Genomic DNA, 72,089 nt, shown 5'->3' with positions numbered 1-72,089 from the left:
CTATGAAGTTGAAGGCCAAGAGCATAAAGTTTGTAAACTGAAGAAGGCTCTTTATGGGCTGAAGCAAGCTCCAAGAGCATGGTACAGCAGAATAGATTCTTACCTGATTGAGAATGGGTTTGATAAGTGTGATGGTGAACCCACACTCTACATAAAGGAGAATGACGGTAAGATTCTTATCGTTGTTCTATATGTAGATGATTTGATTTTTACAAACAATGATGCTTCTCTCATTGCTGATTTTAAAGCAGTCATGAAAAGTCAATTTGAAATGACTGACTTGGGCTTCTTAAGATATTTTCTTGGAATTGAAGTAACGAAAGTGAAAATGGCATTTTCATTTCTCAAGATAAATATGTAGAAGCAGTGTTGAAGAGATTCAACATGCAGAACAGCAAGGCAGCTGAGACTCCAACTGTAGTGTGTTAAAATTGACCAAAGAAGACAACAACAAATATTTTGATCCAAAACTGTACAAGAGCATAGTTGGCAACCTTATGTACTTGACTGCAACTATGCCAGACATTATGCATGCTGTGAGTTTAATTTCAAGACTTATGGAAAGACCGAAAGAGACTCATTGGCAGGCAGCCAAGAGGATTCTAAGGTATGTGAATGGAACGAAGGGGTTTGGTATTTTATACTCCTCTTCTGAAAGTTTCATGTTGACAGGTTACACTGACAGTGATTGGGCTGGAAGTGTTGATGATAGGAAAAGCACATCGGGATACGTGTTTCATATGGGATCGAGAGCCATCTCATGGGCTTCCAAGAAGCAACCAGTTGTGGCTTTGTCAACAGCAGAGGCAGAGTATGTGGCAACAACAGCAGCAGCATGCCAAGCAGTATGGCTGAGAAGAGTTCTCAGAGATTTGTGCCACGAACAGGAAAATGGCACAACCATTTACTGTGACAATAGCTCAGCAATAGCATTGTCTAAAAATTCTGTTTTTCATAAAAGGACAAAGCACATAGACACCAAATTTCACTTCATACGTGAATTGGTTAACAATGGTGAGATTGTTTTGCAGCACTGCAGAACAGAGGAACAACTAGCTGACATCTTGACAAAACCATTGGCAAAGAAAAGCTTTGATCATTTCAGGAAATGCCTGGGTATGCAGAAAAAACCCAGCAGTTAAAATTAAAGGGGAGTGTTGGAATGTTAATTTCAACTTGCAGATTTTTTCTCTGCGATGCGATCGCAGATCGCATATCGCACTTTCCCTCGTCACCCTTCGCTGCATGCTTGTATTATCTGCGATGCGATATTTGCGATGCGATCGCAGATCGCATGATTTAAAGGTTATAGAGGCAGTGGCACATCCTCTCTCTTCTTGCGATGCGATGGTGTGATAAGCCATGCATTAAATTCCAGCAAGATATTTTGAGCCGTGTAATAAATGATATTTACTAGGGTTGGTAAATGTAGGTGAAATCTTAAATTTTACTATTTTTTATTTTGACGGAAGTAAAGGAAAAGCAACACATATTGTAAAAGATATTTTTTTGTTGTTAAATATAAAAGGAATGCAAGAGCAAGAGAGGCGTGGACAGTATTAGCCAAGAAGTTTTTTCTTTTCTTCATATAACGCACAACAGTGCTGAAGATATAATTTTCTGAGATAGTGGAATCAGATTCTGGAACTGAAGTTCCTGTTGTAAATCCCTCTGGGTCGAGGAAGACAAATTCTGTAACAGCTTTTATTATTATTAAGATCCTGTATAAAACCAGAGCGTTGTTCTCTGTGTTTTTTTTTTTTGTGTGTTTGAAATGAATAGAAATTTCCAACATAAATTGGAATTCCACTCACAACCAGATTATTATATATGTCGAGACTGTAGAAGCCAGCCCATAATGCCCGAAGCCTTCCATGATCGTCGACTAATACACCAGCAAATAAATTCCCTAAATGTGCCTCTAATTCGATCACGTCCATGTTCATTGCTCTGTAACGGGGAATCAGTTGCAGCAATATTCAATGAAACTTGTGGGCTTGTGACAATGCACTTGTGGGATGCAAGTTCTAAGCTCTTTCTCAAACCAACAATATGCACAACATCACCTTTAAGCAAAGCAGGTTCAGGAAGAAGAACAGCTGGATGTACAGCTGCAACGCCGGATGGACCTAGTGCGACAGGACCATATGCCACTAATGCGTAATTGTGTACAGGGTGCAAAAAAATAACCTGCCCAGGGATTTCCGCTTGGTATGCAGAAAATGATAACATGACATCTGCCACAGATGTGGTAACTGTATTCCTGTCAATCGCAACTATTCCTATGGTTTTAGAATGATAGACCACCACCCCGATTTGAGGAAGAGTTTATTCTGCACACAATCAAGCATTGATAATGGTGGTATATCGACATCAACCATGACAAGGCTTGGTTTTATGGCTTCCTCTAAAGATGCGGTTTGAATTTCCAGAGTTGTACCCGGCTCATGTTGATCGTTCAACTGTCTCCTCTTCGCCTTGCTTCTGTCAATACTGATAGAGTCTGAAACAAAAAAATGGAACTGTGGCGTATCACCCCCACCGCTTACATTTCTAACAATACTTTTCAATCCTGGACTGGTAATGAGTTTTGTTGAATTCACTTCCGTTCCGCCAACTTGTTCATATGCTGAAAATGGGATTTGCAAGATTACAGGCGTCCTCTTCCACAATCCACTCTCATCATTTCGAGTGTATAGTTGAGGTTCTCCGTACCAATCATGCTTGTCAATAGTTAGAATGACAACCATCGTTCGATGACGATCTCGATGTTTCACAAATTCTAGATGAACCCGTGATCCTCGATGTAATTCTGACAGAATAGATATAAATTCTTCAACCCTTGTAGTTTCCTTCCCTGCAAATTTTTTAATGATAGCACGAGAAGGAACACCTGCGCTTGACAACATGTACCCTGGTTGTGCAACATACACTAGACCACAGTTGAAGGAGAAATTCCTAGCCTGTTGGTAGGATAAAGGATGAATTACGCCATCACTTAGTTCCAAAAATTTGTTTGGAGTTATAGAGTGTAAGTCCTGGACCTCCAAAGTAATCTTTATAGGAACGCCACCCCTCTCAAAATGTAAATTTATCGGCTTTCCAACATTATCATCGAGAATTGTCTCCAACTTCAAGAAATGAGTGAGAGTCTCATCATTCACACAGACAAGTAAATCGCCCGACTCTAAATGATTGTCAGCAGGACCCCCTGGCACCACAGAATCTATAACCAGAATTCCCGTCTCTTTGGGAAAAACCTTTCTCACTAATTCTTCAGTCTCGCCTTGAAGCCCTAACCTACGTGCGTCATTGAATCCTTTGTGAAGAAGAGTCGTCTGGAGTGTCCCTCGAGGTATATGGACTCCATGCCATCGAGTGTCTGACTCATCCTTGCACCTCTGTAAAGTTTGCAAAGCCCTTACCACTCGATCAAATGGAAGATAATATGCACAAGAACCCTCTTGTCTACCACCCGCATTTAATCCAACTGCTTGTGCCTCGCAATTTATTACTGGCGACCCGCCTGAGCCTCCTTTTGTCCCTGAAGCTGCCTGCATATAAAATGTATTGAAGTCATTGTAGCTAATCGGCGAGTAAACAGGGGCCGGTCAATCCAGTCGGTCTAGGATTCCTGCAGAAACCGAAAGCTTGTCACCACTGTCATTACCCACCACCCGAATCTCCAATCCAGTAGTTGCAGCTTTTGGTGCAAGAGGGGTTTCCTCAATTTCCATAAATCGAACTGCTGCGGGATCAAAAAGGAAAAATCCAAAATCATCAACAGGGTCACGATACAGAGGATAAACCGGAATCTCCTCGTTATTGAGAAACGTAGCCTCGGCCACAATGGGTTTGGGACAGACGACATGGCAGTTCGCGAGCATGAGCCCGCGTTGCTTATCTACAATGAAACCGGTAGCTTTAAAGACACCGACGCTCTCAGTATCGAAATCACGAGTGGCAGTGACTGTTAACACCACCACGCCCTTAAAAACTTTGTGACACGTAATTGCGTACTGTATGGTTCCTTCACCTTCACCGGCAGATTCTCTAGTGATGTGAACACAGAATGCATGAATGTCTTCTGGGTGAGGGTTATATATACAATTAACTTTGTGAATTATAATGAAAGTGGGTCCAATGCCATTAGCCTTTTTCAATTTCTTGTTTAACTTTTTTTAATTTATCTATGCAGTCACAAAGTTTACATGAAAATTCTAGAACAAGTGGTTAAATTGTTGAATGAAGATAGTTGGGATGATGTTGTACGCAACTATCCAAATTAAGTTCTACATCAACATTAAAAAAAAAATTATCTTTCATTTAAACATGTGTGTTGATTTATACATTAATTTTTGTTCATATGTGTACTATTTTTAATTTATAACTTACACATATATTTGTTTATTTTATAAAATATGAAGAAGGATGATAATAGAGCACTATATAGTTTCAGAACCTTTATTGAAAAATGTAATAAGAATGTTGAACTTGATCCAATTCTTACTCATTTCATTTTGAATGGGCTAGACTCTATTCAATATCAAGTAATACAAGGCGACTATGAAGACATTGCTAAACTCATACCTAAAAACTATTATGCCCAAGTTATTGCAAGTACTCTTCATGGTTTCAATATTCCAAACATTGACTATCATAGCGACCCTTATACTTATCAAGCTCTTAGTAAAGTGGTTGCGGAATTTCTAGAAGTCACGTCATCACCATTATGGAGATTTGTGACATTTGATTCACACACACAATTTGCAATGTTATTGTCAAGCTTCAAGGGGAAAACAAATTCAAGGATGTAGCTTACATGGTAAGACGTTTAAAATGTATATTTGATTAATGTTGAAAAATTCATTTATATACAAGTTAATTGAACTTTTACTATTTCATGTTACAGGCAAAAGTAAAATCCTCTTAGCCGTGAAGATCAAATATTTATAAATGATTGTGAGTTCATCCATATTGATAGTTGCGAAAAAGATGATAGCTATATGTCTATGATTTTTAATCAGGTAGATGGAAAGAGTCATAGCCAAATACTGACTTATGATGTTATTGTGAGAAAACTAACATATGAAGACAAAGAAGTAAAATGAGAGATAGTTAACATTGATAAAAAATCCACAGTTACTGATTAACTATCTTATAGACATATGTTCGAATGAAGGAGATTGGGTCATGGATTTATTTTCTGGCTTAGGTAAGTTTTATTATATGGAATTGAATTTTAATATGTAATTTCTTAATAAATATGTCATTGTACTAATTTTCTTCATTATTTATTTCGTGTTTGATAATTAGGTACAACACTAGCATGTTTCCTTTAAAAAGGAAAAAATTGCATCTCAATTGAAAAAGATCCAATACAGTGCAATTACATTTAGCAAAGAATTAGTGCTTTTCAATTTCTTCCAGATGGAATGCAAGAAATTTGGTTGAAGAAATGAGACTTTAGTGAATCACGTATGGTGAAAAAAGGAAAAGGAACCCCAACCACCTTTACATGGAATGATTAGAAAGGCATACATTGGAATATTTGTAGACATCAAAGATGCATTAGAAGAGGAGAATGAGCAAATTGAAGCAGAAAATATTGTGGAAGAAGACAATGATGAAACTCTAGAGGAAGAAGACTTTGGATTACGTGACATTGTTGATTAAATTTAACTAAAGCTTGGAAATCAAGCTCATTTTTTGTAACTATTAATTAGTTATACTTGTAATGTTTTGACTTTGACATTTTATGAGAAGAATATACACTCAATTAAGCTTGTTATGCGTTCAATATTTGTATTATGTGATTTTTGCATTAATTTTTAAGTTAATCATTATTTTTCCAAAAAAATCATTATTATTATTTTTTGGACATGAAATTCATTAAAAAAAACTATTTTTTATCCATTTTTAGTTAAAACTTTCATATAAAAATTTTGATTTTGACATGTCATTTCTACCAAAAAATTATCAAAACGTGTAGTTTTTTAGTTATATTTATGTTAAAAATGGTTGTTTTTATGTCAATTGTTAATAAATATTGTTTTTTAGAGACAATTATTTCATGTGGATTGAAAAATTAATTAATGATGTATAAATATGTAGAATATTGAAAATTTAAAATATCGACCTTCTTAATTAAATATGCAAAACAATAAAAACCTCACTACCATATATATATATATATATGAAGAAGAAGAGCACTTAAAAAATTATTAAATTTACCAAATAATTATTTACATTTCATACATTAAAAGAAAAAACCTTTTAAAAAAGGGGCATGGTGTAGAATTACCACTTTTTAAAATCAGCATCAAAATCACTACCATTCTAAACTGCAATGTATATAAAAAAATTATAGTGCCAAAAGAGGAAGGGAAAATGGGACAAGAAGCGATCAAAACCTTAGGGTACAAGAAATAAGGAGAATGCAACGCCATCGAATAATTTCAATGCATCTAATAGAGGGCAGGGATTTCAACATGAGGAGCAGAACAGGGATGCAGGCTAGAAGCCTATAGAGTGTTAGACTTATGGAAAAGATCATCACAAGAGAGATTGTTTGTAGAATCAGGCTGGTAGGCCTCAGATATATAGTGCAAAAGAGTCAAATAATCTTCGGGATGTTGGTCAAAGAGTTACTCGTATCTATGCATCACGGGATAACAAACATGGAGACCATCAGGAATCTATCATTGAGATGGATGGTAATATTTTTGATCAAGTTGTTTCTATTTTGATATACTCTAGATCTAATTATAGTTATGTTAGTCTTGACCTGGTGGATAAGTGAAATGTATGTAGAGTCTTCATTAGTGTAGCTAGTTATAGGTACAAAGAAGCAAGTTCACCATTGGGTAAGAACTTGTGCATTTAATTTGAATGGTATGCCTACCTCAGCACATTTGAATATACTACCATTGGGATCATACAATATGTTGTTAGGAATGCATAGGTTGTGCCTTTATTGAAACAAGGTGGATTCTTATGACAAAACAATTTAGTGCTTAGATGATAATGGGGAATAAATATTTTGGTGAGGTAAGAATAAAGTGACATTAGTTAGTACGGTGATAGTTATGTAGGAAAAATGCAATTGTAGAAAAGGGTGCGTGTTGTTTTTCGTACATATATGTAGTGACAAAGGTAAGGAAGTTGAGGATGAAGATTTTTTGAACCATCATGAAGTCATATCCATGACAAATCAATTGAATAAAAAATAGAAGCAGGAAGATACCTTGTCAAGTCAACTTGAACAAAGGAACAAGGGAGTTAACAAACTTGAGATTGGACAGTACAAAGTAGAGGTCTCCTCCCTTAAGTCTAAATTACAAGAAGCCGGGAAACAGACACAAGAAGTTGAGAAGAGAATGGAGAGCAGTCAAGCAAAGAATGAAGAAATCTCCAAAATGAAGTCAGATCTCATCTCCCTTAAAATAGTAGCAGCTGAAGCTACTCGTAGAAAGGAAGAAACCGAGGAACAACTTACAAAGAAGAATAATGAGTGTGAAAGATTGGAAGAAGGGATTGTCCTCCTCAAGAAAAAGGTTGATTGGATGAACAAAATCATGAACAGCTCTCAAGCCTTGGATGACATGCTCACCTATCACAGATCTCCATCTGATAAATCAGGACTCGAGTATGTAGGTGAACCCTCAAACAAGAATGAAAATTCTTTATGCAAAGGAGATGTGAAGAAGGAAGAAAGAAATTGTGATACTCTTAGTTCCAGCAAAGGCAAGGAGAAAAATCAAGGCTACAATAGAAGAAATCCTACTCCAAGTAGAAAATCAGCTCCAAGAAGAAATGTTGATGATGTCAAAGGGGCAAGAGGCAATGGTTATCATCAAAGGATCTCAAGGCAGAAGAGCTTCAGGAGTACATCAAGGAAACCACCATCTACCAGGTACCAAAGTTCATTTTTTTGGTTATTGTTATTCTTGTTCAAAATTTGGTCATATGGCAAAAGACTATAGAGCATTTCATAGAGATAGATGTTACGGTCTCCGACAACCTCTAAGAAACAATTTTACAGAAAGAAATCATGAAATCTTATTCATGAAGAATGTAGAATGTTTCAAGCGTCATAACATTCGGCATATGGCACGTGATTGTAACTTAACATGGGCTCTCACACAAGCTAGACCCATGCAAAAGAAGAAAGTTACACATGTATGGAGAAGGAAGGAAATATAGTCCGAAAGTCCTTCGAGCTCCCCAGCCAATCTAAGTTTCTTTTGAGAAGATTTTGCTGAAAGAAGATGCTGCATACACTTAGGGGGAGCCTGTAATTTTTTATCATTATTGTGAATTATATTAACAGTTATTCTTTGATGAAGATCTTCTTCTAGGGGAAAGATATGGAATTAAATCTGCCATAAAAGCAGAGAAGAAAAGGTTGCAGGATAACTTGGAGATGCAAAGACTGTCTTGCCTTTGATAGAAAGAAAGAAGATATTACATGATTGGAGCACCTGAACACAACAGTGAAAGCGATGAAAGGAAGCTGATACCAAAAGGAAGAAAAGTTTCGAGTCTTTAATGAAGTGTCTTGGTATGACTGATAACTCAGCAGTTGAAATTAGAGGGGAGTGTTGAAATTATAATTTCAACTGCAGTGAAAAGTTGAACAACAGCAACTACTTTAATTATTTGTCCTGATCCGATGCCCCACATTTATTCTCGTTCTTTTAAGCCATCGCCATTACTGTCTTTTCACCCTTTAATTGTTTTTGTGTTCCCGAAGGAGGAAGATCAGATCCACCGCTATGCCATTACTTCTAAACAACCGCATTAAATAGCAGAATGGACAAAAGTGAAAAGAACCAGCCTCAAGCCGGCCGCAGCATTTATCAGCTATGGGTTTCCACACAAACGACTCAAGAAGCACAACAAAATGTTAGAAAGATCAGATTTCATTCATTATGAGCAGCAGATTGCAGCAGAGACTCTGTTAGAGAGTTGAAGCGATTGATGGACTATTATGACCCCTATTTCACTATATATGTGTAGACACAACAGTATAGATGATATAGAGAGAAGAGGAGAGCACGCAGCATCGTGAAGAAAAATGCTTCCAGAATAGTTAAATGCACAACAGTGCAGATTTGAATGTAATGTGTTTTGTGATTGTTTGCTATGAGAGAGGGTAGAAACGCAGCAGCACAATTTTTGTTGTTTGCATTTAAAATGCAAGTGAGGCACAGTAGTAGTGCGATTTTAATCAATGAAGGGGAGCACACAGCAGCATGAAGTTTTGGTTATTGTCCATTGTGAAAACAACAGGAAGGGAATGCACAGTAGCGCAAATGAAATGTAATGCAAAGAAAACACAGCAACATGAAATATTTGCAATTGTTCTGTTGAGAAAACAAAAGGAGAAAACACAAGTGGAAGACAATGAACCAAGAAGCAACACAATAAACAAAGGAAAAGAAGATGAGGGTTTGGAAGATAATGAAGACAGAAATGCTTCAGGACAAAATCTGACAGGAAACAAGGAAAAACAACCAGGAGAAAATAGGGAGCCCACAGACAGCAGGAGGGGGAATAAAGAGAAGGAAGGGGACACAAGCTCGAACCTCAACAAAAACTCAACAAAAAACGGTATTTGTAAACCAAGGAAAGCTTAAAGTCTCAGAGTTGTGATAACGGATCCAGAGATACAAGCGTATAGAGAGCACATGGCAGAACATGCAGTCATATGCAAGTTCATGGGAATGTGGCCAACTGAAAGGGCCTTGTGTCAGTGCATCAGACAGTATTGGAAGCCCAAAGGAGATGTTAAACTGCACTTGGGAGCCAAGGGATTCTTCACAGTTGTGTTTACTAACCTAGAAGACAAGGACAAGATTTTCGATGGAGGCCTGTATTTCATGGCCTCAGCTGGTCTATACATGCGACAATGGAAACCAAACTTCGTTCCAGAGAAAGAATCTTTTACTCAGGTTCCAGTGTGGATCCGCTTGTTCTCTCTCCCGATAGACTATTAGGGTCTGAATGCTCTAAAAAAAATTGGAGATCAATTGGGAACTTTTATCAAAGCCTCAGAGGCAACATTGTAGAAGAAATACACCTCATACGCAAGAATACGTGTGGAAATGGATGTATCAGGAGCACTGTATGAGGGGCTATGGATCGAGTATAGGGATGAGGATTATTTTCACGCAATAGACTATGAGCAGATCCCGTTTCAATGTCGTAAATGTCATGAACACGGACATTTAATAAGGGAATGCCCTATGAACAAGAAGGAGGAAGATACTAAAACAGAACAAGCAAATAAAGGCAAAGATAACTTTATAACCCCGAAGTCAAGGCAGAGAGCCAACAGAAGAAGGGCATACAAAGCAGGAACAGATAGAAACAACAACAACAACACCTTTGAAATCTTGGATTTGGAAACAGACTCAGAGGAGATACAGAAAACCATAACAGCAGATAAGGGGCTAAGAGACAAGGAAGAACAAACCAGGAAAGAAGAGGAAGAGGACAAAAACAACAACGGAATCCAAATGAGGGAGCGACTACAAGTGCCGGAGGAGGATACAGACATGCTGAACAGTGATGGAGGAAGCGAGGACATTGAGCTGGAGGAAGCTTTAGCCCGGGAAGGGATGAATCTACCTGTCATAGTGGAGAACTGGAAAACTCAAGGTATAGAAAATGCATCGGAAGAAGAAATCAAAAAAATCAGTGATCTGTTTACAGCAAGGCAGAAAGCAGAACTAGAAAGGTAGCACAGGAAGCTAGGCATAGCAAGAGGAAATGGTCTCCACCCGAAGAGTCTTCTATGGAACTCATCAAGCTCAAGGAAAAAGAAGAAAAGGGGCCGAAAGACAAGCAGTGAAGCTTTGCAGGAGCTAGGAATGATAATGATCAACTCAAGGAAGATGAAGGCTCTTAGCACCTTCCCGTCCTTTCAATAAAACCTCAAGTTTGTCATGAAGATCATATCTTGGAATGTAAGAGGGCTAAACAGCCAAGCAAAGCACAGACTACTGAAACGCAAATTCCAGAAATATAGACTGGAAATCATGTTCTTACAGGAAACCAAATGTAGCAGTTCCAATATGGCAAGGATTACCAAGAAGATCAGAAGACACATAAACTTTCTAGAAGTTGAAAGTTAGGGCAGAGAAGGAGGCCTAGCAACACTATGGGACACAAGAGAAATTCAAATTCTATCTACAGAAGCAAACAAGCACTTCATTGCTGTGGAAGCTCAACCCCCAGGTAATTCTGAATCATTTTTATGTGTAAATGTTTATGGACCATAGAAGATAGAAGATAAAATAAGTTTTATGAACTCCTTAAATAGACTTATTATTAGGCATCCAATGTCCAAGTGTATTTTGGGGGGTGATTTGAACATGATAACAACCCTTCTAGAGAAGAAAGGGGGTCTAAGGAAACTTAACAGGGATGCGGAGTCTTTCACCAGTTTCATTGAGAACGCCAAATTGGTAGACATTAACACCAAGAGTGGCAATTTCACTTGGAACAATAGAAGAGGGGGAAATAGAATGATAGCCTCTCGCTTGGACAAATTTTTGATTTCTTAAAGCATCATAATGGATGGTATCCTTGTAGAGTCAGACATCCTTCCAAGTGGAGGATCGGACCATTGGCCAATATCGCTCATAGTTGTTGTTCATGGCACACCAAGGAATAAACCCTTTAGATTTGAAAAATTTTGGTTGGATCATCCCAACTTCCTTCAGCTGGTAGAGAACTGGTGGTTAGAACCTCTCGAAGGTAAAGGTTCTAAAATGTTCAATCTGCAGAAGAAATTAAGACTCATCAAAGATAAGATAAAAGAGTGGAATAGAACAGTTTTTGGAGATATCTTCAAGGAGAAAATGCTTATAGAAGATAAGTTGGAACAAATTCACAGAGAGTGGGTAGCTGGAAAAACAGTGACAAATCTATCGAACAGGAAAATACTCTAACTCAACAGTGGCACAGTCGATGTCGGCAGGAAGAAATTCTCTGGAGGCAAAAATCAAGAATTCAGTGGCTAAAAGAGGGAGAGCAGAACACCAAATTTTTTCACAGATCTGCTCTAGATTAGAGAAGCTCAAACAAAATTCTTGAGATGAGAAATGAAAATGGGGAGTCAGCGAAGAACCTTCATGACATATCAGAGTTGCTCTCAGTACATTTCAGCTCCATAGCACAGGAACCGCAGATAAATATAGAGGAAGCCATTAGGGAACTTCTAAAAGCCATCCCTAAAGCTATCACCTCTAAGCAGAACTGGACCCTCAGTAGGGAAATCACATTGGAAGAGGTGGAGGAAGTTGTTAGAAGCATGCCAAATGATAAAGCCCCTGGGCCGGATGGGTTTACAATCAATTTTTACAAGGCTTGCTGGAACATTGTGAAGCAGGACGTTTGGGATGTTGTAGAGGACTCTAGACGCTCTAGAACAATTCTCAAATCCATTAATTCAACCTTTATAGCGCTAATCCCAAAGGTAGAGGAAGCCAACACTCCTGAAAATTTCAGACCTATTGCTCTCTGCAATGTCATCTATAAAATAATATCAAAAGTTATTGCTAATAGGATGAAGCCCATTCTTCCGGGAATCATCTCTGAAGAGAAATCGGGCTATGTAGAGGGAAGGCAGATATTAGACAATATTATTCTTGCTCAAGAGATGATCCACACTCTCCATTCAAGGAAAGAAGCATGGATGTTAATGCAGCTTGATCTATCAAAAGCTTATGACAAGGTGAGCTGGAAATACCTTGAAGCTATTCTGGACGCTTTCGGATTTTGCAGGCATTGGGTTAACTGGATTCTTGCCCTCATCAAATCATCAAGTTTATCAATCTTAGTTAATGGAGCCCCCTCTGAACCATTCTCACCCTCGCGAGGAATAAGACAGTGTGATCCTCTGTCCCCTTTCCTATTCGTTATCCTCATGGAGGGTCTCAGCAAAATCATAGCCAAAAAGAAAGCTGAAGGGGTAATTAAGGGTATTCAACCAATCCAGTCTATACCTGCTACCACCCATCAGCGGTTTGTGGATGACACAATGTTACACCATCCCCACAGTGAAAGAGGCCTTGGCATTCAAGGAAATCTTGGATCTCTTTAGCAGGGCCTCAGGAATGGAAATACATTTCTCCAAATCAACGATTTTCTTCTTCAACACTCATCATGCTATTCAGGCTCACCTTTCTCATCTTCTAGGTTTCCGGATAGGCGGTTTACCTTCGAGATATTTAGGAGATCCCCTTACTCTTCGACCTTGGCAGAAAGTGCACTAGGAAAAGATCATAGCCAACATGGAAAATAGATGGGAACATTGGACGCACAGGGCACTCAATTTTTCCGGAAGATTAATCCTCACCAAGGTTGTGTTACAGGCTATACCGCAGTACTTATTATCCATGATACCGGCTCCTAAGGGGATACTTCAACAAATCAGAGCTATACAAAGATCCTTTTTATGGAATGGAAATGGGGACAAGAGAAAATGGGCGCTCGTAGCCTGGAACAAATTATGCAAGATGAAATCTATGGGGGGACTAAATTTAGTGGATCCGTTAGTCATCAACATGACCTGTGGTGCAAAGCTATGGTGGATATGGATTAAAGAGCTCAATATGCCATGGGCCAGACACTGGAAAGAAAAATGCATCCAAAACTACAATTATCAGCATCTCATAAGATTGCAGGAGGTTCCGGAGGGCTCGCCCATATGGAACCTTGCAAGACAAAACCGTATCTTAGTGAAGGAGAATAGCTTCTTGGAAATACGCAATGGAAGGTTGGCCCTGTTTTAGGAAGATGCATGGTAGCAACTCCCAAAATTGGACACCCTAGAGCTAATTTCTCTCAAACAAATCAGCCAGAATGAAGGCAGAAATAGAGTCTGCCATTACTGGAATCAAAGCAGCAGAGATTCAAGTTGGAGAGAATGGATACATCTCAACATTGACAACGACATTGAGGGAAATGAAAGCACAAAACAACTCAATAGTCAAATTCTTAAAAGAAAGATAAGGGAAACAGAGGAAGATGATCAGCTAAGATGGGGCATGACACGAAATGGCAATTTCTCACTAAAAAAAGCAAGGGAAATGATAGAAAAGGCAGAACAGGAGGAAGCAGTGCCCTGGTGCAACAAAGTGTGGGACAACCTATTTTGGCCGAAAATTAAAACATTCCTATGGCTACTAATGCGGAACAAAACCCTGACATGGGACAATCTGCGCAGAAAAGGGTTTGGTGGACCATCGAGATGCCCAATATGCTTAGGAGAAGAAGAAACTATAAACTACCAATTTAATTCTTGTGACTGGGCAAACCATTTATGGAACTGGTTGGAGGGAATTCTACGAAAATCAGACGGTGACAGAGATTCCATCCGAAATACTATTCTAAATTGGCAAAACAATTTTTCCAAAAACCAGAGAGTCAATAGCATCTGGAAAGCCATGCCAGGCTTCTTATTGTGGACAATATGGAAAGAGCGCAACAGGAGAATATTTCAGGATGAATACAGAAATACAGAGCAATCAAAAGTAACTATACTAACAAATATTAAACAATTAATTCAGACAAAATGCAAGGTGGATCCCAATGAGAAGCCATCGGTTCGGGACTTACATATCTTGAAGTGCTTTCAACTGGAAGCCAACCACAGCATAACGACGCCGAGACACCAACAACAACCAAATTCGGAGGCCAACAGATGGAATTGTCCACCGGAGGGAGGTCTGAAGTTGAATTTTGATGGTGCCTCCAGAGGCAACCCCGGGATAGCTGGCATAGGAGGTGTTATTAGAAACCAGGAAGGAGAAATTGTGCATATTTACTGCAGGGTGCTGGGAGAAGGCACGAACAATGAGATGGAGTTCGTGGTGTTAGAACAAGGGCTAATAGTTCTAAAGAATTTACATAATAGCAATGCAGTGGTGGAAGGTGACTCGTCCCTAGTCATCTCAGTCGCAAAGAAAATCCAGGGAGGCACTCAGGCTTGCAAAGCTACGAAACACTGGAGGCTAGCTAAGGTGATGGAGAACATTGCACAGTTAATTGGCGAAATGAAAGGATTAGTCTTTTAGACGGTGAGGCTTAAGGCAAATGGGCTGGTTGATTAGTTGGCAAATTACAGCATTGACAACCAAGACAGGGGATGGGACAACTGTTGGCAGCAAGTGGACAGTCCGCGCCTTAAGGAGAGATGCTTACAGCTGGCAAGAGAGGACTTGGGCAATACAAACCGGGCTTAACCGGAAAACAGTAGAGTATTACGGCACATCAAAATGGAACACACGGGAGATGATATGAGTGGTGAAAGTTGGCACAGGACGAATTGACAAGTTCGGCGGAAGCATTTATGGCAACAGAAGGTGCACAGAGATTATATCTACAATATGATATATCGAAGGGACTACTGCAACTGCCTCTTCAGCAGGATGGACACTTGGTACGAACACATTCATGAAGGCATAAGCAACATTTATTTTCAGATCTGGAGGCATCACGTAGCATTCACGGCCATCTACAAAAACTATGATGATAGTACTCCCATGTCGTTTCGGGAGGTGAGGCTCTTCATGGGAAACTTCAAGGTGAAAGGCTATTTAACAAACAGTCGTAGCAACGAATCCATCACTCTTTCTAAGGGCATTACTCTGGGTTACTATTTTTCTTGGCTCCGAGATGGTCATCAAGAAACGGACAACAGGGGAAACATGGATACTGGAAGCTGTCAAAGCATAAATGCAAACCAGGAGCTTCATACGGCGAGGAGCATGTATGAGACCTGAATGACAACGAGAAATAAATGAAGGATTGCTGATATGGAAGCTGCGGTTAAGGAGGAGGAAAGGCCGTGCACAGAGGAGGAGATAGAAAGAGAGGTCAACTGGTTTATGGACCCGGGCACTGCCTCCAGGCGAGCTACGCAATTCATGCGTACTCAAGCGAAGAGCTGGAGGATTAATACCCTATTAGCGAGAGCTTTGGAAACCAAGGATGAAGGGAACCAGCATTCTCAAGGGGAGAACTTCATCTCTGAAGCCCAACTGAAAGGTCTATATGAGATCTATGAGGCGTTAGACCACAAAATTTCAGCAGTGCATGATGTTGCAGAATCTGTCAACAAAAAGTTAACTCTTCTTATTAAACTTCTTCGGCAGACGCTGAGTCCGGATCCCCCGAGCTCTGATGGTAAGCAGCAGGCACCGCCGAAGGAAATTCATAATTATCGTTCCCTGCAGGAGAGAGTGGACAAGCACGTCCTGGAACAGGGATTGGACATTGCAAGCAGGTTCGGGATGCCCCCGCAGTAAGTCGGGGCTGTCTGTTCCATCTCTTTTGTTTTTGCAGACTGTTGCGGTGGACTTCTTGGACAGTAACTCTGTCATTTCCTGAAAGTATTTTTGTTACAGTGGCGTAGTTCAAGGATAGCTTGTGTTAACACTATGCGCAGTAGATAAATGGCCATGCCACCCTGTGTGGTGTGCGGTTAGCATTTTGAACTTTTAGAGTATTTTGATGTCTTAGTGATTGTGTCTTGTGTCTGTGGACCTGTCTTCCTCAGGTCTCGATCTGCAATAGCAGATTTTTTGTACCATATTTAGTTTTATAATATATCTATCTGACTTACACAAAAAAAAAAACTCCATATATAACTGTATTTACCCCACGGTCAATATACAATTTCGCATTATATTGGATCTATATAATTTCTTATTTTTGATTTATGTTTCTTTTTTCTGTATATATAATTTCACATTTCTGCTTTAGGTTTCTGTATTTATAATTTCACATTTCTGCTTGAGGTTTCTGTATATATATATTTTTGCATTTTTCTTTGGGTTTTCTATATATAATTTAGAATTTCTGCTTTAGGTTTCTGTATATTTTGGAATTTTCATCCACTTTCATTTGCTTTTTAGATTTTTATGGCCGAAGTGATTAATATGAAGGTGCACCTTTTTAACTTGGAATACAAAGATTCCGACAACACTGTTTTGTTGGCCTTTCTTCCCATGGCAGAGCCTAAGCAACTACAACTACACTTGGTGCATGTAGCCATTGGTACTGTATACTTAATGTCTATATGTTACTCAAAGAATCGAAAATGTACATTTATGTAGATATCTCCCACATTATCTAAAATATGCACACGAGGAATCTCAGATTTAGGAATGTGGTTTTATTTTGGTATTCATTCCAATATTAATTCCATATATAACTGTATTTACCCCACGGTCAACATGCAATTTTGCATTCTACTGGATCTACATAATTTCTTAATTTTGCTTTATGTTTATGTTTTCTATATATATAATTTCACATTTCTGCTTTAGGTTTACGTATTTATAAATTCACATTTCTGCTTGAGTTTTCTGTATATATATTTTTGCATTTTTCTTTGGGTTTTCTATATATAATTTAGCATTTCTGCTTTAGGTTTCTATATATTTTGGATTTTTCTTCCACTTTCATTTTCTTCTTAAATTTTTTTGGCCAAAGTGATTAATATGAAGGTATACGCTGGCTTTCTCTGGTACACATATGTTGCATCTATTTTTTAAAATTCTGTGTTCGGGATTGGGGAGGATAAATATGAATTGTGGAGGATAACTATGAATGAATGCACTGACAACTCCCATCCCATGCTACTTGTATCATTTTGAAATAAAAAACCTATCATACATTAAGTTAATATTTGAAAAAGAAATATTTAAATTATTGTATTTTGTCACACAATCTCTTAAACTTATCATGGTTAATATGTTTATATTATGAGTTTAAAAAATATTTAATAATAATAATATGGTGAATTAAAAAAACACATTGAAATATTTTTAAATATATTGACTAGAAATATAAGTAGATTGATGGCAATTATGTATTATACATTGAAAGAATAAAAAATATCTATAATACCTTAAATTATATATATATGAAAAAAATATTTAAATTATTTTATTTTTCTGTATATAAATTTGATATAGAATTATGTTATTTATAACTCATAGTAAATTTATTTATTTATTTTTAATATGTTAAAATCAATTGAATTACACATCATGTATTATCAATAATATTATTTTTACATGTCATTTGTCAATTCTATAACAATATAAAAAAGCACAATCACTTAAACTTATCATCATTAATATGTTTATATTAAGGGTTTAAAAAGTACTGAATAATAATCATATTGGGAAGCAAACAAACACATTGAAAATGTTTTTAAAAATATTGACCACCAATATAAGTAGAATGATTCATCTCATTCTAGCTATGAACCATACATATCTTGATTATGACTTCAAGTACATATTTGGATTATGAGGTCAATCTCGGTTAATATGCTTATATTAGGTGTTTAAAAAATATTTAATATTCCAATTTTGGCTAATACAACAATAGTTTAAAGAATGTTTTTTCAAATCATAAAACTGCAAAGGATCATAAAAGGCTCTTCGTACAATTAACTCCTTTGTCTTAGCCAAGATGGATCCACATTACACATGGTGTAGGCTCATAACATTCCCTTGTCTTAGCCAAGATGGATCCCCATTAGGCATGGCGTAGGCTTATAAATTTCCCTTGTCTTAGCCAAGATGGATCCCCATTAGGCATGGTGTAGGCACATAACTTTTCCAAAGAATCTGAATTGAACAATGTGAAGCAAAAAATGAAAATTATTTCCTTGAAGCATTTGGAAAAAGCTTTGAATAAACTTCATATGTCACAAACCAATCCAAATTCCCAAAAGATTTTAAGAAGCACAAGAAAAGGAAAATTCAATCCCCTTAAGAGAAAGTGGTAAAAGACTGTAATATTTTGATCAAGTGAGATAGTTCAATATTCAAAAGAGCATCGTTTTTATCAAATATTTCCTATTTGTACTTGAAATAGCATCTTTGAAGATTGAGAGGCAATCTATGCTAGAAATGTTATAGAATCTGTAAATTTGGCATTATGTAAGTGATTTCTCTTTATTTACTAGATTTGAAAATATTCAGTGATCTTCTGTCATGATTTTTCTTCCTATTTGAACTTGAAATAACATATTTGAATATTGAGAGGAAATCTATGTTGGAAGTGTTATAGATCTGTAAATTTGGCATTATGTAAGTGATTTCTCTTTATTTACTAGATTTGAATATATTCAATGATCTTCTGTTTTCTCAAATTTATGTCTTACGACATTTCCTTTGCAATATCTGGGGAAATTTCCAGTTATAAACACATTCAACAACATGGATCCACATATGTTTGGTCATTAAACTACAATATACACCAACATATTGGACAATTTGAACAACTCTACAATACATAAATTGATTGTTTCCTTGACTAATATTTACCTTTAACCTTTAATTTTGATAGAGGTTATATAATATAGGGGAGGGTATATTGAAGCATGAATAGCTCCTAAGGACATGGACTTGTTAAATAATTACAGTTTATCAAAAGAGTAGAGCATTATCCCGTTAACAAATACAGCCCTCGTTGATATGGGTAAATACTTGCATGTTGACATATGATATTTTCATGATAGGGCATGCATAAAAATATGCATGCCACTTTCCAAAACCTCGAAGTTGGCTAAATATTCAATTGTTACTATGTTGTATGCAGTTGCACATTGCATTTCACCGGAGCACTAAGTGTGAGTTGGTGCCTTCCTTGTCTAACCTTGGAGCCATCTCAAGCCACCTAGGAGACATCTTGAAACACCAACATTGATCCATATCAACTCACCTAGCAACAAAAACCATGTGGCATATATTACCCTAGGGGTGCATAGATATGACAACTAATGATTTGGGTTATTAGATATTTTCTAGGTTACATGATTCAACACTCACAATAGAGGAACAAAGATGTAGCTCAAATAACTCATTAAATAAAGTAAACATGTTGAATTTAACAACATCATGCCTCATCAGCATGTGATGACCATAATGCAAGTGATTGTGACAGAAGAAGAATGATAATATGCTCTAAAAGCGAGTAGAAGGGGAAAAAAGAACACTTACGATAGTAGTAAATACCTCAAAGTGAAGGCCCAATGTCTCTCCCATGCTTGAGACTTCCCAAGTCATCATGCAATCTTGGGTGAACAACCAAAGCTAGATCCATAAATCTTCGTCAAAATGGGTCGAAATTACGTTTCCAACGCCTCCCCTAGTTATCATAACGAAAGGGTATATTTCACATATCTCATATTAATCTAGTTTAGTACATTTATAACACTATTGTAGCGGCTACAACTACCGTCCAAATTTTTTCCTAAGATTCGTTTTGGAGTGTCCCTACCAACCATCCTTAGCAACATGCCTTTCACTGTCAAGTACATAGGCTTTAGCTGATTTTCAATGGATTGAAAACCTATGGGTGTCAGTTTGCTTCACTCCCTTCATAAACTTCCATCCCAGAATTAGGTTATTTGCTAGCTCAGTAGCTCCCCTAGAAAATTTTGCAATTCTATAGGGGAACCAACCTTCACAACAAAAATTGTGCAATTCTAGAGAGGAACTAACCTTACCTCCAGTAATTACAAAAATATGTTGAGCAACCCACTGAACTCCAAAATTGTACAGAACAGTCACACAGGCTTCCCAAAGGAAATTGCATAATCTAGCCTGGCAGTAGGCCTTAGCCTAGAAATTGCGTAATTTTGGGAGACAGTCACCTCTTTACCCTAGAAATTGCATAAGCCCTCAAGGACATCCAACCCAGCTCGACCCAGAAACTACAAAAATTTTCCTTCCAGGGTTCAAGCTGTTGCATGTTATTTTAGGTTGACGGTTCCCTCCCAGACCCAAAAAATTTGATGTGCATGCATTGGTTTATTTTCCTGAAATAGAAAAAATAAACATGCAAAAAGCATCAATAGATTTTAGGGGTCTATTTTTAGCAGTTATAGGTTACATGTAAAGATTGTTTTAGAAAATTCCCTTCAAGTGTGGCTTTTTCCTGGACTTTTGGCATGCGCGTCATGAGCCTCAAAATTATTTATTCAAAATTGTAGAGCTCATTCTACACATTGATCTTGGAGCTCTGACATCCCACAACACATCTAGGAGTCTTTAGCACATTCTTCTTAACCATTTCCGGGTAAGTTCACTTTACATCTCTTTTACAACATTTCTATCGCTTTTTGTGTTTTGTCTTGTGTGAGTGTTGTTTTGTTGACTTCTGTGAATGTTTTTTCCTTTGCATGCATGTTAGACTATATAAGAAACATTTCACTTTTCGTTTGCATCTCACTATTATCGCATGCATGACACTGTTTTGCACTGATGGTTGCCGATACGACGACCCGTCTCATACGCATGCATGTTTTCCCATTTTCTAAATCTTGAATTTGTTGTTTGCGTGAATGACCATTCACTCTTTCTTACAGTTAGTTTCTCCATGCATTCGAAGATTCACATGTTTTCAGTTAGCTATTAGCGGGTCTGGGCAACCTTGGCCCGTGCCTTTCCTTGCCGAGACAAAATTGTGCACTTCTAAGAGGGAAGGCTCTACCTTCCTCCTAAAAAATACACAAAACTAGCCAAACACTATACTCTAGGCTTGCCCTGTGGAACTCTGAGAGGCAGTGCTTTGGTGGGCTGGAAAATTGTGCAAGGCAGCCCTTGGGCTTGCATGCCTTGCTGACTGAAATTGCGCATTTTGCAATCTCGACCCCCAATAGGTTAGCCTAGATTGCTCATTGCCTAATTCTAGTAGCCAACCAACCTTTACATATTTTGGATTATCTTTTTCACAATTTCAGTAGTCAGTCTCCTAGCGCCTCAATGAAAATTGTGCAATCCATTCCATCCGTCTCCCACATATGTTACCTGTCAGTCCTTAAGTTTTATTTGCTTTTCAACTAAAATATAGCTTGCCATGATTTTCACCATGTCTCCATGCATAGCACGTGTTCATCCATCTCTTAACAGTTCAGTTTCAATGGCCTCCAAGACAGCAGGGTCGAAGGACACCGACGAAACTGCAACTGGAGGTGTAGTTAAGCAAGTGTCTATGATTTTTCTGATTTATGAAGACACCAAGTTTCTCGTAGAAAAAGACATCAAGTTAAAATGGCAAGATATCAATGATAAATTCTTAGGAACATTTTGTGAAGATCTTGAAGACTACAAGGTTTATGTGAATATTCACAAGTTTGGCTTATATCAGATTGTATTTAGTTATCCTGCATTTCCATGAATGGACATGATACATTAGATCGTCTCGCACACTGATCCCGAGACGATGGTGCTAAGTAGTGTTAGTGGGACAGAGATATCTACCGTCAGGGAATAGTACTGTCAACATATGTACCACTTATCGCAACTGGTGATCATATTAGAGACGCTCTTCAGCAGACCCAACAACAATGCAAACTCAAGGGATATCTTGAAGAGTTGGGTGAAAGATCCAGATAGTTCAGGATGACACCCAACTAGGTTACAAGACGAAGATACTAGGAAAGGCATATCAATACTTGCTCATATTTTCTTGTCGCTTGTACGCCCGAAAGATCACTAAGACCTTACCATAGTGTTGGGTGATCATGTTGGACCAAGTAGCCAGTGAAGGAGAACCATGTAACTGGTCCGACATGTTCGCTCAGACAATGAAGGAACATGTAGAAGGAGCCTGACAACCACCCAAAGGTCAGCAAGTAGTGATATACGAATTTGCATACATTCTGAATGCAATTTGTGCCCCTGAAGAATTCCCAGGTTTGTGTTAGGCATTACACATTCACTGTAGTCTGTTTTTTGAATGCAGCGGAGTCATCACATAGTTGTCAGACTATTTTGTCACCCTAGTGTACAAGATGATATTACAGTAGGATCCACCTTGCATGTCGCAGGAAGTAATGGAGGCATTGATCGATATAGAGAATTGGTATGCGTCACCTCTTGGCACCTTCATATGGATGTACAACACGAAGAAGCCTCTGCATGTTTAAACAAAGTTTTCCATGGACAAGCTTGTCCTGCAAGAAGTGTCATACCACATCTTGACAGGACTGTCACCTAGACTACATCAGAAGAAGAAGGCATCCTGATCCACTCTTCCATTACGGATTGGGTTGTATGAGATACATAATCTCAATCATGTTTATGCCAAGACAGAAGAGTTCAAAATATTTGCTTTCAGCTCGAGACACTTCAATCCATACAACCTGCATTTCCTAGTAAGGGACCATTGTGCGAGAGTGCAATTTTCTTCTATCCAAGGGATGTGTCATTGGGCTAAGGAAGACCCATGGAGATATTGCCACAACTTCTCGAGGCTCACTGAATTGGTCAGCATAGCTGTGGAAATGGTTAGCGAAGTAGCATCTAGGAGAGCACCATCATCAATAGTAGTAGGGGATAACATACTTGAGCATGAAAAAGGAAAGATAAACATTGTTGGCAGTGCAGAGGTATTAAAAACCTACAAATTCAAAGTAGGCCCACTTATGGAGAAAGAATCTTTGGAGATAGAGGCAAAGAGGTGATGGCATGACAGGCGGAACATGCAAAGGCAAATCTGATAAATAGAGGATGGAGAAAATAATGAAGGTGTTGCAAGAGTTGAAGCAGCAACTCTGGGAAGTACAATATTTGTGCAGCAAGGATAAGGAAGCATAGTAGCGATACACATAATAAGAGATGAAGCATGCACAGACTGATGAAACTACACCCATATAGGTTGTAGACTCATTTGAGCAACTGGCACAAGGCAGATACAGTGAGCAGTCGTAGGAGTAGGATTTCACTTGAGAGATCGAAAAGATACTTGAGCAGATGAATACAGAGATGGAGCAGCCATAGTTAGAACAAGATATTGACCTCACGCCCCACAACCAAGCAGTCAACCCATTGACTTCGCTAGATCCAGAAGTAAAGCAAGTCCTGAGTGATCAAAGAGATACTGAGATCCTTGAAGACAATCCAAAAGTAGAGACGCACAATATATCATTCGATGAATCGCAAGACTGAGTTGTACAATCATGCAGAGTGACTACTCGGGATGTTCACACATCTCCCACGTAGTCTAAAGAACGAGTGATATTATCTGATGTGCGCAAGCATCTAGCGGAATTGGTTGATGCTACGAGAGCATATGTTGAAGCTACCAGCGTGAGTGTTCACTTCTTGATAGCAAAGGACAAGTGAATGACTAAGGAGTTACGGATAACCAAGTAGGGATGACAACATATTACAACATCCTCCGGAGCAGAGTTGAAGAGATAAATACTAATGAGGTATTGTCTCTCGAGACAGTCATACAAAATGTTGTATTCCATATTTGGCACCATTAATAAGTCAGTTCTCCATCTCAATGGTTGGCTTCAACGTTATGCTAGGAGAGCATGCATCTTTTTAGATTTGGACACTGCCCTCGACCGCATTTAGACATGGAAAATGAGATACAATGGAGCCCCATTACACTTGCCCATGTTGATGAAGCCCAAGGCTGTAGAGCTAAAGGAATGCATCCGGAGTCAAATTCGAAACTATGAGAAACTCCCGCAGCTCATCAACAGTTTACAGGCTTCACATTCATGGGTGTTCACAAGCATGGATGTTGTTGTGTGTGCGCATGCAATCCCATCAATTGGGACACTCACCGAGGCAAAGAAAAAGAATCAAATCCGACTGGATCTAGACATGTACTTTGATAAGTTAATGTGCATAGCCACCAGCGCAGACTTGGTGATCAACGCAAACACTATGCATCAGTATGTTGCTGGTCTAGATGCACTCATGACAATGATGCACATGTTATCAGACGAGTTGGACAGAGGAGCCAACTCGGTGTACCCAGGTGCAATAGAGGTAAGAGTTTGTTTCCAATAAGATGTCACTACAAAGATGGTAAGTCCCCAATCATTTGCAAATTTCAGATATCACTCTGTAACGCCATGTATAAATGATATCTAAACTAATAACTAAAAGGATGAATCAGATTCTGACTAATCATATTACTGAGGAACAATTCAGGTTTATAGAGGGTACATAGATTCAAGATGCAATTGGTATTACTCAGGAGATTATGCACTCCATTAAATCCAACAATCTAGAGTCTTTCCTTCTCATGGTGGATTTGACCAAGGCATATGACTGTATTGACTAGGAATTTCTTAAATTGATTTTGATCAAAGCAGGTATGTCCTCACCTAACATTGGTTGGATTATGGCTTGCATAAAGACCACAAATTTTGTTGTCCTCATGAATGCACTCCTTTCCCATTTCTTCTTGGCCCATACGGGTTTGAGGTAGGGATGTGCTCTATCTCCAATGTTGTTGCTCATGGTCCCTGATAACCTGAGCAGAAAAGTGTGGGATCATAGAGTTCAGGGATCAATATCTAGAGTATTTAAATGGATTGAGATCACCTACTTGATGTTCGTTGATGACCTCCTTCTCAGTGGGCATGCTATCATTTTTTAATGGACTGCTATTCATAACACCATTTCGTCCTTTGGAAGGGCATCGAGTCTATGGATGAATGGACCGAAGTCAATTCTCATTCATAATGGAATTGCAGGTACAACGATTAAGGATATCAGTTTACTATTCAGAGTTGGTATCAGACATATTGATGAGGGCCTCCCATACTTGGGTTTCAACCTAAAGCCTAACAATTATTGCACCAAATATTGAGATTGGTTACTTGACAGGTTCCACAAGGAGCTAGATTTCTGGAAACACCGTTGGCTGACTATGGGAGGTAGAATGATCATGTTAAAAATTTTTCTACAAAATATAGCGGTATACTGAATCCACCTTTTTATATTGCCAAGGGAGGTAATTAAAAAGTTACAATCCATCATGGGGCGTTTTATTTGGGTTGGAACATTACCTAACGGGATGTATCTTTGGTCAAATGGTCTCTCATTTCTATGCCCATGGAGGAAGGTGTATGGGGAATCGTTGATCCTTTTTCCTTTAACATAACACTGACCATAAATAACATGTGGAGGGCAGCTATGGGGATTGGAATATGTTCACCAGTCATTAAAGACAACTACATGTATGGGAAATTTTTCACTGCATGAATTTCTTGAGGGCCAGGAGGATTAAGTGACATGGAGGGTTGCCTCAAAAAGGGCCATCGAATGGTAAAATACATAGTTACCAAGGTTGAATTTGAATTCAGATATCTTAAAGAGTGGTGTATTTGTTAGTTTGTTTCTTTATTTATTTTTAAGTTTAAATAACTTTTATTAACTCTGAATAGTTTAACAATATTACAAGTAAAATTCATCTAAAAAATTTACCATTCATCTTTTCTCTCTAAAACTTCTCTTTTTCAAAACTCAAATATAATATTTTTTATTTTAAAAATTTATTAGATAAAAAATACACATTAATAAAACATATATTAAAAACTAGTTTATCTATAACTTCTGAGTACCATCTATAATTTTTCCATATATAAAAACCAATAACCAATAAATCACTTTTTGACCTTCTTTCTTTTCCTTGTTTCCAGAGTGTTTCTATGTTTGAAGGACTGAAAAAATGGAGTTTTCTAATTTCATAAACTGATTTATCTATATTTTTTGATATTATCTATAATTACTCGATAAATAAAAAGAAAAATCAGCAATAAAACAATCAATCACTTTGAGAAATCCTCGTTTCTATATTTCAACCATGTTTCAAAGTTTCTAGGATTGAAAATACAATTTTCTAATTTCATTTTTACCTTCTTTCTTTCTCTATATGCCCGCTTTTATCTATTTAGGTTCAGATGGTAATAACTAATCTAAGTCATAAATTTTCTAATAATATGGTTTATTACATTAACCGATTAATCTTGTGTTAAGGTGTTATATGCCATTGAATCAACCAGCTAAATCAACTCCGTTATACTTCTGAATCAACCAGCGAAATTAAATCCATTATACATCGAATCGAATTATTCCGCACTCAGAACCGGATCGAATTATTCCGCACTCAGAACCAATTGGCGAATTTCCGTATTTTTTTGCCGCAATATAAACGAATTTGGTAATTATTGTAAAATATATACAACGAAATACAAAGGATAGAGAAAGGGAACCAGTTTTCTTCATGGATTCAGATTATATGTCAAGGGAACATTCGTAATAAAATTAAATGTTTGAATTGGTTCATTGTCATGGGTCCTATAGAGTAGATGGTACAGAGGCCCGTGGATCTGACTCCTATGCAATAGTAGTGCTGAGGATAATGTTCAGTTATTTTTACATTTCCCTTATGCGGAAGCTGTTTGGGAGGGGGTTATGGGCACTCTTGGCATCTTTCAACTACAACATTTTGTCATCATTGTGGTGTTGTTTTAGGAAGTGGTTCAAAACTCATGATAGATATAAATTTCTTCCATTGCATTTCATTTCGTCCCTGTAGCATAGTAAGAATGCACTTATTTTTGAGAATAAATATCCGACAGTAAGGGAGGATGTCATTAAAACAGCTGCATACTTCAAGGAGTTTGGACTAGCAAAAAATGGTAGTAAACCCAAAATTATCATAAGAGACATTGGCAAAAATATTTTGCGGGTTTCTTCCATGGTGCAAGCTGTAGGAGGAAATGTGATTGTAGTGCATACATAGCTATAAATCCTGGTAAATACTATCACTTTTGGTGGGAAGGGAGTCAAGGCACAAATAGCAAAGGAGAGATTGTTGCACTATGTGGAGTATTGATTGCAACAGAATGATTGAGATTGGAGCATATATAGATTTATGGTGTTGCAAAACGAATCATAGACTGGGTCAAATGACATAACAGTTTCAATCCTCCTATATTAGCCAATCGGATGAAGCACATAAAGACGTTTGTAAGCACATTCTAGGAAATCTATTTCAATCACATATATAGAGAGCAGAACTAGACTGTCAATTCAATATCCAAAAGAAGAATAGAAAAGCACCTGATAAATTTCTCTTTTCAGTATATGAGCAAGGAGCTGCGACAAATGTAGGGCAGCATAAAATTTTCGAAGAGCTAGGAGAAATAATGCTGGGCATTATTTGGAAATGCAAGGAAAATAAATTATCGTAAAGAATCATTTTTTTTCCTTATTTTGGTATTGGACTATGGCTCATAGATCTTAGATGATGGAAATATAGAAAATAGAAGATATCACAATACTGTTGTAAGGAAAAGAAGATAAATTTTTTTTTTGAAAGACAGATTGAAAAACCACGCCTATTGTACTATTTGTTTTATATACATAATACAGAAGCATTAAAAAAAACAAAGCGGTGACGAACCAAGCAGTGACGAACCAGGACGTAACTGCATATTTTCAAAAGTTGGAAACAAAAATATATAGTTGACGAAGGAAATAAAGACGTAGCTCCATGATTTTAAAAGTGGGGAACCAAAAATACATAGTTGACCAGATAAACATTAGAGTTGCAATCTAAAAAAGATTTCTTTTCATTAATAGTAAAAGAATATATTCATTAAAGCTTTCCAAACAAAGTCAACTGTTTTCAGATTTTCAGTCTATAACAATTAGTACCTTTCTACTATCATCTATCTTATATCTGAGACAAAAATATATTCAAAATCCTCACCTCCAGTTATACCAAAATCATATAAAGCCATCAAAATCATATCATTAAAAAACCATAAAAAATTATAAAAAGGATTTCCTCGATGGAGTTGATATATCTGCATATATAGCTAAGTCATACTCAGGTAGATCTTAGTCGATGCCCCTTTTTAAAAGAAGATCTATTACTGGTTATGTTCTGTTCTTTATATATTAGTGAATGTAATGCGCTGCCAATTATTTATCAAAATTTTAATACACCGCATCTAGTTGAAAAAAATTATGGCTCTATTCTGTTCTTTATATATTGGTGAATGTAATGGGCTGAAAATTATATAAAAAGAATTAATACACCTCATCCAGTTAAAAAATATAGGAAAGACTTAAAAGTGTAAAATCCGTGATCCAGTTCATAATGCTCTTTGCATTTCCAGTGAAGGAAAACCATGCAAGTGAAGGAAAACAATGCAACTGGTCTGACATGTTGGCTCACACGATGAAGGAACATGTAAAAGAAGCCTAACAACCACCCAAAGGTCAACAAGTAGTGAAATACATGTCTGCATACATTTTGGATGCAATTTGTGCACCTGAAAAATTCCCAGGCTTTTGTTAGGCATGAATATCAACGAAAACCTCTGTACACATTTACTGCAATCTTCTTTCTGAATGCAACTTCCGTAGAGTCATCACACAGTTGTCAGACTATTTTGTCACCCTAGTGTACAAGATGATATTAGAGTAGGATCCACCTTGCATGTTGCAGGCAGTAATGGAGGCATTCATCGATATAGAGGATTGGTATGCATCACCTTTTGGCACCTTCATACGGATATACAACATGAAGAAGCCTCTGCATGTTTCAACAAAGTTTTCCATTGACAAGTTTGTCCTACAAGAAGTGTCGTACCACATCTTGACACGACTATCAGCTAGACTACATCGGAAGAAGAAGGCATCCTGATCAACTCTTCCATTAAAGATCGGGTTGTATAAGATAATAATCTCAAGCATGTTGATGTTAAGGCAGAAGAGTTCAAAATATTTACTTTCGGCCCGAAACTCCTCAATCCATACAACCCACATTTCATCGTAAAGGACCATTGTGTGAGAGAGCAATTTTCTTGTATCCAAGGGATGTGTCATTGGGCCAAGGAAGACCCATGGAGATATTGCCACCGCTTCTCCAGGTTCAACGAATTGGTCAGCATAGTTGTAGAATGGTTAGTGAAGTAGCATCTAGGAGAGCACCATCATCGTCAGCAGCAGGGGATAACATACTTGAGCATGAAAAAAGCAATAGAAACATTGCTGACAGTGCAAAGGTATAACAAAGCTGCAAATTCAAAGTAGGACCACTTGTGGAGAAATCATCTTTGGAGATAGAGGCAAAGAGGCAATAGCGTGACAGGAGGAAAATGCAAAGGCAGAGAGATAAACAGAAGATGGAGAAAACAATGAAGGCATTGCAAGAGTTGAAGTAGAAACTCTGGGAAGAACAAGAGTTGTGCAACAAGGAGAATGAAGCACAATAACGATAGACATAAAAATAGGTGAAGCATGCACAGACTGATGAAACTACACCTATACAGGCTGTAGACTCATTCGAGCAACTGACACAACGTAGACACGGTGAGCGGTCGTAGGAGTAAGATTTCACTTGAGAGATTGAAAAGATACTTGAGCGGATGGATACGGAGATGGAGTAGCTAGAGTTAGAACAAGATATTGACCTCACGCACCATAACCAAGTGGTTAACCCACCGACTTCACTAGATCCAGAAGTAAGGTAAGTCCTGAGTGATCAAGGAGATACTGAGATCCTTGAAGACAATCCAAAAGTAGAGATGCACAATATATCATTTGACGAGTCACAACATTGATTTGTACAATCATGTAGAGTGACTATTCAAGATGTCCAGGCATCTCCCACACAATCTGAAGAATGAGTGATCTTATCTTAGGTGCGCAAGCAGCTAGCAGAATTGGTTGATGCTACAACAACATATGCTGAAGCTACTAGCTTGAGTGTTCGCTTTTTGACAGCAGAGAAAAAATGAATGGCTAAGGAGTTATGGATAGCCATGTAGGGAGGGGATCATATTACAGCATCCTCCAGAGTGGAGTTGAAGAGAGAAATATTGAATGAGGTATTGTCTCTTGAGACAATCATGTAAACGTTGTATTCCATATTTGGCACCATGCATAAGTCAGTTCTCCATCTCAATCGTTGGCATCAGTGTTATGTTAGGAGAGCATGCATCTTTTCAGATTTGGATATTGTCGTCAACCGCATTTAGACATGGACAATGAGATACAAAGGAGCCCCTTTACACTTGCCCAAGTTGATGAAGCGTAAGCGTGTAGAGCTAAAGGAATGCATCCAGAGTCAGATTTGAAACTATGAGGAACTCCCGCAGCTCATCAACAGTTTACAAGCTTCACATGCACGGTTGTTCAGAAGCATGGATGTTGTTGTGCGTGCGCATGCGATCCCATCTATTGGGACACTCACCAAGGCAAAGATAAAGAATCAAATCCGATTGGATCTAGACACGTACTTTGATAAGTTAATGTGCATAGCCACCAGCACAGACTTGGTGATCCACGCAAACACTAAGCATCAGTGTGCTGCTGGTCTAGATGCACTCGAGACAACGATGCACATGTTATCAGACGAGTTGGACAGAGGAGCCAAATCAGTATACTCAGGTGCAATAGAGGTAACAGTTTATTTCCAATAAGATGTCACCACAAAGATGGGAAGTCCCCAATCATTTGCAAATTTCGGGCCGATATCACTCTGCAACACCATGTATAAATTGATATCTAAACTAATAACTAGAAGGATGAATCAGATTCTGACTAAGCATATTACTGAGGAACAATTCAGGTTTATAGAGGGTACATAGATTCAAGATACAATTGGTATTACTTATGAGATTATGCACTCCATTAAATCCAACAATCTAAATTCTTTCCTTCTCAAGGTGGAGTTGACCAAGGCATATGGTTGTATTGACTAGGAATTTCTTCAATTGATTTTGATCAAAGTAGGTATGTCCTCACCTAACATTGGTTGGATTATGGCTTGCATAAAGACCACGAATTTTGTTGTCATCATGAATGCACTCCTTTCCCATTTCTTCTTAGCCCATATGGGTTTGAGGCAAGGATGTGCTCTATCTCCAATGTTTTTGCTCATGGTCACCGATAACCTGAGCAGAAAAGTGCGGGATGGTAGAGTTTAGGGATCAATCTCAAGAGTATTTAGAAGGATTGAGATCACCTACTTGATGTTCGTTGATGACCACCTTTTTAGTGGACATGCTATCATTTTTTAATGGATTGCTATTCATAACACCATTTTATCCTTTGGAAGGGCATCAAGTCTATGGATGAATGGACTGAAGTCAATTCTCATTCATATTGGAATTGCAGGTACAATGATTAAGGATATCATTTTACTATTCGCAGTTGGTATCAGACATATTGATGAGGGCCTCCCATACTTGGGTTTGAATCTAAATCCTAACAACTATTGCACCAAGTATTGGGATTGGCTACTTGACAGGTTCCACAAGAAGCTACATTGCTGGAAACACCATTGGCTGACTATGGGAGGTAGAATGATCATGTTAAAATTTGTTCTACAAAATATAGTGGTACACTGAATCCACCATTTTCTATTGCCATGGGAGGTAATTAAAAAGTTACAATCCATAATGGGGCATTTTATTTGGGTTGAAACATTACCTCACGGGATGTATCTTTGGTCAAATGGTCTCTCATTGCTAGGCCCATGGAGGAAGGTGGATGTGGAATTGTTGATCCTTTTTCCTTTAATATAACACTCACCATAAAGAACATATGGAGGGCAGTTACGGGGACTGGAATATGTTAACTAGTCATTAAAGACAACTATGTGTATGAGCAATTTTTCATTGCATGAATTTCTTGAGGGGCAAAGGGGAAGACAATTTCATCATATATATGGAAAAGTATGATGAAAAACATACAACAGCTGATGGGATTTGTTGGTTGGGAGGTAGGGGATGGTTCCAAAATCAAGATTCGATTGGACGCTATAAAAGGTTTTGTGGAAACCACTCATTATCTTACCCAATCTCTCAATTCCCACATAGTAAAGAGATTATCTTTGTTAAATAGATTTTCTTACATCATGAACTCTGTATTGAGTGACAATCATGGATTTGTGCTAGGGATATTTAGTTGCCTGGGGTGGATGTTTTTGAATGGGATGCATATATTGCTAATCTGGGAAGTGTAGGTATCTCACTTAATGACCACAAGGATTAAATGACATGGAGGGTTGCCTCAAAAAGGGGCACGAAATGGTAAAATACATAGTTACCAAGTTGGAATTTGAATTCCGATATCTTAAAGAATGGTGTATTTGTTAGTTTTTTTCTTTATTTATTTTTAAGTTTAAATAACTTTTATTAAATCTGAATAGTATAACAATATTACAAGTAAAATTCATCTAAAAAATTTACCATTCATCTTTTCTCTCTAAAACTTCTCTTTTTCAAAACTCAAATATAATATTTTTTAATTTAAAAATTTATTAGGTAAGAAATACACATTAATAAAACATATATTAAAAACTAGTTTATCTATAACTTCTGAGTACCATCTATAATTTTTCCATGTATAAAAACAAATAACCAATAAATCACTTTTTGACATTCTTTCTTTTCCTGGTTTCCAGAATGTTTCTAAGTTTCAAGGACTGAAAAACGGAGTTTTCTAATTTCATAAACTGATTTATCTATATTTTTTCTTATTATCTATAATTATTCAATAAATAAATAAAAAATCACCAATAAAACAATCAATCACTTTGAGGAATCCTCGTTTCTAAATTTCAACCATGTTTCAAAGTTTAGGAGTGAAAATAAAGTTTTCTAATTTCATTTTTACCTTCTTTCTTTCTATATATGCTCGCTTTTATCTATTTATGTTCAGATGGTAATAACTAATCTAAGTCATAAATTTTGTAATAGCATGATTTATTACATCAACTGATTAATCTTGTGTTAAGAAGGTGTTCTATGCCACTGAATCAACCAGCTAAATTAACTTCGTTATACTTCTGAATCAGCCAACTAAATTAACTCTGTTATACTTCGGATCGAATTATTCCGCACTCAGAACCAATTGGCGAATTCCCCTATTTTTTGCCCCAATACAAGCGAATTTGGTAATTATTGTAAAATATATATACAACGGAATACAAAGGATAGAGAAAGGGCACCAGTTTTCTTCATGGATTCAGATTATATGGCAAGGGATAATTCCTAATAAAATTAAATGTTTGAATTGGTTTATTATCGTGGGTACTATAGGGTAGATGGTACACAGGTCCGTGGATCTGTCTCTTATGCAATAGTAGTGCTGAGGAGATAATGTTCAGTTACTTTAACATTTCCCTTATGCGGAAGCTGTTTGGGAGGGAGTTATGGACACTTTTGGCATCTTTCGACTATAACATTTCTCATCATTGAGGTGTTGTTTTAGGAAGTGGTTCAAAACTCATGACAAATACAAATTTCTTCCATCATATCTCATTTGGTCCCTCTGGCATGGTAGGAATCCACTTATTTTTTAGAATAAATATCTGACAGTATGCGAGGATGTAATTAAAACTGCTGCATTCTTCAAGGAGTTTGGACTAGAAAAAAATGGTAGTAAACCCAAAATTATCATAAGAGACATTGGCAAAAATATTTTGTGGACTAATTCGATGGTGCAAGCTGTAGGAGGAAATGTGATTTCGGTACATACATAGCTACAAATCCTGGTAAATACTATCAGTTTTGGTGGGAAGGGGGTCAAGGCACAAATAGAAAAGCAGAGATTGTTGCACTATGTGGAGTATTGATTGCAGCGGAATGGTTGGGATTGGAGCACATACAGATCTATGGTGTTGCAAAACGAATCATAGACTGTGATGACCCCGGAGAATGTAAATATTGGAATTTTACGATGGTAAAAGACAGAATTGGAAGACTGTTTTAAAAACTTTAATCGTATTTTTTTTATTATTTGCGAATTAAAATATATATTAAAAAAAATATATACTTCTTGAAATGCTGGCAACTTCTGAAAGGAAGTTGGAAGAGGAAATCAGTTGTGAAAACTGCACAAAAACTACCTTCCCTAACTGGAAAGGCCTCCAGGGAAAAAGGGAAGGGAGAGACAAAATTTTGGGCTGTAAGGACAGGCAGAAAGAAAAAGATTGGTTAAGTCTGGTAAGGACCAGATAACCAGGCACAAGTTGCATGCATCTTGTTGAGGGCTGTGGGCCTGCAAGATAGCTCGGGGGGAGATCCCAGTCCTAGCGACGGATCTCATGGCTAGGTGGTCAAGAGTAAACAAAGGATACATGTGAACTTCTGTAGTGCATCTACAAACCCAGGCGGACCAGTTAAGTAGAAGCTTCTGGAGAAATTACTTTCAATAGTGAATATACTTCCATTATATTATTGTCAACTGAAAATTACGGTAGCCAAAATACAATATAATAGCAGTGAAGTTATTTGAAAATATACATTTCTTTTATCGTTATTATGCATGCTGTGATGCTATCTTCTTAAAACAAATATTACAAAGGTACCAATAAATGACTGATAAGAAGGGCCTAATTCTATTACAGTTATTGGTACTTCAAAACACAAAACATAGATCAATCATCACTGTATAGAATACTGAAGAGTTAATTTACACATATAAAGAAAACAAATAAGCAAGTTTTCGATGAAGATGAGTCTATTAACTTTAGCAGAGGGTAAGGTAGCGGGTCCCGAGCCGGGATTACCAGAACTGTGGTAGAAAAACTCATCGGAACTAATAACCTTAACGGCCACAGAGTGGATGTCCATTAAAAGAGTTCAGGAGCCCATACGAAATTTTATCATATATGGGAGTATGCACAAACTGTAGAGTGGATATAAATAACATAAACAAAAAATACATACCGCTAGACAGAGGTAACTGGTAGACAGCGAAGGGATGAGTAATCCTAAGGGGGAGGTTCGAGAAAGAAATGAACCAGACCCTAACTGCATCATTATTTAATAAAACATCGAAGTTCCAAACTGCATGTTTTCACCATAATTACAGTAGCAAAATGCAACAGCAGTACGGAAATCTACCATTCGAAACCAACTGTACATTTATTTTCAGTAATAAACATAACCCTTTCATCATAATTATTACATCTGAATAGTAAGGAACCCTAGTAGTTCGAAGAAGAACATTAAGTTGAAACAGAACAGAAAGCCTACGTTTTTCTTAAAGACAATGGCAGTTCCGCCGTAACATAGAACTATGAGAAAATATACGACTGTAATGATATTATAAACACATAAATTACTTTCAGAAAGTCGAGTTCACAAAGTATCAGAGCCAAGGCTCTCAAGAGTAAAGTTTAGTCTGCTATTAAACTTTCCTGAAGAACCCAAGAAATAAATTTACATATACAGAGTTAAGTAATCATTCCAGGGAGCTGCGAATCCAAAATAAACAATAACATTCATTGGAAAACAGAGAGGTTCCATAATTCTTGACCCGGTCCAAGCTAGTAGTCTTTACTACTCTATTTCTTAAATAATTACAACTGGATAAATGGTATATGAAACGCAGAAAGGAAATCGAGATAATTTAAACTACTAGGACTGCCAAGGCACCTCCGTTTTGAAAGGAACTGACTGTTTCCTCACAACCCAAACAGGGCAAGCCGAGACAACGAAGCCTGAGAGTATGAAAAACCATGAGTAGCCTCGGTGGAAAACCCCAATCCTGGGTAACTTTTGTCAAATTATGGAAATCTGAAAGCAAGTAAAAGAAAACGAGTATGCATAAATCTCGTAGCAACAACAGTCAAAAAGGGAAACCCCAAATACCCACACCCAAGAATCAATCGAGCATGAATGCCTACCTGATATGCAGCGAAGTAGGCTGGGTTGCCGAAGGCCTTTCGTCCTGCATATCGGAAAATTCCATGACTGTAGCGTCCACCTTCATACAACAAAGAAATATGAAAACCATTAACACATATAAATTCATCGGTGTGACCTGTAAGAAAAGAGTATTCATAATAGGAAAAACCGTGAAATTAACTGTGAGAGAATGCCATCACCTGCATAGGTAAATCCCGGGGAATGGTTGAATAACTCCTCTGTAGCGGATGGAACCTCAGTGGAGGAGTGAACGGGAGAAATCCCCTGTGCGCAGAGAGACAAGCCAAACCTGGGAGTGGCGCTAGGTCCAAATGAGCCGAGTAAAGACTCAAACAACTTAATATGAACCCTAAAACCCTTCGGAAAATCTCCACCCTCGGATCCAGATCAGTTGATCCACACCGTTGAATTGGAGTGGGAACCAAAGGCGCAGGGAATGAGGGTACGGGGCCCTGCCTGTTCACATGGCCGAGCAGAAAAGGCAGGCCAGTTGTACTGAAGAGTAATAAACAACTGTCCTTAAAATTTATTGCAGTTCAACAACTCAACGCCGGATTATGACTCCGGTCACCATGTAAACATTCCAGCGCATTTATCCGGTTGCCAAGTAACATATCCGATGCATACAAACAAAACCATAAATACAGACATTTGACTAGACTTTCGATGATCCGAATATTCCCTAACGATATTTGATGATCCGAGTAGACTGTTTGATGTGGCAGAGTGTGTGCGGATTAAAAGGGATATGGTAAAGTTTATGAAGGTAAAGATTAATAATATATATATATATATATATATAGATATATATATATATATATATATATATATATATATATATATATATATATATATATATATCTAGGGTAGGATCATGACAAATTGGTATCAGAGCAAGGTTACAATACTGTGACCTCTGGGACAACATGTAAAGAAGTTTAAACAAAAAAAAAACTGGAGGAAAAATAAACAAGCAATGTACAGTTAACCATCTTATTATATTTGTAAGAAAGACAACTAATATTGCTAACTCCTCTTCTGGTTCCATTTCTTAGGTTGAGACAAAAGAAAACAACAGCAAGACAATAGACAGTAACAGTAAGTATGCAAAGAGCTGGTAGTGCTCCGCACAGATCGAAAGCAGGTCAAGAACCTACAATAAATCCTAGGAATAACCCAGAGCTATGGGTACAGCTTGGCGAGGAGACACATAGCACGAACCTTGCAATATTAGAGACAGTCCAGGAACTGAAGAATGAGATGGCACGATTACGAGAGGATAATGAATGACTGATGTTGGATCAAGAAAGAATTTTAAAGAGTTTGTTTGACAGGCAGAACCCACCACTAGCTAATCCCAGCGCGGAACAACAGAGGATGTCAGAAGAACGAAACTATCAAACAGAGCCTGAAAAATCAGAAGAGGGGGAGGACCATCCTGACAATGCATCCGAACAACAGACTTCAAAACGTCAAAGAGTGGAACTACAAGGAGAATTTCGAAAAATTAAACCCCCACACTTTGATGGGGAACAATAGGAAGCGGCTGGAGCATTGCTAATTAACATGAACAAATATTTTCTGTTGTATGCATATGACCACAACCTGAAGGCATGACTGGCCATCTTTCAGTTACAAGGAAAAGCAACCCTGTGGTGGAAGTTAAGATCGTCAAGGGGGTAAGTGAACGGACCCTAACGTGGGAGAAGTTTCAGAAGTACTTCAAAGAAAGATATCTGACCGAGCGCTTTTATGATGAAAAGGCAAGGGAATTCCATGATTTACAGTTGGGACAACAGACTATGGACGAGTTTATCAACCGTTTCACCTCCCTACTTCGCTATGTGCCCTATATTAAAGAAGAAAAAGCCAAGGTGAAAAGATTTGTCAGTAGTTTACCCCTATACATACAAGAAAGGATTGAGTTTGAAAATCCTAGGACAATGGATGAAGCTATCGGTAAAGCCAGAATCTGCTACCAGCAGAATAAACAGAAAGGAGATGCTCCAAACAAAAGATGGAATGAAAAAAGAGGTAATAAAATAGTTGGGAACAGTAAAGGAATTCGTAGCAGTGCAGGTAAGGGAATTAGAAAAGGGCAGAACAGTAGAATTGTACAAAGAGGTTCATTCAGGTCCAAGCCAATCAGTGAATCCAGAGTGAGCAAACAGTCTGTCAGGCTGGAGGGCGAAGGAGTAGCCAGACCCCCAGTTCAATGCTTGGGTTGTGGAGGACCACACTACGTCAAAAATTGCCCGCAGTGGAAGGGAACTGATCAAATATCCCAGATCCATGAGGCATCGACCGTTGGCGATGTGGGACGTAGTCTGCCAAGGATTAACGCAGCCCTAGACGATCGTCAGGTGGAATACCAGCCGACCATGGTGGAGTTTGAAGGTAAAATTTCAGATCTTTCTATAGCTCTTCTAATTGATCCAGGAGCTACTTTAAGTTATATTAGCCAAAAGATAGTAGAACAATGTAAGCTACAACCTGAAAAATTCAAGAATTGAAATCTGGTACAGTTAGCTACGGGGGCCAAGCGACGAGTGTTGGAAAAAATTAATAACTGCCCTTTAACAATAGCGGGACAGCCAGTGGTGGCAGATTTGAATGTCCTCCCTCTTCGTTCATATGATGTTCTGGCTGGGATGGATTGGCTAGAAAAGCATTGGTCACTAGTAAACTGCAAGACGAAAACCATTTATTACAAAGATGAATTTGGAGAGAAGCAGGAAATGCAAGGGATTAAGCACCCAGTTCAGGTTCGACCAATCACTGCATCCCAACTAGCTAAATGTATCAGAAAAAGATGTCAAATTTATGCCATTCAGGTAGGCTATGCAAATTCAAATGATAAAACAACCATGCTGGATAACATTCCCGTAATACAAGAATTTGCGGATGTATTTCCAGAGGAGATACCTGGGCTGCCACCTAAAAGGGATATAGACTTTACCATCGAATTGACACCAGGGGCAGCACCAGTATCACGGGCACCTTATAGAATGAGCGTACCTGAGTTAACAGAATTAAAAATGCAACTACAAGAACTAGACAAAAATTATATTCGCCCCAGTGTATCTCCATGGGGAGCCCCAGTGTTATTTGTCAAGAAAAAAGACGAAACTCTTCGAATGTGTATAGATTATCGTCAGCTGAACAAGCTCACAATCAAAAATAAATATCCTTTACCTCGGATCGATGAACTTTTCGATCAAGTGAAGGGTGCAACAGTGTTCTCTAAGATCGATTTGCGATCAGGTTACCACCAGATTAGGATTAAGGAGGAAGATATCGCTAAAACAGCTTTCAGAACACGGTATGGGCACTACGAGTTTGTAGTGCTACCTTTCGAGTTGACCAATGCCCCCGCCACCTTTATGTGTTTAATGAACAGCGTGTTTCATCGATTTTTGGATAAATTCGTGCTGATATTCATCGATGAAATTCTGATATACTCTCGTTCTAAGGAGGAGCACGAGGAGCATCTCAGGTTAGTACTACAAACTCTCCGAGAACACCAGTTGTATGCTATGTTCAACAAGTGTGATTTCTTCAAAGAGGAAATACAGTATTTAGGCCATATAATCACAAAAGAGGGGATTGCAGTGGACCCTGAAAAGATAAGGTCCATAATGGAATGGCCCGTACCAAAGGATGTGGCAGACATTTGGTCTTTTATGGGATTAGCCGGTTATTATAGAAGATTCGTGGAAGGTTTTTCAAGGGTAGCATACCCTATCACCTCCTTATAGAAAAAAGGAAGGGCATTCAAATGGACTTCAGAGTGTCAGCAAAGCTTTGAGCAACTTAATCATTTGCTCACCACAACACCCATCTTGAGTATAGCTGATCCTAATAAGGATTACGTGGTATGTACTGATGCAAGTAAGGAGGGTGTGGGAGGTGTGTTGATGCAAGAAGGAAGAGTGATCGCTTACGAATCAAGAAAGCTAAAGGAGCATGAGCAGAAATATTCTGCCTACGATTTAGAATTAGCAGTCGTCATACACGCACTGAAAATGTGGCGGCATTATCTCATGGGGAGAAAATTTCTGTTGTTAACAGACCACCACAGTCTGACAAATTACTTCAGCCAGCCTACCTTAAATGCAAGGCAAGCACACTGGGCAGATTTTTTAAGCGGATTTGATTTTGATATTAAGCATTTGAAAGGGAAGGAAAACCGTGTAGCCGACGTGTTAAGTCGGAAGGTGCAATGTTTGTATGAAATTTCTTCCAGTAAATGGAAGAATCCCTTGAAAGAGATGATAAAAACAGCAGCAGATCAAGATGTTGAATACCAGCAAATAAAACAGCAGGTACAACAATTTTCCAGCAAAAAAATCAGCAAGGATATGAATTAGATGATGCTGTAATGCTGCATTATAGAAAGAGGTTGTATGTACCTAGTAAAAACAGTCTTAAAAATCTGATTTTGGATGAGTTTCACATCAGCCACTATGCGGGACATCCAGGGTACCAAAAAATGATCACCGCACTTCGAAAAGAATACCATTGGCCAGGAATGAAAAAGAATGTAGCTGAATATTTAGCATGGTGTTTGGAGTGTCAACAGATCAAAGCAGAGCATCTACACCCAGCGGGGTTATTACAACCTTTACCCATTCCGGAATGGAAATGGGAAACTATTTCTATGGATTTCATAACAGGGCTGCCTCGGACAAAGAAGAACAATGATTCTATTATGGTAGTGGTAGAGAAACTAAGTAAGGTAGCACACTTTATACCCATGCAATCCACCTACAGGGTTGTGCAAATTTCCCACATTTTTATGCAGAATGTGTTTAAACTGCATGGACTTCCGAAGACAATAATATCTGACCGTGATGTAAAATTCACGTCAACCTTTTGGAGAGCATTGTTTACAGAACTGGGAACACAGCTGAATTTCAGCACAGCTTATCATCCCCAGACCGATGGTCAAACAGAGCGAGTGAACCATGTGGTGGAGGACATGTTAAGAGCATGCGTAATGCAGAAACCAACACAGTGGGAGGAATATTTACATTTGGTTGAATTCGCATATAATAACGGGTATCACACGTCAATACAAATGAGCCCCTTTGAGGTCTTGTACGGGCGGAAATGTTGTACACCCTCAAGCTGGGGTGGACCTGAGGACAAATTAAGATTGGGGCCAGAAATGCTCAAAGAAATGGAGGACATGGTGAAAAGGGTACGTACTAATTTAAAGGCTGCTCAGGATAGACAAAAGAGCTTTGCTGATCGGAAAAGAAGGTTCAAAGAATACCAGGTCGGTGACCATGTTTATGTGAGGATCCAAGCCAGAAAGAGTACCCTGCAATGGAGCGGTTGTGCCAAGTTTGCACCCCGTTATTTTGGACCTTTCCAGGTCTTGGCAAGAGTTGGGCCGGTAGCTTACCAACTCGCCCTGCCAAGCCACATTAGAATCCACAATGTCTTCCTTGTTTCTATACTAAAAAAATACATTTATGACCCTAAACATGTGATCAAATGGCAGAACATACGGGTAAGAAATAAATCTGATTGATCTAATTAAAAATTTATTTCAGAAAGAAAATGACTGGAAATGTTGTTGATTGTAGGTCGAACTGGAAGGCGAGGTTCTGGTCGAGCCGCTGAGCATCCTCGACTGGAGAGAAGTACAACTGTGGAAGCGAGCTATTACCCAAGTTAAAGTGTAGTGGCAGCACTATGGGCGTGATGAGGCCACTTGGGAAGATGAAGAGCTCATAAAAAAGGCTTACCCGGAACTGTTTGTGAAAATCAGACATCGGGACGATGTCCAATCTTAGGAGGGGGAGATGTGATGACCCCGGAGAATGTAAATATTGGAATTTTACTGTGGTAAAAGACAGAATTGGAAGACTGTTTTAAAAACTTTAATCATATTTTTTTTATTTGTGAATTAAAATATATATTAAAAATATATACTTCTTGAAATGCTGGCAACTTCTGAAAGGAAGTTGGAAGAGGAAATCAGTTGTGAAAACTGCACAAAAACTACCTTCCCTAACTGGAAAGGCCTCCAGGGAAAAAGGGAAGGGAGAGGCAAAATTCTGGGCTGTAAGGACAGGCAGAAAGAAAAAGATTGGTTAAGTCTGGTAAGGACCAGATAACCAGGCACAAGTTGCATGCATCTTGTTGAGGGTTGTGGGCCTGCAAGATAGCTCGGGGGGAGATCCCAGTCCTGGCGACGGATCTCATGGTTGGGTGGTCAAGAGTAAACAAAGGATACAGGTGAACTTCTGTAGCGCATCTACAAACCCAGGCGGACCAGGTAAGTAGAAGCTTCTGGAGAAATTATTTTCAATAGTGAATATACTTCCATGATATTATTGTCAACTGAAAATTACAGTAGCCAAAATACAGTAGAATAGCAGTGAAGTTATTTGAAAATATACATTTCTTTTATCGTTATTATGCATGTTGTGATGCTATCTGCTTAAAACAAATATTACAGAGGTACCAATAAATGACTGATAAGAAGGGCCTAATTCTGTTACAGTTATTGGTACTTCAAAACACAAAACAGAGATCAATCATCACTGTATAGAATACTGAAGAGTTAATTTACACATATAAAGAAAACAAATAAGCAAGTTTTCGATGAAGATGAGTCTGTTAACTTTAGCAGAGGGTAAGGTAGCGGGTCCCGAGCCGGGATTACCAGAACTGTGGTAGAAAAACTCATCAGAACTAATAACCTTAACGGCCACAGAGTGGATGTCCATTAAAAGAGTTCGGGAGCCCATACGAAATTTTATCATATATGGGAGTATGCACAAACTGTAGAGCGGATATATATATATATATATATATATATATATATATATATATATATATATATATATATATATATATATAACATAAACAAAAAATACATACCGCTAGACAGAGGTAACTAGTAGACAGCGAAGGGATGAGTAATCCTAAGGGGGAGGTTCAAGAAAGCAATGAACCAGACCCTAACTGTATCATTATTTAATAAAACATCGAAGTTGCAAACTGCATGTTTTCACCATAATTACAGTAGAAAAATGCGACAACAGTATGGAAATCTACCATTCGAAACCAACTGTACATTTATTTTCAGTAATAAACATAACCCTTTCATCATAATTATTACATCTCAATAGTAAGGAACCCTAGCAGTTCGAAGAAGAACATTAAGTCGAAACAGAACAGAAAGCCTACGTTTTTCTTAAAGACAATGGCAGTTCCGCCGTAACATGGAACTATGAGAACATATATACGACTGTAATGATATTATAAACACATAAATTACTTTCAGAAAGTCGAGTTCACAAAGTACCGGAGCCAAGGCTCTCAAGAGTAAAGTTTAGTCTCCTATTAAACTTTCCTGAAGAACCCAAGAAATAAATTTACATATACAGAGTTAAGTAATCATTCCAGGGAGCTGCGAATCCGAAATAAACAATAACATTCATTGGAAAACAGAGAGGTTCCATAATCCTCGACCCGGTCCAAGCTAGTAGTCTTTACTACTCTATTTCTTAAATAATTACAACTGGATAAATGGTATATGAAATGCAGAAAGGAAATCGAGATAATTTAAACTAATAGGACTGCCAAGGCACCTCCCGTTTGAAAGGAACTGACTGTTTCCTCACAACCCAAATAGGGCAAGCCGAGACAACGAAGCCTGAGAGTATGAAAAACCATGAGTAGCCTCGGAGGCAAACCCCAATCCTGGGTAACTTCTATCAAATTATGGAAATCTGAAAGCAAGTAAAAGAAAACGAGTATGTATAAATCTCGTAGAAACAACATTCAAAAAGGGAAACCCAAAATACCCACACCCAGGAATCAATCGAACATGAATTCCTACCTGATATGCAGCGAAGTAGGCCGGGTTTCCGAAGGCCTGTCGTCCTGCATATCGGAAAATTCTATGACTGTAGTGTCCACCTTCATACAACAAAGAAATAGGAAAACCATTAACACATATAAATTCATCGGTGTGACCTGTAAGAAAAGAGTATTCATAATAGGAAAAACCGTGAAATTAACTGTGAGAGAATTCCATCACCTGCATAGGTAAATCCCGGGGAACGGTTGAATAACCCCTGTGTAGCGGATGGAATCTCGGTGGAGGAGTGAATGGCAGAAATCCCCTGTGCGCAGAGAGACAAGCCAAACCTGGGAGCGGCGCCAGGTCCAAATGAGCCGAACGAAGACTCAAACAACTTAATATGAACTCTAAAACCCTCCGGCAAACCTCCACCCTCGGATCCAGATCGGTTGATCCACACCGTTGAATTGGAGCGGGAACCAAAGGCGCGGGGAATGAGGGTACGGGGCCCTGCCCGTTCACATGGCCGAGCAGAAAAGGCAGGCCAGTTGTACTGAAGAGTAATAAACAACTGTCCTTAAAATTTATTGCAGTTCAACAACTCAACGCCGGATTATGACTCCGGTCACCATGTAAAAATTCCAGCGCATTTATCCGGTTGCCAAGTAACATATCTGATGCATACAAACAAAACCATAAATACAGACATTTGACTAGATTTTCGATGATCCGAATATTCCCTAACGATATTGGATGATCCGAGTAGACTGTTTGATGTGGCAGAGTGTGTGCGGATTAAAAGGGATATTTAATATCCAAAAGAAGAATAGAAAAGCACTCGATAAATTAGTTGCGACAAATGAGGGGTAAAAGAGCTAAGAGGCAAAATGCTGGGTATTATTTGGAAATGCAAGGAACATAAATTATTGTAAAGAATCAATATTTTTTTTGGTTTCTTTTTGGTATTGGAATATGGCTCGTAAATCTTAGATGATGGAAATCTAGAAAATAGAAGATATGGAAATACTGTTGTAAGGAAAATAAGATAAAAAATGGTTTTTTTGTTATTTTTGCAAGACAGACTGGAAAACCACGTCAAGTGTACTATCTGTTTTATATACATAATACAGAAGCATTAAAAAAAACAAAGCAGTGATTAGAGTTGCAATCTAAGAAATATTTATTTTCATTAATAATAAAAGAATATATTCATTAAAGTTTTCCAAACAAAGTCAACTGTTTTCAGATTTTCAGTCTATAACAATTAGTATCTTTCTACTATCATCTATCTTATATCTGAGACAAAAATATATTCATAATCCTCACCTCTAGTTATACAAAATCATATAAAGCCATCAAAATCATATCATTAAAAAACCATCAAAAATTATAAAAAATATTTCCTCTATGGAGTTGATATATCTGCATATATAGCTAAGTCATACTCAGCTAGATCTTAGTCGATGCCCCTTTTTAAAAGAAGGTCTGTTACTGGTTCTGTTTTGTTCTTTATATATGAGTGAATGTAATGCGCTGCCAATTATTTATCAAAATTTTAATACACCACATCTAGTTGAAAAAAAATTATGGCTCTATTCTGTTCTTTATATATTGGTGAATGTAATGGGCTGACAATTATCTATAAAAAAATTAATACACCTCATCCAGTTGAAAAATATAGGAAAGACTGAAAAGAGTAAAATCAGTGACCCAGTTCATAATGCTCTTAGCATCTCCATGTATGAAAATTTGGTTATTCTATTTGGTCCATGAGATGCTTTAAAAGCTCATGCTCTTAGCTCTTAGAGACCGATTTAATGGTTGTTCGAGTCCATGTTGCTGTTTCTTTGTCAAATTTAAGTTCCCACGTCGGCCAGTAATGGAAGTCTTGCTTCAAAGAAAAAACAAGGCGTTCTCCATCTAAATTAAATATCTTAACACGAAAAAAGTCACCGTGTTCCAACTCTTTTATTACATTTACAAAGGTCTGCAAATCAGGCGTAGGTTTATCATTTACTTGAACAATCCAATGCTCAGTATGATCTGTATATCTATCAGCGGGGCATCCCAAATCATATCCCGACAGGTATACACCATTACCTTCAGGAGGCCAAAATCCCAACGAGCGGACAGCTGAGTTTGTCTCCTGTACAGTATAGCTGCACCAACTTACAATGTGTGTGATTTGGAGCCCACTTCTTACATCTGTGCCCACAAGAACTTCAATCTCCTTGCCCTGCTGGAAAATTTTATGTCTTAGATCACCTTGCTCATCCTTGCTCTCTTCAACCAGCTGGCAAGCATTCTCAACATCCCGATAATTACTAACCCGGTTCCCATCTATGGCCAACAGCATGTCACCAGCCTCCAGCGTACCTGCTGCTCGTGATCCGACAAAACAACACCTGACTTGCAACACCTGCTGTGTCAGAGGATCTTTGTTTGCTAAATCACTAATCCATTTGTCACTTAACCCAAAGTTGCGCGCCTTTGAAAGTAAGGTTGTACAAAGTTCAACCTCTAAAATGTGGAAAATGGGCATAGAGATTTTCATTCCGTTAACAAGCAAAGATAAACCTGCAGATCCATGAATAATGCTCTCTAAAATCTGGCTGACAGCATAAATTGGAATTCCACTCACAACCGGATTATTATATATGTTGGGACTGTAGAAGACAGCGCATAATGCCCGAAGCCTTCCATGATCGTCGACTAATACACCAGCAAATAAATTCCCTAAATGTGCCTCTAATTCGATCACATCCATGTTCATTGCTCTATAACGGGGAATATCAGTTGCAGCAATATTCAATGAAACTTGTGGGCTTGTGACAATGGACTTGCAGGATGCAAGTTCTAAGCTCTTTCTCAAACCAACAAGATGCACAACATCACCTTTAAGCAAAGCAGGTTCAGGAAGAAGAACAGCTGCATGTACAGCTACAGCACTAGATGGACCTAGTGCGACAGGATCATATGCCACTAATGCATAATTGTGTACAGGGTGCAAAAAAATAACCTGTCCAGGGATTTCCGCTTGGTATGCAGCAAATGATAACATCACATCTGCCACAGATGTGGGAACTGTATTCCTGTCAATCGCAACTATTCCTATGGTTTTAGAATGATAGACCACCACCTCGGTTTGAGGAAGAGGTTTATTCCGCACACAATCAAGCACTGATAATGGTGGTATATCGACATCAACCATGACAAGGCTTGGTTTTATGGCTTCCTCTAAAGATGTGGTTTGAATTTCCAGAGTTGTACTCGGCTCATCTTGATCGTTCAGCTGTCTCCTCTTCCCCTTGCTTCTATCAATACTAATAGAGTCTGAAACAAAAAAATGGAACTGTGGCATATCATCCTCACTGCTTACATTGCTAACAATACTTTTCAATCCCGGACTGGTAATGACTTTTGTTGAATTCACTTCCGTTCCGCCAACTTGTTCATCTGCTGAAAATGGGATTTGCAAGATTGTAGGCGTCCTCTTCCACAATCCACTCTCATCATTTCGAGTGTATAGTTGAGGTTCTCTGTACCAATGATGCCTGTCAATAGTGTTGGAATTTTATGATAAATTCCATAACAGACAGACAAAAATTGCTCTATTTTTGCACTCTGTTTTTGCACAGAAAAACAGAAAATCGCTTGCTGGAAATGGTGTTTCAGCAACACAGTTTTTTTTTAGTTGTTGTAACTTGTGTTGCAGCAACGCTGTTCGTGGTGTTGCAGCAACGTAAATTTTTTTTGACGTCAAGTGTTTTTTGAGTTACGGTGTAACAACAACAGGAAAAACTAACTTGTGTTTATTAAAAATAAACTAATTGTTACAAATTTGTCTTCGTCATACTGAGGGAATTTCACAACTTCTATTACAAAACATATTCACCAAGGAACGCTTCTGTTCCACACAAATAAGCATCTGTTAAACAAATTTCATTCAAATATTTGCACTGCTGTGCATTTTTCCCTTTCTGCTCTCTGCTGCGCTGTTGCATCTACTCCTGCTATGCACTACTATGCGTTTCACTATCTGGCAAGTATTATCTTCACGCTGTTGTGTGCTATCCTCTGCTCTCTATCAATATGCTGCTAACCTCAAAACAGAACTGCTGTGTGGTATTTATATGCTAAAACATATCTGATTTAAACAGTAAAATATTAGAGAATATCTTCTAATGCCTATCACCAAATTTAATGCAGCAAGGCGGTGATGCTTCTATAAAAAAACAAGTCGGCTGTCTGCAGGGGAATTCAATTGAAACTTTAATGCATATTAATTTGCAAAAATATTGGGCTTGACTTTAAGGCATCGAACAGGTTGGAGTATTTACTGCAAATCCAGTTGTTCATTGTTGTAGTTGGAATTAAATTCCAACACTCCCCCTTAATTTCAACTGCTGCATACCCATACATTTCCTGAAATGATCAAAACCTTTCTTTGCTAATGGTTTTGTCAAGATGTCAGCAAGCTGATCCTCTGTTATGCAGTGCTGCAAAACAATCTCACCATTGTTAACCAATTAACGTATGAAGTGAAATTTGGTGTCTATGTGCTTTGTTCTTTTATGAAAAACATAGTTTTTAGACAATGCTATTGCTGAGCTATTGTCACAGTAAATGGTTGTGCCCTTTTCTTGTTCATGACACAAATCTTTGAGAACTCTTCGCAGCCATAGCTTGGCATGTTGCTGCTGTTGCTGCCACATACTCTGCCTCTGCTGTTGACAAAGCCACAACTGGTTGCTTCTTGGAAGCCCATGAGATGGATCCAGATCCCATATGAAACACATATCCCGATGTGCTTTTCCTATCATCAACACTTCCAGCCCAATCACTGTCAGTGTAACCTGTCAACATGAAACTTTTAGAAGAGGAGTATAAAATACCAAACCCCTTCGTTCCATTCACATACCTTAGAATCCTCTTGGCTTCCTGCCAATGAGTCTCTTTCGGTCTTTCCATAAATCTGGAGATTAAACTCACAGCGTGCATAATGTCCGGCCTAGTTGCAGTCAAGTACATAAGGCTGCCAACTATGCTCCTGTACAGTTTTGGATCAAAATATTTGTTGTTGTCTTCTTTGGTTAATTTCAGCCCCACTACTGTTGGAGTCATAGCAGCCTTGTTGTTCTGCATGTCAAATCTCTTCAACACAACCTCTACATATTTATCTTTAGAAATGAAAACACCATTTTCACTTTGGTCTACTTCAATTCCAAGAAAATATCTTAAGAAGCCCAAGTCAGTCATTTCAAATTCACTCTTCATGACTGCTTTAAAATTGGCAATGAGAGAAGCATCATTGCTAGTAAAAATTAGATCATCTACATATAAACCAACAATAATAATCTTACCGTCATTCTGTTTTATGTAGAGTGTGGGTTCACCATCACACTTATCAAACCCATTCTCAATCAGATAAGCATCAATTCTACTGTACCATGCTCTTGGAGCTTGCTTCAGCCCATAAAGAGCCTTCTTCAGTTTACAAACTTTATGCTCTTGGCCTTCAACTTCATAGCCTGGAGGTTGATCAACATAAACCTCTTCTTTTAACACTCCATTCAGGAATGCAGATTTAACATCAATCTGATAAATCTTCCATTTGTGTTGTGCTGCAATAGACAAAATTGTTCTCACTGTTTCCATCCTTGCTACAGGTGCAAAGGTTTCATCATAGTCTTTGCCTTGCTGCTGCTTGTAGCCTTTCACAACAAGCCTTGCGTTGTGCCTGTCAATCTTACCTTCAGCGTTGATTTTGGTCTTATGGACCCACTTAACTCTAATGGCATCCTTGCCTTCAGGGAGGTCCACTAACTCCCATGTTTTACTCTTCTCAATTGCACCAATTTCTTCATTCATTGCTTCAATCCATTTATCTTCATTTACAACATCTTCAAAATGGATTGGGTCATCAATATGACAATACAAAGCGAATAATGAATTCAGACCGGTAATGTTACTTACCTCTCCTTGTTCATAAATCTCATTCAGACTTCTGAATCTTGGTCTTCTTGGTGTGCTTGGAGTTCCATCCGAACTTGAGGGTATATCTGATCCCTGTGGTGTTTCAGCAACAGCTGTTTGTGGTGTAACAGCAACTGTTCTTCCTTGACTTCTCAAGGCTATTCGAATTCCAGCTTGTGGTGTGGTTTGTTGTACTTGTTGTGGTGGAGGAGGAGCCACCAAGGAAGGATTATTTCCTGCTGTCCTTTCCTCTTGTTCTTCATGAGACACAATTACTGTTTTTTCCAAGCTTCCATCCCAAGCTTCATCTTCAATGAACTGCACATCTCTGGTTACTATTAATTTCTTGGTGGATGGATTATAGAGTTTGTATGCTTTTGACTCATCACAATAGCCAATAAAGACACACTTCTCCCCCTTACTATCAAGCTTTTGCCTTAGCTGATCCGGTACATGTGCATATGCAACACAACTGAATACTCTCATGTGAGTGACAGTTTGTTTTTGACCACTCCATGCCTCTTCTCGTATTCTGTTCATGACAACTTTAGTTGGGCATCTATTCAAGATGTAAACTGCGCAAGTAACAGCTTCTGCCCAATACTCATGCGGCAAGTGTTTTGCCTTCAACATACTTCTGACCATGTCAATAATGGTCCTATTCTTTCTTTCAGCAACACCATTTTGCTGAGGTGTATACCTTGCGGTAAACTGCTTTTGTATGCCATTCTCTCTGCAAAAACGCAGAGAGTCTTGGGAGATGTACTCTCCTCCTCTATCTGTTCTGAGCACTTTGATATAATGCCCACTCTGCTTTTCAACAAGAGTTTTGAAGTGGCGGAATTAATCAAACACTTCACTCTTCTGTTTCAGCATATACACCCATGTCTTTCTGGTCTAATCATCAATGAAGGTTAAAACGTATTTATTTCTGGCAAATGATGGTATTTGCATCGGTCCGCACACATCAGAGTGAACAATTTCCAAGGGTGCTTTTTCCCTTATACTCTTTCATGCTGGAAAGCTTTCTTTGTGTTGCTTGCCCAAGATGCAGCCTTCACAAAGGTTGTCCGGTTTCTCAATCAACGACAATCCATTTACCATTCCCTTTCTGTGCAGCAGATTGAGGCCTCCGAAATTGAGATGTCCAAATCTCAAATGTCACAACCAATTCACATCTTTCACTTGTTCCTGAAAGACTTCTTGTGTTACAGCCGTAATAGTTCTTCCTTCCTTCAAATATGCCCTGAGTTTGAGAGGAAACATTCTATTGCTGGTCATCTGCACCTGTGCAATGATCTTCTTACTTGGAGGTATGTCCCTGATAGTACACAAATCATCTTTGAAGAACACGTTGTAACCTTTGTTTATGAGCTGTCCAATGCTCAAAATATTACATTTCAGACCAGGTACATAGTATACCTCTAGCACAATCATCTGTTCTCCATTTTTTGCTCGAATATTGACTCTGCCCTTACCCTTGACAATTATCTTATCATCAGTCCCTATTGTTACCTCAGATTTCACATTTTCATCCAGATTGGTAAATATTGCAATATTTCCAGTCATGTGATTACTACAACCTGAGTCTAAGAACCAAAAATCTTCTTGTTTGTCTTGTGCTATGTTACATGTTAACAACACGTTCTTTGGGTTCTTATCTTCTTCATTTGCAAAATTAGCATTCTGCCTATTATTCATGTCATTTTGTCTTTTCTTGCATTCATTTGCGTAGTGCCCAAATTTTTTACAATAATGACATTGGACTTGGGATTTTTCATACCTTTGTCCAAAAGCTTTCTATTTGCTCAAACGTTCAGCTTGGTTCTGATTGCAGCTCCTTCCGCTTGTGCTAGCAGGGTAATTTCTGCCTCTGTTTTGGCTTCTTCCACGACCTCTGTTATTTGCTCTACCTCTACCTATTCTTTGGCCAAAAGACATCTGAGTCTTGAATGCTTGCTCAAAAGAGGAATTTGTTCCTCTACTCAGTCTGTGTTCATGAGACAAAAGAGAAGCACTCAGCTCATCTACCGTGAACTGTGAGAGATCTTTTGTTTCTTCTATTTCTACCACAATAGATTCAAACCATGAGGGTAAACATCTCAAGATTTTCTCTACAATCCTTCTATCTTCAAGAATCTCACCATGAGATCTTATCTGGGTTATCAAGCCAATAACCTGAGTGAAGAATGAATCTATTATATCAGATTCCTTCATGCTAAGATTTTCAAAGTCTCTCCTCAACATCTGCAACTTTGCAGTCTTCACCTTCTCCATGCCTTGATAGGTAGTTTTGAGAATATTCCATGCCTCCTTAGATTTTGTTGCTACTGCAATCCGCGGAAAAACACTTTCATGTACTGATTGGAAGAGGAAAAAGAGGGCTTTGGCATCCTTCTTTCTGTCACCCTTCAACTGGTCTCTTTTTGCTACTGTCAAAGCAGCCAGTGTTGTTGCATCTGCAGGTTCAGCATAGCCAGTTTCAACCAGCTCCCATATTCCTTGAGAAGAAAATAATGTTTTCATTGTTATGGACCAATAACTATAATTTTTCCCATTAAATTGTGGCAGTTGGGGATTTGTCAAACCTGTTCCAGCATCTGCCATCTTAACCTGTATTGGTAAAGAAAAGATACTGACTGTATTTTGAAAACAAGCAAAAAACTTTCTCTGCTAGAAAAATTTGCTCAACAAACTTCTTACAGCTCCTACAGTGAAAAGATATCTCTGTTTTTGAATCACTGAGTGCCTAGACCAGCTCTGCTACCATATTGGAATTTTCTGATAAATTCCATAACAAACAGACAAAAATTGCTCTGTTTTTCACTCTATTTTTGCACAGAAAAACAGAAAATCGCTTGCCGGAAACGGTGTTTCAGCAACACAGTTATTTTCAGTTGCTGTAACTTGTGTTGCAACAACGCTGTTCGTGGTGTTGCAGCAACGTAAATTTTTTTTGCCGTCAAGTATTTTTTGAGTTACGGTGTAACAACAACAGGAAAAATTAACTTGCGTTTATTAAAAATAAACTAATTGTTACAGATTTGTCTTCCTCATACTGAGGGAATTTCACAACTTCTATTACAAAACAGATTCACCAAGGAACGCTTCTGTTCCACGCAAATAAACATCTATTAAACAAATTTCATTCAAATATCTGCACTGCTGTGCATTTTTCCCTTTCTGCTCTTTGCTACGCTGTTGCATCTACTCCTGCTGTGTAGTGCTGTGCGTTTCACTATCTGGAAAGTATTATCTTCAGGCTGCTGCGTGCTCTCCTCTGCTCTCTATCAATTTGACGCTAACCTCAAAACAGAACTGCTGTGTGGTATTTATATGCTAAAACATATCTGATTTAAACAGTAAAATATTACAGAATATCTTCTAATGCCTATCACCGAATTTAATGCAGCAAGGCGGTGATGCTTCTATCAAAAAACAAGTCGGATGTCTGCAGGGGAATTCAATTGAAACCTTAATGCATATTAATGTGAAAAAATATTGGGCTTAACTTTAAGGCATCGAACAGGCTGGAGTATTTACTGCAAATCCAGTTGTTCATTGTTGCAGTTGGAATTAAATTCCAACAAATAGTTACAAGGACAACCATCGTTCGATGATGATCTCGATGTTTCACAAATTCTAGAGGAACCCGTGATCCTCGATGTAATTCTGACAGAATAGATATAAATTCTTCGACCCTTGTAGTTTCCTTCCCTGCAAATTTTTTAATGATAGCACGAGAAGGAACACCTGCGCTTGACAACATGTACCCTAGTTGTGCAACATACCCTAGACCATAGTTGAAGGAGAAATTCCTAGCCTTTTGGTAGGATAAAGGATGAATTATGCCATCACTTAGTTCCAAAAATTTGTTTGGAGTTATAGAGTGTAAGTCCTGGACCTCCAAAGTAATCTTTATAGGAACACCACCCCTCTTAAAATGTAAATTTATCGGCTTTCCAACATTATCATCGAGAATTGTCTCCAACTTCAAGAAATGAGTGACAGTCTCATCATTCACACTGACAAGTAAATCGCCCGGCTCTAAATGATTGTCAACAGAATCCCCTGGCACCACAGAATCTATAACCAGAATTCTCGTCTCTTCGGTAAAAACCTTTCTCACTAATTCTTTAGTCTCGCCTTGAAGCCCTAACCTACGTGCCTCATCGAATCCTTTGTGAAGAAGAGTCATCTGGAGTGTCCCTCGAGGTATATGGACTGCATGCCATCGAGTGTCTGACTCATCCTTGCACCTCTGTAAAATTTGCAAAGCCCTTACCACTCGATCTAATGGAAGATAATATGCAGAACAACCCTCTTGTCTACCACCCGCATTTAATCCAACTGCTTGTGCCTCGCAATTTATTACTCGCGACCTGCTTGAGCCTCCTTTTTTCCCTGAAGCTACCTGCATATAAAATGTATTGAAGTCATTGTAGTTAATCGGCGAGTAAACAGGGGCCGGTCGATCCAGTCAGGCTAGGGTTCCTGCAGAAATCGAAAGCTTGTCACCACTGTCATTACCCACCACCCGGATCTCCAATCCAGTAGTTGCAGCTTCTGGTGCAAGAGGGATTTCCTCAATCTCCATAAACCGAACTGCTGTGGGATCAAAACGGAAAAATCCAAAATCATCAACAGGGTCACGATACAGAGGATAAACCAGAATCTCCTCGTTATTGAGAAACGTAGCCTCGGCCACAACAGGTTCAAGACAGATGACATGGCGGTTCGTGAGCATGAGCCCGAGTTGCTTATCTACAACGAAACTGGTAGCTTTAAAGACATCGGCGCTCTCAGTATCGAAATCACGAGTGGCAGTGACTGTTAACACCACCACGCCCTTAAAAACTTTGCTTAACGCCTTGCCCCATTTCTCTGTCGTTGCAACACTCTGCGTGTCTTCTCCAACAACATCCATTGTCAAGAATTTTCTTGAGATTTAAGTCCACATACGACTCTAAGACACGTAATTGCGTACTGTATGGTTCCTTCACCGACAGATTCTCTAGTGATGTGAACAAAGAATGCGTGAATGTCTTCGGGGTGACACCTAGGGTTATATATACAATTAACTTTGTGAATTATAATGAAAGTGGCTTCAACGCCATTAGCGTTTTTAAATTTCTTGTTTAAGAGGAAGATAATGTTGGATTGAGCCCTCTTTGGGAAAAATATTAAGTAAATTTAATTATGTATTCAGATTTAATATAAATTTTAATTATTAATGACTTAATTGTTTTTTAGATATTTAATTTTTATTGGGTTAAACGTCATTCCAGTTATTATAGGTAGATGTGTAGGTGTAATATAAGTACTTTTAAACCATTTTAAATGTTGGCTCAATTAAAAAATAATAAAAAGTTAAAATTTAAAAGTGATATTGGGGATGAGTGTAAATATTTAAATGTTTGTTCAATTATTAATAAAAAGTTAAATGTAATAAACAAAAAGTAATAAATAAAGAGTTAAAAGTAATATAAACCCTCGTGTTTGAATATAGACTTTGTTACAATACCATGGCTTATCAATACCAAATTCCAAAAACCATGGCTTATTTCACAATCAAAATATTTTATAACATTATTGTAAGACTTTTAATGAATGATATTCACTTCCACCATGGATAATATTAACCGAGTTGTCTCTAGTGTGACTTTTTGGAAGCTTTTCCTGTGTATTTTTGAGTCTAACTTCTCTAAAATTCTGTACGAATTCATTCAAACAAATCACAAGTTTGATGGGTAACCCCTGCACAATAGAATTGCTCTACGACTTTTCCACTGGATTTCGGCACTGGAAACTCTAAAAGGTCGCACTAAAGACAACTCCAATATTAACTTGTAAATAGCGTTTATTGGCACTGGAAACTCCAAAAGGTTGCACTAAAGACAACCCCAATATTAACTTGTAAATAACGTTTATTACAATACCATGGGCCAATACCATGGATAATCAAAACCACATGGACAAAAAACATAACTTATTTTACAATAAAAATATTTTATAACAATATGACAAGATTCTTAACCATGGATATTCACACGTTCTTTGCCATTGATATTATGAGTTTGTGAATAGACTTTATTACAATACCATGAGCCAATACCATGCATAATCAAAACCACATGCACAAAAAATAGAACTTATTTTACAATCAAAATATTTTATAACAATATGACAAGATTCTTAACTCTGGATTTTCACCCCCACTTTACCATGGATATTATTAAATTGAAAATAGACTTTGTCACAATAACATGGCTTATCAATACCACATGCCCAATAAGGATAACTTACTTCACAATCAAAATATTTTATTTTAATTATTTTTTATAACATTTTTTAATTAAATCTATAAGCAAAAAGGTTATAATTACCTTTGAGATATATCAAACTATCTATCCTCACCACTACTGAAAATACTCCCATAGAAATTAAATCAAGGTCTTATAAAAATTAAGAATGAGAATACTAAAAATATTCCCATAGAGATTAAATCAATGTTTAATAAAATAAAAAATGAGAATACTTTTATTGAATTGAGAGGCTCATTATATAAACTAGTATGATGTGTAAGGGTGTTACTCATTGAAATTTTTCATTTTGCTCGTGTCGATCCAAATATCTAAAAAAGAATTAAATAACTATACAAAACATTTAAATAATGTCAAACTCATAAAAAAAAAAATTCACGTGAAGAAATTGGGTCTCTCTCGGCTTATGTTAGATCTGTCTTTAAGATGGATCTATGGTAGTATATAATGAAGTGAAATTTATATAATATAAATAATATTATTAAGAACCACCATAAATCCATCTTAACTAAGGATCCAAGTGATGAGAGAAAGCGAGGTGACTAACAATAATAGAAGAAATATAGTGCATGGTTCTTTTAAGTTTTTCATTATTGTATTTTTTTGACATGATTGATCCAAATTATAGGTTTCATATTTTAAAACAAAATGATTTTTTCAAATTTAGATACTTTTTTAAACACAATAACATGGGATCAAATTTAAGGGAGGGAAAAGGAGAGAGAGAGAGACGGGGGGTGTAACGCTCGCAAGTTGTTATGACGGTCCGGTAGCATGAGCATGCCCACTAAGCGAGCGAGGGCGAGACATGGACATGGGCGACAAGCTGACAACGACTCAGCGAGTTGGCAGAGCATGGTGTGGGCGATGAGATGCTGAAAAAACTTATAGTGGTGAGCGATCCCGCGAGGTCATGCCACACCCACGAGCCGAATTAACAAGATGGGCGAGTTGACATGTTACGTAAGTGAACCGACGTGAGTTATATGAGTTTGGTGGGTCGTCCAAACACCCCCACACATCCAACAATGCATATAAGAACTCGGTGGATAGTTGGAGAATGGAGACAACAAGGCGAGCTCCACATATACTAGCTCTGCGGTAGAAAAAGGTTGGATGGCGGATGAGCCCGCATGACGGGAAGGACTAAAGGTTGAACGTGGAGACGAGTCACGAGAATGGCGACACAGGCGTGTGTGCTTTCCAGGCAAGGTCGTGGTTGTGAGAAGCCTTTTGAAGTCGCAGTAGGACATTCGGGCACACGCCGGTTGAACAGTCGTGTGAGGTCGCGGTAGGGGGTGGGTGCCCAACATTTGAAGGATTGTTCGGAGGTGAGGTAAGGGTGACTCATGGAGCGAGGGCCCGCCGAGTAAAGGTTTGACACGGTGAAGTGTTGTGATAGGTGAGGCTGCATGGCAAGTCGTGTAGGCTTGAACGAAGGTAACGTTCAAGGTGTAAATGAAGGCGTTCAGGTAAATCTTAACGGTGCAGCGACCGGAGGCCGAGCTGCACGACAGCTGAAGGGTGAAAACCTGTATAATGTCAGTTGAAGGTTTTCCTCCCCGTGGATGTAAAAACGGATTTGATAATAAAAATCTTACTTGCATATGTTTTAAGTGTCTTCTACTGGTGAATGTTACTTAATGTGTTCCACACATTAAATATTTAATATGGTTAATGAAGTGAATGTTAGGCACAGTTTGGAAAACATGTTAATGAATGAAAACGTTAAGTGTTTGGTCGATGCCGCACGAAAGCCAATTTACGAGAAAATAATTAGGGGTGTGACAAGTGGTATCAGAGCTGATTGTAGAGACCAGGAAAGTATGCAGTTTGAAGTTATGGAGAAATAATGGATTCATAGTCTAGGTTTCGTAGACTTGGTGGTTCATGGCAAGACCATCCAAGCACTGGTGGACACAAGGGCCACACATAACTTCATGATGACACGATTAGCAAGAGAAGTTGGAATGGAGATTTTCCCATCGAATGTGGAAGTCAAGGCAGTGAACTCAAGAGCTAAAGTGGTGGGTTTGGCACACGAAGTGCTTGTGCAGATTAAAGACTGGAAAGGTTGGTTGGACTTCACGGTGATGGAGATGAACAATTTTGACATGATATTGGGGCAGGATTTCTTGAATGAAAATAAAACAATTATTGCTCCCTTCTGCGATGAAGTTATGCTGATTGGAAAATCACAGACTTGGACTTTGCCTACTCATAAGCAAAGGAAGGAAGTCAAGGTGTAGCATGTTTCAGCACCAAGTTTGGAGAAAACAATGTAAACTTTGAAATGGTAACTATAAACTCAAAACGGGAACTCTGGCAAAAAAACTCCAAAAAAACATAAAAAACTGTGCTAAAAATGACAAGTGTGTATACTGGAATGATGGTTTTTTTTTAGGCTCAATTTTGAACATGTTTTAAAAATGGCAGTGAAAACGAAATTTTCATGCAAAAAACACCTTGAAAACGAAAAAGTAATGATACTGGAATGATGATTTTTTTTAGGGTCAATTTTCAACATTTTTAAAAAATGCTAATAAAACCGAATTTTTATGTGCCAAAAAAATTATTTATGAGGAAAAAACACACTAATGTTTTTGGTAGAATAACATTTTTCTTCTCTAAGTATAAATTCAACATGTTTTCAACCATAACATGCTAGATACAAAAGAATTGGAATTTTTTCAACCATAGAATTAAAAAACCATGACATTATGAATAAATTACATGAATAAATGAATTAAAATGTCATTATATGTATACTGAATGAAGCATACATTATATCTCTAATTTAATGTTGCATTACAGATATTCTAAACAATAAAAATTATCATAATTAATATTTATAATCCAACAACATAAAAATGACTCATAACTTCTCATTTAACACCATATGGAAATAAAAAAATTTATTTCAAGATACAATGCAAATATAGCTTATATAAATTGTCTTATACAATTATTCAAAATCACTCATATTTTCTTTCACACCATCAGAATTGACATCTTTATATGAGTGACTAGATGCTGACGAAGATGTTCCATATTCTTCTCTTTCATCAACTAGTGCCCCATCTGAGTCCACATGCATGCCCACCATTTCAGATTTCAAAATTCTTCCAGATCTATGATTGGTTTCAGCAGACTCCCATCTCAACATTGTTCCTTCTAGTAACAACCTTTTCATAATCTCTATCGTCTTAAAGCGAAGAGTTCTTCTCTTTGTTAAATTGAAGTCATAAACAAGTATGTCAACATCCTCCAATTTAATATGTCAGTGCGGCGGCGATTCATATTTGTACCTTTTCTTTTTCTCTTTCCGCCATTTTTTGTCAACTACCATCTCTGGCTTGTACACACCATTGAATTGATGTGTATTTATGGCATACCAATGTACTTCAACACCCGTAACATCTTCATTTTCTATAAAGACCTTTATAACTTTAGCAACCCAGAATGGATAGCCATTGGGATCTCCATCTGCTAGCAATGCGATCATGCAACCCTCATTAATATCCTGTAATGAATCCCTGTAAAGGTCTTCCATGGCTTCGCATTGTGCATGAGATCTTTTGGAACCAATATACATCTCTCTTACTCTTGCTTGTGAAGAATTAATGATATGCTGAGATTGTTGTTGTTCAACAATGTTTATTTCCTCATGTTCATTCAGCACATTTTGTGGCCAAATAAATGGATTTTTCAAAGGTATATATTCGTTTTTTGGTGTTGAAATGATATCACTTTGATTATTGAGAAATGATTCCCACCAAAATAAAACAACAATGTCAAAGTACTCATATGTACATCTAATACATTTTTTAATTTCTTCTATGCAATCAGAATAATTTATATTCATCTCCGTGGATTATGAACTTCACCAACTGATTGTAATAACAATATTTTTGATGTAAATATTGGATGACCTGGAATGAGCTTAAAAAATTCCAAACCTGATGACGGTGCCCATTCTACAGTAGTTGAATAATTCCTTTCCCATATTAGTATTTTCCCATCAATTTTTTTGATATGAAAATGATGTTGGAAGCTAATTTCATTAAGTTATTCAATGCATTTTCCCTCACTACGCGATCCCAGAATAAACCTTCGCATGTTAATAGTTTCTTCCAACACATCAAAAGTAGGCTCTGGCATGTATGATTTCTTAATACATTCAATTAAAGATGGCAAGCTTCCAACTTCCTTCCTCCTCAATGTGGCTGAAAACCGACTGAACATCTGATCAATATGGTCATGAGTGTGCCCAAAAAGAAGGAAACCAACCCTTACCTTCTGAAAAATTCTCAATTCAAAAAGCATGTTTAGATATCCAAAAACACCCTCATTTTTGTTTCCAGGGCAAGTGTTGTCCAATTGTAGATACAAAACTTCAGGAAGATTACCAGACCAATGAGAAAGCACATCATGAATTATGGTTATGGTATTATTTGCATCATTATGAATATTTGGAGCTGTGAAGTACACCCTTGGAAACATTTTTCCATTGAAGACCATACAACTGACCAAGTGATACTGAATTAAATTTTCCTCCTGTAAATTTTTGAGTGTGCGAACAAAATGTGGTAAAAGTTTTTTCTTCTAGTCCATACCATCAATTATCAAACCCAAATATCTATTTGGATTATCATGACACTTCTTTTAATGCTTGTACAACACTTTCCTTTCACTTGTTTGTTGTTCGTGATGTTCTTGAAGTTCTTTGACAATTAAATCTACACAACATAAAAGAAAGCCATTAAGAAATATTTTTTCATAGTTGATGACTACAAAATTTTAAAATTTAAAGTTGTGAATTCTTACCTCTTTCTGACCCTTCATATTCGTCCCTTTTTGATTTAAGAGAAGCACTTGTACTGCAAATCCCCATCCTTGTTTTCTTAGGAATACGGACATTTTTGAATTCTTTCTTTCATACCTTCACAAAATATTGATATGTAATAGATTGACCATGTCCCTTGGTACCTTCTGCATATTCTTTGTATAAGTTATAGATTTCTCATCTTGAGAAATTATCTGGAATATGTATTGTCTCTCTATTTGGCATACTCTCTCCATGCTTTAAAAAGAAATCTTTCATCCATGACATTGCAGTATTTGATAATGGCCCAAACTGCCTTTTATGATGTACCTTTGAATAAAATGTGGGACCCCTTTCCAAATTTTCTTGAATTCTCAAGAGAAGAAAATTCCCAATCGAATGAAACATTTTGAAAGCCTTTCTACAAATAAATAAAGACCCTATATGTTAATCATAACCTAACAATGTAGATTGCATGCACCCAACTAAATATGAAATTTGCATGCTTTTATTCATTGACAAATATCTCTTCCTGCTCTCTAATGTGCATTTGAAATCCATATGTTTCAAGCAATCTTTTAAACAACAATCACTTGAAATGAGAGTGCTGATAGAACTTCTTCTCGTCAGATATTCTACTCTACCCCTTTTATAAGTAGAACATCTTGCATTGATATGAAAAGGTCTGCTCCTACTCCTCGATACAATATCTCTCGGCAACATTTCCATCATTGGATCATCATTAAGAGGAATGTTATGTACACTATGATCAGTTGTGCATTTCAAATACTGACTTGGAGGATATTCTTCATCTTCTCTTTCTTTAGTGCTACTGTCATAGTCATTAGAAATAAGACTGAATGGAAAATTTGACTCGATGTTTATTGGATATTATTCCTCATGTGCATTGTCACTACTACTCTCATGGTCCATAGAATTAGGACTATGTCAAAAATGTGACTATTTACTTACTAAAAATGCTACATCTTGTCCTTTGTCACTGCTACCATTATAGTCATTAAAATTAGGACTAGGTGCGTCATCCTGTCTTTCATCACTTCTACTCTCATAGTCCTTAGAATTAGGACTAAGAGAACACCATGACACTCCATTCTTTTGAAATTCATCAGCACGCTCTTCATCACTGTTGCTCTCATAGTCCTTAGAATTAGGACTAAGAGGACACTGTGACACTCCATTCTTTTGAAATTCATCATCACGCTCTTCATCACTGCTATTCTCATAGTCCTTAGAATTAGGACTAAGTGTACACCGTGACACTCTATTCTTTTGAAATTTGTCATCATGCTCTTTTGCACTACTGGTCTCATAGTCCATTGGATTAGGACTAAGAGGACACCATGACACTCCATTCTTTTGAAAATTTTCATAATGCTCTTCATCACTACTGCTCTGATAGTCCTTAGAATTAGGACTAACAGGACACTGTAACACTCCGTTATTTTGAAATTCATCATCACGCTCTTCATCACTACTTCTCTCATAGTCCTTAGAATTAGGACACACTATGATACTCCATTCTTTTGAACTTCATCATCATGCTCTTCATCACTACTGCTCTCATAGTCCTTAGAATTATGACTAAGTGGACACCGTGACACTCCATTGTTTCGAAATTCGTCGTCACGCTCTTCATCACTGCTGCTCTCATAGTCCTTAGAATTAGGACTAAGTGGACATTGTAACAATCTATTCTTTTCAACTTCATCATCATGCTCTTCATCACTGCTACTCTCATAGTCCTTAGAATTAGTACTAAGTGGATACCGTGAAATTCCATTGTTTTGAAATTCATCATCACGCTCTTCATCACTGCTACTCTCATAGTCCTTAGAATTAGGACTAAGTAGACATCGTGACACTCCATTCTTTTGAACTTCATCATCATGCTCTTCATCACTGCTAGTCTCATAGTCCTTAGAATTAGGACGAATTGGAAGAATTGACTTTCCATTCATAGTGGAAGAATTCCCGTTATATTCATCAATATGAATAGATTTGTTACGCAATGAATATGTTGATGTTGTACAAAGCAAAACTTCACTATTAGGAGAATCCATCGCTTTCAAATAGAAGAGGTTGAATGATACAAATGCAGAGTCTCCTAAAGATATTATATAGCCTAGAGAATGAAATTTTCCCTCCAAAGGGTTTTGCCAAAATATTTCCCTCCAAAAATTTTGTTAGATTTATTTCCCTTCATTATTTTATTCTACAATTTATTGAAAGATGTAAACTAAAATTTTTTATGAAATAAATTTTTAAGTTAAAATTGCAAACTAAAAATTTTACTTAAAGTATTATAATAGTTAAAGTATATAATATTTACCAAAAAATTGAATATTATTTTAATTTTTATAATACATTCTAAAACAAATTAATCCCACATTTACCCCACTGTAAAACGATTTCATCATATTTGCTTTATCATAGTTTCTTATATCACCATAAAGAAACTAACATGTTATTTTTTTCTAAAACAAATTAATCCCACATTAACCGTATAGTAAAACATCTTCGTGACTTCACCTATATAATAAATTCCATTATCACTATGACTTATATCACATCAAGGTTTTCTAAGGTTCGCTAGATGGGCTTGTAGATTAGGGGCGATAAGTATGGATGGCCCATGCCACTCTATAGGCAGGCAGGTCGTTGGGGTGGCGTGGGGGGGGGGGTGGGTTGCTGTAGCCTCCCACCACGCCACCCTGGCAGCCCGTCTGCCCACAGGGTGGCCGAAAATTTCGGCACCCTCCCCATGTCGTGCCACCCAGGTGGACCGCCCGCCTGTGGGGTGGCCAGGCGATTGTTGCAGGCCGCTAAGGTGGCATGCATGGGTGGGGTGGGTGTTGGGCAGAGGGATGTGGTTAGGCAGATATGGTGGGCAGGGGGCTGGACCCAATGGCTGGCTCGGTTGCCAGATCGATTTTCACGGTGCGGTGGCAAGGCAATGTATTTTTGAATTTTATTTTTTTCCGAAATTGTTATGATCTATAAAATTAATTATTATTTATCATTTTCATTGTTAATTTAAGTTAATATGTTTTCGTCATTTACTGATTTGTGTGTTTCTTTTAGGAAAATGGCATCAAATAAGATTTTTGTGAATCTTTCTGGACCAAAGACTCTTAAAGGTGGGTCTTCAAAAAGCATTAGTGAACGAACTCCACCTGAGCTGATGGCTACAAATCTTTCAAGTGCCTTAAATGATAAGAAGATGATTTCATACTGAAAGAAATCAAAAGAAGTGAAACTTCCATCAACAATCTGGTATGTGAAAGAAAAAGAAAGCTAAAATTTGAATATATATCTATATATTGATATACTGAATGATAATGGAATTTAAGACGTGATGGGAAAAGTCATAGACATGTGTTCGGTACCGGACAGTGAAGTTGTTTACATACTTACGAAATAGCCCAAGTCACATGAAATGATTAAATACCAGTTATCATATTCATTGTATGACATGAGAGAGGTATCTACAAAGTTGTGTAAACAAACCGTAAATGAGATGAAACAAAATATCATAAGTATTGTTATTTATATTTGTGTTTTTCGTTCTTGTAACTGTCTCACTATATGTTTTTTAACTTTGTTTTTATTGACATATGATATTTTGTTTGGTAGAATTTTGTTGAAAGTTGTTCACTTAGGTTGGGAGGCATTCATTTCATAGAGCATGATATTATGAAAGTTGTCAGCAATTTCTATTCAGTGTCAGAAGATGATATGGAAAACAAGAAAAATGTAGTAATTGATGATGCTACAAAACTACATCCAAGAGATTAGGAAAAAATGCCTCTAGTTGATAAATGTAGAAACGGTAGACAAGTTACTTTTAAAGACGATGAAGTTGAAACTGATAGTCAGGAATATGTTGTCATTACTAAAGATGACATTGGAACTGAGAAGAGTCGTAAAAGACCAAAAGTAACAACGCCCAAGAATAAATTTGTTAGAGTTAATGGTGAGAATGTTATGAACAAGAAACATAAAGTTCAAGACTTTGAAGTAGTCGTTACCAATTGTCAAGAACGTAGTGAAACTTCAAAAGAAAGTAGAGAAATCATTACACCATGAGCTGATTTTGAGGATGGCATTATCAAAACAAAATAGAATTCCATTGGACAGAATTTGACAAAGAGAAACTTAATTGAGGGTGGTCATTCATTTCAGCTTAATGTCAGACAAATCTATAAGGCAAGTGAAGGAAAATGTTAATATCAAGTTAGAAAGCCACATCTTCTCCATGTTCACAACTTGAATACATTTATGAGGTACAATCCATATGCTCGTGTGGTTAGTTATGTGCTTCTTGTTGATCCAGTTCAAGATCACAACAAAGAAGTATTTGATAAGTCATTATGTTTTGAATACAATTATTATGTGCTTGGGGGGGACCATTTTGTAGAAACTCAAAGACAATTGATGGAGGAAACCCCAATGACCCACATTTTAAAATAATGAAATGTATCATTTATGCTGGTTTATCAGATACAGAAGCAAAGTTAGTGGCATGGGATCATAATTTAGATAATGAATATAGGATGTCTATTACTTTGATCCAAAGGGTTAGATTTATTCATAGTGAATTTGAAGAAAGATGTGGTGGGGATAGAATAAATGTTACTGTAGATTTCCGAAAGGAATGTTTTATGGAAATAGGCTATCCAATTGAAGAGAAAATCAATTCAAAAAGTGGCAAAGGCGTAAAATTTAGTAATTTATTCGAAGGCGTTAATAACATTTTTGAGTTGGCATTTAGAACTGGAGAGATATGGGAGTTGATTAATGAGATTTTTCTCATGTGGGAAAACAATGGCATTAAAAACAAAAAGGTCAATAAGTCTAAACCATTGATATGTAGCAACAGTAAATCAAGTCCTGAAATGAAGCAACTTCCAGAGGATATGGCTATCACACCTTTGAGAGCATTGCAAGGAGTGAAGGATGAAAAATTATCAAAGCAATACTATCTCGTGTGATGTTAGGGGAATTATTATTGGAGGAAATGTCTGAGGAATTTCAAAAGTAAGTTTGTTGAATTTTTTTTTTTGATTTCTAGATTATAATTTTCTTTTAAATATAACTTTTTATTCTTGGTAGTATTTATTATACATATCATTATATTAAGTTTTTTAATCTATCTATGCAGTCACAAAGTCTACATGAAAATTCTAGAACAAATGGTTAAATTGTTGAATGAATATAGTTGGGATGATGTTGTACGCAGCTATCCAGATTAAGTTCTACATCAACATTGAAAGTTTTTTTATCTTTCGCTTAAATAGGTGTGTTGATTTATACATTCATTTTTATTCATATTGTACTATTTTTAATTTATAACTTACACATATATTTGTTTATTTTATAAAATATGAAGAAGGATGATAATAGAGCACTAGATAGTTTTAGAACCTTTATTGAAAAACGTAATTAGAATGTTGAACTTGATCCAATTCTTATTCATTTCATTTTGAATGGGCTAGACACTATTCAATATCAAGTAATGCAAGGTGACTGTGAAGACATTGATAAACTCATACCTAAAAGCGATTATGCCCAAGTTATTGCAAGTACTCTCCATGGCTTCAATATTCCAAACATTGACTATCATAGTGACCCTTATACTTATCAAGCTCTTAGTAAAGTGGTTGCGGGATTTCTAGAAGTCACGTCATCACCATTATGGAGATTTGTGACATTTGATTCACACATACAATTTGCAATGTTATTGTCAAGCTTCAAGGGGAAAACAAATTCAAGGATGCAGCTTACATGGTAAGACGTTTAAAATGTATATTTGATTAATGTTGAAAAATTCATTTATGTACAACTTAATTGAACTTTCACTATTTCATGTTATAGGGAAAAGTAAAATCCTCTTAGCCGTGAAGATCAAATATTTATAAATGATTGTGAGTTCATCCATATTGATAGTTGCGAAAAATATGATAGCTATATGTCTATGATTTTTAATCAGGTAGATGGAAAGAGTCACAACCAAATATTGACTTATGATGTTATTGTGAGAAAACTAACATATGAAGACAAAGAAGCGAAAGGAGAGATAGTTAACATTGATAAAAAACCACAGTTATTGATTAACTATCTTATAGACATATGTTCAAATGAAGGATATTGGGTCATGGATTTATTTTCTAGCTTAGGTAAGTTTTATTATATGGAATTTAATTTTAATATGTAATTTCTTAACAAATATGTCATCGTACTAATTTGCTTCATTATTTCTTTCGTATTTGATAATTAGGTACAACACTAGCATGTTTCCTTTAAAAAGGAAAAAATTGCATCGCATTTGAAAAAGATCCAATACAGTGCAATTACATTTAGCAAAGAATTAGTGCTTTTCAATTTCTTCCAGATGCAATGCAAGAAATTGGGTTGAAGAAATGAAACTTTAGTGAATCAAGTGTGGTGAAGAAAGGAAAAGGAACCCCAACCACCTTTACATGGAATGATTAGAAAGGCATACATTGGAATATTTGTAGACATCAAAGATGCATTAGAAGAGGAGAATGAGAAAATTAAAGTAGAAAATATTGTGGAAGTAGACAATGATGAAACTCTAGAGGATGAAGAGTTTGGATTACGTGACATTGCTGATTAAATTTAAGTAAAGCTTGGAAATCAAGCTCATTTTTTGTAACTATTAATTAGTTATACTTGTAATGTTTTGACTTTGACATTTTATGAGAAGAATATACACTCAATTAAGCTTGTTATGCGTTCAATATTTGTATTATGTGATTTTTGCATTAATTTTTAAGTTAATCATTATTTTTTGAAAAAATGATTATTATTATTTTTTGGACATGAAATTCATTAAAAAAACTACTTTTTATCCATTTTTAGTTAAAACGTTCATATCAAAGCGTGTAGTTTTATAGTTATATTTATGTTAAAAATTGTTGTTTTTATGTCAATTGTTAATAAATATTGTTTTTTGGAGAAAATTATTTCATGTGGATTGAAAAATTAATTAATGATGTATAAATATGTAGAATATCGAAAATTTAAAATATCGACCTTCTTATTTAAATATGCAAAACAACAAAAACCTCACTACAATATATATATATATATATATATATATATATATATATATATATATATATATATATATATATATCTGAAGAAGAAGATCACTTAAAAAATTATTAAATTTACCAAATAATTATTTACATTTCATACATTAAAAAAAAAAAAACCTTTTAAAAAAGGGGCATGGTGTAGAATTACCACTTTTTAAAATCAGCATCAAAATCACTACCATTCTAAACTGCAATGTACATAAAAAAAAATTATAGTGCCAAAAGGGGAAGGGAAAATGGGACAAGAAGTGATCAAGACCTTAGGGTACAAAAAAATAAGGAGAATGCAACGCCATCGAATAATTTCAATGCATTTGATAGAGGGCAAGGATTTCAACATGAGGAGCAGAACGGGGATGCAGGCTAGAATCCTATAGAGTGTTGGACTTATGGAAAAGATCATCACACGAGAGATTGTCTGTAGAATCAAGCTGGTAGGCCTCTGATATATAGTGCAAAAGAGTCAAATACTATTCGGGATGTTGGTCAAAGAGTTCCTCGTATCTACGCATCATGAGATAACAAACATGGAGACCATCAGGAATCTATCATTGAGATGGATGGTAATATTTTTGATCAAGTTGTTTCTATTTTGATATACCCTAGATCTAATTATAGTTATGTTAGTGGATAAGTGCAATGCATGTACAGTCTTCATTAGTGTAGCTAGCTACAGGTACAAAGAAGCAAGTTCACCATTGGGTAAGAGCTTGTGCATTTAATTTGAATGGTATGCCTACCTTAGCACATTTGAATATACTACCATTGGGATCATACAATATGTTGTTAGGAATGGATAGGTTGTGCCTTTAATGAAACAAGGTGGATTGTTATGTCAAAACAATTTAGTGCTTAGATGATAATGGGGAATAAAGAGTTTTGTGAGGTAAGAATAAAGTGAGATCAGTTAGTATGGTGACAATTATGTAGGAAAAATGCAGTTGTAGAAAAGGGTGTGTGTTATTTTTCGTACATATATGTAGTGACAAAGGCAAGGAAGTTGAGGATGAACTTTTTTGAGAAGGTACCTAGTTCTACAATAATTTTAAGATGTGTTTCTGAGAAATATTTCAGAGTTTCCACGTCACAGGGAACTAGATTTTTCTATTGAAGTTGTGTCAAGGGTAGCTCCAACATCAAAAGCACCTTACAAGATGATTACACTTGAGTTGATAGAGTTGAAGCTGTAGTTGGGGCACACTGATATTGTTTGTGAAGAAGAAAGATGTTACTCTCAAGATATTCGTTGACTACATGAAGTTGAATGAAGTGACCATCAAGAATAGGTATTTGTTACCAAGTATTGATGACGTGTTCGATCAGTTGAATGGAGAAACATTGTTCTCAAATATTGTTCTTTGATTTGGATATCATCAGGTACGCATTAAAGAAAAGGATATCTACAAGACAACTTTCTGGACCACATATGGGCATTATGAGTTTGTTGTCATTCCATTTGGTTTAACTAATTCTCTAGCTACCTTTATGTGCTTGATGAATAGTGTATTGCATCTATACCTGGACAAGCTTGTTATTGTGTTCATTGATGATATATTGGTATATATGAAAAATCAAAAAGAGCATGCCCAGTATTAGGAGTAGTGTTGAGATTGTTGAGAGAGCATTAGTTGTATGTTAAGCTCAACATGTGCAACTTCTTTCAGACTGGGGTACACTACTTGGGACATGTAGTTTCTAAGGATGGCATAGTAGTGAACCCATAGAAGATAAGAGTTATCCTGGAGTGGAAAGCTCCTAAAAATGTAGTTGAGGTGAGATCCTTCATGGGATTGGAAGGTTACTACAAGAGGTTCATCAGGAAATTCTCATAGATTTCTTATTTTATTACACCATTGTAAAGGAAAGGTAAGAAGTTTGAATGGAAAAAGGAGTGTGGGGCCAATTTTGACTAGCTCAAGTAATTGTTGACACATCCACCAGTGTTAAATATTGCAGATCCAGACAAAGAGTTTGTATTATGCACAAATGATTGCAAGAGAATACTTGGTGGAGTCCTTATGCAGGATGGAGTGGTGGTATGTTATGAGTCATGAAAACTAAATGAGAATGATAATAAGTACCTCACAGATGATCTTGAGTTGGCACTTATCATACATGCATTAAATTTTTTGAGGCATTATCTTCTTGGCAGGGGGTTTGTATTGATGAGTGATCAGAGTGGTTTGTGATATCTATTTGACCAACCGAATTGAATGGTAGGTAGGCTCGGTGGTTGGCCACGATCAATGAGTTTGATTTTGATATCAGGTATATCAAAGGTAAATAAAATACAGTGGTAGATTCTCTTAGTGGACGGATACAAGTAAATAAATTAGCAGCTATGAGATCCTATCAGGAAGACCTAGAGGACAGGATCTTGAACGTAGGTCAGTAAGATGTTAGGAATATGGATATTTGGCACAGGTTACAATAGATTTCAAATAGTGGCATAGGTACAGGTATAGGTGGTAGTACAAGTATAGGTGTAGGTACATTTGGTGGTATAGGTACAGGTATAGGTTATGATACAGGTAGTGGCAAAGGTACATGTATAGATGCAGGTGCACAAGATGTGGAATATCATCTCACAGCAGACGGATTGGTTAGATTTAGAGACAAGATATATGTGCCAGATAATGGACAACTCAAGAAGGTGATCGCAAGGGAGTCTCATGTGAAACGATATTCAAGTCACCGAGGCTATCATAAGACATTAACTGGAGTGAACAATTTTTTTTTTGGCTAAATATGAAGAAGGATGTAGCAAATCCTCTGGCTAGGTATTTTTATTTTCAGTAGGTGAAGGAAGACTGTAAGCATCCAGGTGGACTGCTATAATAGATTGTGATTCCAGAATGGAAATGGGAGGCTACTTCACTGGATTTTATCACTGGGTTGCTGAGGCCAGTGAGACAACATGATTCCATCATGGTAGTGGTGGATACATTGAAAAAGGTTGTGCACTTCATTCTAGTTATGTATACATTCTTAGCTAGCAATGTAGCAAAGGTGTCATATGGGATGTGGTCAAATTGCATGGAGTTATGAAGAATATTGTGTCAGATAGGGATGTGAAATTCACTTCGATGTTTTGGAAGGAGTTGTTTGCAGGTTTGGACACAGCGTTAGCCTTCAGTATAGCTTATCATCTGCAGACATATGGATAGATAGAGAGGCTTAATAGGGTATTGGAGGACATGTTGAGGATGTATGTGATGCATGAGCTGTGGAAGTGGGAATATTACCTTATACTAGTAGAGTTCGCTTACAACAATGGGTATCATGAATCTTTGAAGATGAGTCTATTTGATTAATTGTATGGGGAATGTTACAATACTCCCGTCTATTCGAACGATCAAGTTAATAGGGTGTTTATTGGACTAGTTGGTGGAAATGGAATAGGAAATGCAGGTAATCAAGAATAATTTGATGATAGAAAGAAGAGATATGTTGATCGAAACAAGTT

The 72,089-nt window shown here is 37.3% G+C and overlaps 1 protein-coding gene and 1 pseudogene across 1 annotated transcript; both read right to left on the bottom strand.

The window, feature by feature from the left end:
- LOC149207774 (protease Do-like 7 pseudogene) overlaps positions 1-9,907 on the bottom strand; it is a 14,737-nt pseudogene extending 4,830 nt beyond the window's left edge.
- A 26,055-nt stretch (positions 9,908-35,962) lies between these two features.
- LOC149207773 (protease Do-like 7) lies at positions 35,963-55,450 on the bottom strand. Its single transcript, XM_089398145.1, is given in 8 exon segments — positions 35,963-36,021; positions 36,260-36,324; positions 36,511-36,590; positions 44,394-44,473; positions 44,595-44,910; positions 46,168-47,923; positions 53,930-55,273; positions 55,446-55,450. Coding segments are annotated over 8 exon segments (3,705 nt in total).
- Positions 55,451-72,089: the final 16,639 nt, after the last annotated feature.

Source organism: Pinus tabuliformis, chromosome 1_2 (genome assembly GCF_031772625.1).
Source record: "Pinus tabuliformis cultivar Carrire ecotype Pingquan chromosome 1_2, CPIR1, whole genome shotgun sequence".
NCBI classification, from domain to species: Eukaryota; Viridiplantae; Streptophyta; class Pinopsida; order Pinales; family Pinaceae; genus Pinus; species Pinus tabuliformis.
This window is presented reverse-complemented; position numbering and strand designations above follow the sequence as displayed.